Below are 58,189 nucleotides of genomic sequence, written 5' to 3'. Positions count from 1 at the left end.
TGGTCAGCATAAACGTATATTTTACGTCTTCTCAGAACACAACTTGAACATTTTGAAATATTTCTGCATGTTTTAATTTTCCCTCTATCATCTTAGAATTATTCTATTTCTCTGCTTTTGTTAAAATCAACAAGTATCTGAATTTTATTTTCATCTTCTTTGAGCATTTTAGAATTTGCTCTTCTGTGGAGGATAACGCCAATGTTAATTTTCTACAAAATACTTGGAGGATTTTTAATTACTTTATAATAATTCATATACATCTTAATATATGGTATATAATACACATTTGATACACAGTATATTTATCATTTTCACAGCCACATAATATTCCATTGGGTTGAAAATACATAATTTAATGAAAAGTTCCTTTACATTTGGCGTTTATTTTCTGGGTTTTGCTGTTAGGAACACCTTTGTAACATAGCTTGTGTCTCCTTTTTAATTGTTTCTTTGGTCAAAAGACGTGAATATTTTTATAATTTGGGGTAATAATTGCCAATATTTCCTCTAAAGAAAATTCCACTAATAATGTTTGACTGAAGACATGTACTTTTTAAAATAAGTAATTGAGGTTAGTTTTAAAGTATACCATTCTCATCTTGTTAATCAATCCCTAGCATCCATTCCCATATAAATCTTCCATCAGTTTAATGTATTAATGGCCAAATATCATCTTGTATTAATGTAATGCTGTGACAGAGAAGAGCCTGGACACAAAGAAGCTCTCCCATTTACTATAGATGGAAAGTGCTTAACTTTTTGTAAAAAAAAAAAGCATTTTGTAAAATTCTTTGGCTACTACCGAAATAAAAGCCTAACTTGAACATAAGGAACTGCATTTAATTGAATAAACAAACATCACTTCAAAGTCATTTAGTTGTCACCCTAATGTTTGTTATCATTGAATGCATCTTTACTTAAGGATTTCCTTAAAACCACCATATGTGTTTTTGTGTATTTTGTTTCTTGTTTTTAAACCAAGAGATAATTAGAGTAAAAACCCTAGCTCACTGTTATTTTAGAATTAGTGTTTCCCTGATTCTCACAGAACCTTGCTAAGGACAGAGCAGAGTCTCTTTCATTTAACTTGAGAAGAATGTGTTGACAGATTCCATGTCTGCTCCAAAAACGAAGATATTAACAGTGTGTGCATTATATATGCTCTCAGATCATGGGAGAGCCTTCCTGAGAAATAGAGAGTTCACCAAGAGAGTCCCGTTGTCATTTCCTACACATAACAAGGACAAGATATGAAATTTGCCCTCCAGTTCGTTTGGAATCTGAATGCTGCCTTTAGTTTTGTTGTTGGCTTGTTGTTTTTAGCTTTCAAAAATTATATGTCGGTCTTTAAATTTGTATTATGGTGACAAATACACAACACAAAATTTCCCATTTAGCCACTTTCATGTGCACAATTCAGTGGTATTAATTATAGTCACAATGTTGTGCTACCAATACAAACATCAAATACCAAAATGTCTTCATCACCCCAAACAGAAACTCTGTACCCATTAAGCAATAAGTCCCCATTCCCACCAACGCCTGCACCTGGTAACATGTAATCCACTTTCTGTCTCTATGAATTGTCTTTAACTTTTTATTTTGAAATAATTACAGAGTCACAGTGTTCTAGTTTGCTAGCTGCCGGAATGCAACACACCAGAGACGGATTGGCTTTGAATAAAAGAGGATTTATTTTGTTGGTTCTTCAGAGGAAAGGCAGCTAACTTTCCACTGAGGTTCTCTCTTACGTGGAAGGCACAGGATGGTCTCTGCTGGTCTTCTTTCCAAGCCCCTGGGCTCCAACAACTTTTCCCGGGGTGACTTCTTTCTGCATCTCCAAAGGCCTGGGCTGAGCTGCAAGGGCTGAGATGAGGAATGCCGAGCTGCTTAGCTGTGCTACGTTGTGATCTCTCATTTAAGCACCACCCAATTAAGTCAAACGTCACTCATTGCAGCAGACACGCCTCCTAGCCGACTGCAGATGTAATTAGCAACAGATGAGGTTCACGTACCATTGGCTTATGTCCGCAGCAACAAGACTAGGTATGCTCACCTGGCCAAGTTGACAACTGAATCTAACACACACACACAGGAAGTTAGAAAAAAAAGAATGAGGGGAGGTCCTGTGCCTCCTACACCCAGCCTCTCCCTGGTTACAGCATCACAACCAGTCACCATGGCACAATCCAGAGACTTATTAGATGTCACCAGTTTTACAAACACTCATTTGTGTGTGTATGTGAGTTATGCACTGAATTGTGGCTCCAAAACAGACATGTTCAAATCTGTGCTGGTTAGAAACTTATGTACCCCAGAAAAGTCATGTTCTTTTAACCCTAAATCCAATCTTGTGGGGACAGCCATGTTTTTTGAATCTTGATCCAGGATGAGACCTCTTGATTACGTTGTTTCAATGGAGATGTGATCTTTTGATTAGATGGAGATGTGGCTCCACCCATTTAAGGTGGGTCTTGATTAGTTAACTGGAATCCTTAAAAGAGCCGACACAGAGCGCAGATGCAGATGCTTCATGATGCTTGGCTAGTCGACACCAAGACAGGAGAGCTGACACAGACATTTAGAGATCAAGACAGAAAAAGCAGAATGCTAAGCAAGGACTCACAGAAATAGCTGAAACCTGAAGAGAAGAGATCTCCAGGCTCAGGAGATGCTAAACATGAGATGAAACCCAGTGTTTTGCTCCAAGCAGCTAATTGAGGGCCTAGGAGGCTTAGAGAGGAAGCCGCTGGAATCAGGAGTTGGAAGGAACAGAGCCGCAAACAGGGGCCAGCAGATGCCAGCCGCGTGCCTTCCCAGATCAGCCCTCCTTGAACCAAGATATCTTTCTCTGGTTGCCTTAATTCAGACATATTTATGGCCTTAGAACTGGAAATCTGTAACTTAATAAATCCCCTTTATAAAAGTCGGATTTCTGGTATACTGCATTCTGGCAGCTTTAGCAAATTAAAATAAAATCCTAGTCCATAGTCCCAGTCCCAGGAATTTGACTCTATTTGGAAATAGGATCTTTGAAGATGTTATTAGCTCAAATGAGGCCAAACTGGATTAGGGTGAGCCCCAATCCTATATGACTGCTGTCCTTGTGCGAAGAAAACATTTGGAGACAGAGACAGAAAAGGTGGCCATATGTGCTGGTTTGAATCTGTTGTAAACCCCAGAAAAACCATATCCTTTAATCCTCATTCACTATTGTGTGTAGGAGCTTCTTTAAAAATTTTTATTAATAAAGTCAATCAACATACAAAAAGAACATTCTTAATATATGAACATTCCATACTTGGTGTGCAATCAATGGCTCACAATAACATCTTGTAGTTGTATATTAATCATCATGACCATTTCTCAGAACATTTACATCACTCCAGAAAGAGAAATAAAAAGAAAAAAGAACAAATTCATATATACCATACCCCTCACCCCTCCCTCTCATTGACTACTATTATATCCCTGTACCCAATTTATTTTAACATTTGTTCCTCCTGTTACTTATTTATTTATTTTTTTAAACTTTTTTATTAATTAAAAAAATTAACAAACAAAACATTAAGATATCATTCCATTCTACATATACAATCAGTAATTCTTAATATCATCACATAGTTGCATATTCATCATTTCTTAGAACATTTGCATAGATTTAGAAAAAGAAATAAAAAGACAATAGAAAAAGAAATAAAACGATAATAGAGAAAAAAAAAGATTATACATACCATACCCCTTACCCCTCGCTTTCATTTACCACTAGCATTTCAAACTAAATTTAACATTTGTTCCCCCTATTATTTATTTTTATTCCATATGTTCTACTCTTCTGTTGATATAGTAGCTAAAAGGAGCATCAGACACAAGGTTTTCACATTCACAGAGTCTCATTGTGAAAGCTATATCATTGTTCAATCACCATCAAGAAACATGGCTACTGGAACACAGCTCTACATTTTCAGACAGTTCCCTCCAGTCTCTCCACTACATCTTGAACAACAGGGTGATATCTACTTAATGCATAAGAATAACCTCCAGGATAACCTCTCGACTCTGTTTGGAATCTCTCAGCCATTGACACTTAGTCTCATTTCACGCTTCCCCCTTTGGCTGAGAAGTTTCTCTCAATCCCTTGATGCTAATTCTCAGCTCATTCTAGGGTTTTTCTCAGTCCCTAGATGCTGAGTCTCAGCTCATTCCAGGATCTCTGTCCCACGTTGCCAGGAAGGTCCACACCCCTGGGAGTCATGTCCCACACAGAGAGGGGGAGGGTGGTGAGGCTGCTTGTCATGTTGGCTGGAGAGAGAGGCCACATCTGAGCAACAAAAGAGGCTCTCTTGGGGGTGACTCTCAGGCCTAAATTTTAAGTAGACTTGGCCTATCCTTTGTGGGGTTAAGTTTCATATGAACAAACCCCAAGACTGGGGGCTCAGCCTATAGCTTTAGTTGTCCACACTGCTTGTGAGAATATCAAGAATTCAACTTGGGGAAGTTGAATTTCTCCCCGTTCTCACCATTCCCCAAAGGGGGCTTTGCAAATACTTTACCAGTCACTGATCAAATCACTCTGGGATTCTTCAGGGCATCACTCTGGACAAACCAACAAAATCTCATGTCCTACCTGAGATTCCAAGTACTTATGACGTTCAATCAGACTATCTACATGAGTTATATTAGGAAATGCTCTAGTCAAAATATAAATTTTGCAACAAACATTTTTTGCTTTAGTCTCACACATAAGGGGACATTTTAAAGTATTAATTATCATCTATTTTCAGCACCCTGCAATAATGACATTCCTTTGTTCTTCCTCATGCAAAAACATTTTTAAAATTTTTACATTGTACATTTCACTATTATTATACACTCTAGGCATTCCTAGATTATACCATCTCGATCTTTAACATCTATCTTTCTTTCTGATTTCATTTATGTCCCCACCCTCCTCCCTCTATCATTCTCACATGCAGCTTCATTCAGTGTTTTAACATAATCACATTACAGTTAGGTAGTATTGTGCTGTCCATTTCTGAGTTTTTGTATCCAGTCCTGTTGCACAGTCTGTATCCCTTCAGCTCCAATTACCCAGTATCTCACCCTATTTCTATCTCCTGATGGTCTCTGTTACCAACGACATATTCCAAGTTTATTCACTAATGTCAGTTCATATCAGTGAGACCATACAGTATTTACCCTTTAGTTTTTGGCTAGACTCACTCAGCATAATGTTCTCAAGGTCCATCCATGTTGTTACATACTTCATAAGTTTATTCTGTCTTAAAGCTGCATAATATTCCACCGTATGTATATACCACAGTTTGTTTAGCCACTTGTCTGTTGATGGACATTTTGGCTGTTTCCATCTCTTTGCAATTGTAAATAATGCTGCTATAAATATTGGTGTGCAAGTGTCCGTTTGTGTCTTTGCCCTTAAGTCCTCTGAGTAGATACCTAGCAATGGTATTGCTGGGTCATATGGCAATTCTATATTCAGCTTTTGGAGGAACTGCCAAACTGCCACAATGGTTGCATCATTTGACATTCCCACCAACAGTGAATAAGTGTGACTCTTTCTCCACATCCTCTCCAGCACTTGTCATTTTCTGTTTTGTTGATAATGGCCATTCTGGTGGGTGTGAGATGATATCTCATTGTGGTTTTGATTTGCATTTCTCTAATGGCCAGGGACATCGAGCATCTCTTCATGTGCCTTTTGGCCATTTGTATTTCCTCTTCTGAGAGGTGTCTGTTCAAGTCTTTTTCCCATTTTGTAATTGGGTTGGCTGTCTTTTTGTTGTTGAACAACAAAAGAGTTGAACAATCTCTTTATAAATTCTGGATACTAGACCTTTATCTGATATGTCGTTTCCAAATATTGTCTCCCATTGTGTAGGCTGTCTTTTTACTTTCTTGATGAAGTTCTTTGATGCACAAAAGTGTTTAATTTTGAGGAGCTCCCATTTATTTATTTATTTCTTCAGTGCTCTTGCTTTAGGTGTAAGGCCCATAAAACCACCTCCAATTATAAGATTTATAAGATATCTCCCTACATTTTCCTCTAACTGTTTTATGGTCTTAGACCTAATGTTTAGATATTTGATCCATTTTGAGTTAACTTTTGTATAGGGTGTGAGATATGGATCCTCTTTTATTCTTTTGCATATGGATATCCAGTTCTCTAGGCACCATTTATTGAAGAGACTGTTCTGTCCCAGGTGAGTTGGCTTGACTGCCTTATCAAAGATCAAATGTCCATAGATGAGCGAGTCTATATCTGAGCACTCTATTCGATTCCATTGGTCAATATATCTATCTTTATGCCAGTACCATGCTGTTTTGACCACTGCAACTTCATAATATGCCTTAAAGTCAGGCAGCGTGGGACCTCCAGCTTCGTGTTTTTTTCCTCAAGATACTTTTAGCAATTTGGGGCACCCTGCCCTTCCAGATAAATTTGCTTATTGGTTTTTCTATTTCTGAAAAATAAGTTGTTGGGATTTTGATTGGTATTGCGTTGAATCTGTAAATCAATTTAGGTAGGATTGACATCTTAACTATATTTAGTCTTCCAATCCATGAACATGGTATGCCCTTCCATCTATTTAGGTCTTCTGTGATTTCTTTTAACGGTTTTTTGTAGTTTTCTTTGTATAGGTTTTTTGTCTCTTTAGTTAAATTTATTCCTAAGTATTTTATTCTTTAGTTGCAATTGTAAATGGAATTCTTTTCTTGATTTCCCCCTCAGATTGTTCATTACTAGTGTATAGAAATGCTACAGATTTTTGAATGTTGATCTTGTAACCTGCCACTTTGCTGTACTCGTTTATTAGCTCTAGTAGTTTTGCTGTGGATTTTCCAGGGTTTTCGACATATAGTATAATATCATCTGCAAACAGTGATAGTTTTACTTCTTCCTTTCCAATTTTGATGCCTTGTATTTCTTTTTCTTGTCTAATTGCTCTGGCTAGAACTTCCAGCACGATGTTGAATAGCAGTGGTGATAGTGGACATCCTTGTCTTGTTCCTGATCTTAGGGGGACTTATTTATTTTTAATCCATATTTTTTACTCATCTGTCCAAACCGTTGAGAAAAGGAGCATAAGAACAAGGGTTTCACAATCACAGTCACATTGCGAAAGCTGTATCACTGTACATTCATCTTCCAGAAACACGGCTACTGGAACACAGCTCTACAGTTTCAGGCACTTCCCTCCAGCCTCTCTAATACACCTTAAACTAAAAAGGGATTATCTGTATAATGCATAAGAATAACCTCCAGGATAACCTCTCAACTCTATTTGAAATCTCTCAGCCACTGACACTTTATTTTGTCTCATTTCTCTCTTCCCCCTTTCAGTTGAGAAGGTTTTCTCAATCCCTTGATGCTGAGTCCCAGCTCATTCTAGGATTTCTGTCCCTCATTGCCAGGGAGGTTTACACACCTGGGAGTCATGTCCCATGTAGAGAGGGGGAGGGCAGTGAGTTTGCTTGTCATGTTGGCTGAGAGATAGGTCACATCTGAGAAACAAAAGAGGTTCTCTGGGGGTGGTTCTTAGGCCTAACTTTAAGTAGGCTTAGCCTATCCTTTGTGGGAATATGTTTCATATGAAAAAAACCCAAGTTGAGGGTTCAGCCTATTGATTTTGCTGATCTCATTACTTGCGAGATTGTCAGTCCTTCTCCATACGGGGAAGTTGAATTTTCCCTCTTTCTCACCATTCCCCCAGGGGAACTTTAAAAATGCTTTTTATTCACTGTTCAAATCACTCTGCAATTTATCGGGTCATCACTCTGGACAAACCTACAAAATCTCATGCCCTACTCAAGGTTCCATATACATATGGTGTTCAATTAAACTGTCCATATAAATTATATTAGGAGATGCACTAGTCAAAATAAAAATTTTGTACCAAATAAACATTTTTTGCTTTAGTCTCACACATAAATTAAAGTTTTAAAATATGAATTACCATCTATTTTCAACACCCTGCAAATATTGACATTCCTTTGTTCTTCCTCATGCAAAAACATTTTTTTAATTTGTGCATTTAGTCACTATCATTGTATACTCTAGGCATTCCTAGATTATACCATCTCAGTCTTGATTATTGTCTATCTTTCCCTCTGATTTCATTTGTACCCCCAGCCCTCCTCCCTCTATCATTCTCACATTCAGCTTCATTCAGTGTACTAACATTATCGTATTACAGTTAGGTAGTATTGTGCTATTCATTTCTGAATTTTTACAATCAGTCCTATTGCACAATCTGTATCCCTTCAGCTTCAATTACCCAATATCTACCCTATTTCTATCTCCTGTTGGTCTCTGTTCTTAATTGAAATTCTCCAAGTTCATTCATTAATGTTAGTTCATATCAGTGAGACCATACAGTATTTATCCTTTTGTTTCTGGCTAATCTCACTCCATCCATGTTGTTACATACCTTGTAACTTTATTCTGTCTTACAGTTGCATAATATTCATCATATGTATAAACCACAGCATGTTTAGCCACCATCTGTTGATGGACATTTGGGCTGTTTCCATGTTTTGGCAATTGTAAATAATGCTGCTATTAACATTAGTGTGCAAATGGTGGGAGCTTTTTGATTACCCATGGAATGTGACCCACCCAATTGTGGGTGGTAACTTTTGATTAGATGGTTTCCATGGAGATGGGTCTCCACCCATTCAAGGTGGGGTTGTTTATTGGACCCTTTAAGAGGGAACCATTTTGGAAAAAGCTTTAGAGCCACAAGAGCCCATGCAACCAGAGACCTTTGGAGATGAAGAAGGAAAACGCCCCTGGGGAGGTTCATGAAACCAGAAGCCTGGAGAGAAAGCTAGCAGATGTGGCCATGTTCTCCATGTGCCTTCCCACTTGAGAGAGAAACCCTGAGCTACACTGGCTTTTCTTAAGTGAAGGTAACCTCGGTGGATGCCATAATTTGGACATTTTCATAGCCTTGCCTTAATGTGGACATTTTCCACAGCCTTAGAACTGTAAACTTACAACTCATTAAATTCCCCCTTTTAAAAGCCATTCTCTTTCTGGTATATCGCATTCCGGCAGCTTGCAAACTAGAACACCATGCGACAGAAGCAGAGCCTGGGTTATGCCACAAGACAAAAAACGCCTTGATAGCTGGCAAGCCACTGCCAGAAACTCATAGGCCTCCAAGGAGGTGTGGCCCTGCCAACACCTTAATTTCTGACTTCTGGCCTCCAGAACGGTAAGGAAATAAATGTCTATGATCTTAAGCTGCCCTATATTTGTGGCTCTAGGAAACTAAGACTGTGTGTATGTGTGTGTGTGTGTGTGTGTGTGTGTGTGTAGTTCTAGCAATTTCATCACCGTGTGGCTTCATTTAACCACCCACATGTTCAAGATGCAAAGCAGTTCCATCACCCCTGGCCTCTTTCTACCCCTCCACAGCCACATTCACCCTCTCTCCACCTTCCCCCTGAAAAACTTTTACTTTTAAAAACAGAGAAAATATTTCACCGAGGCAAACAGCCATTCCAATTTTTTTTTCTACTGTAACATACTCATCACAGCACTCAAACAATTTAAGTTTATTGTACTGGGGAGAAATCTGATAAGTCAATAAGCACCGACGCACTACTGTGGGCTCATTAGAAGACAGGTCAGGCTGGGTGATATTGGCCAAGGTGGTTCATATTTCTGAGCCTTTACTTCTGTTGGAGCACCACTACCACTAGTACTAACAGGAGGCATGTATTAAATTTGAAAGGCAAGTATGTAAAAATAAAATTGCCTCTTGAGAGTGGAAGCTGCTAATGAAGAGTCATAAGAGGGCGGGCCGCGGTGGCTCAGCGGGCAAAGTGCTTGCCTGCTATGCCGGAGGACCTCGGTTCGATTCCCGGCCCCAGCCCATGTAACGAAAACGGAGAAACAAAATACAATAAAACAAGAAAATGTTTAAAAGATGTTTCCCTTTCTTCCTCTCTTCCTTCCTTCCTTCTCTCTGTCTTTCCTTTAAAAAAAAAAAAAAAAAAAAGAGTCATAAGAAAGAGAGTATGCAGGCAAAGAGAAACAGATGCTCCGTATGGAAGAGCAGATAACTCTTGAAAAAGGCAGAGGATGAACATTTTCCTTCGAGCTCCATTATTACCCAGAGCTCTTTTTATTTTGAGTTAGCTTAAGTTTTTAACCACAGGAGTTAACTAAAAGCAATTGGGAATTACTTTTAAATGTCTTTTCTAGAAACAAGATTGCCAGAGGAAACAAATAAGAGAATTACAGCTTTCTGGATGCCTTTCTAGGATTCCAGAAAGCATTAATGACATCTCAAGTAGAATGCATGATGTTTCAAGTGAAAATAAAGTAAAATATGCTTCTGCTTAAAAAGAACCATGAAGATGAAGTCAGACCTGCCAAACCTGCTTCATTTTAATGCATGTTTTAATGTAAAAACAATTGTGCTTTACTCCCAAAGCAAATTAAATAAGGGACCATTTAAAAATAAATAACAAAATAAACACTTGGCTATTTCAGATTATCTAGCAGATCAATAGTGTGTTATATTCAGATTTTTCAGACAATAGGACCTGTTATTGTTAGAATATAAAAATGTCAAAAGCTTATCTTTTTTTTCTGTGTACTAGGTCTACTCTACATCTAAATGAAAAAGCTTTTTAGCATGATAAGCCACACTCCCCAACCTGATGAATAGGTTTTAGAAGTTTAAATAGAAAGGCCAACATTTTATTAATTGGATTTGTTAAGTGATACCATTATCCCAGCTGAAAATCTTCAATGGTTCCTTTTAAATAAAATTAAGCCAAAGGCACCCAGAGAAGCATGCACATCTTGAAAATGAGCCTCTTCAAACCTGGATCCAAATATGAACCAATTATTTAAAATGTTTATGGAAAGATCCTCTCCATTCCCTTCCCACTAACACCTTTCTTGATGCTTCAGGTGAAAACGAGGGAAATATGGTCTAAGAAACAGAAGATCTCAAAACCCTTCATTTTCAGAGGGCGCACTAGGACCCATAAAGGGGAACCCTAAGACTTCACGTGGCATTCCTCTCTTCTCCCCCAATGGTAGGCATTTGCTTTTGCTTTTTTACCTTCCTCCCCTGCCTGAGACACTACCCTTGTCCAAGTTCCTGCAGATAAAGAAGTCTTCCTGATGACAAGTTGCAACTCTGAATTTGTTTTCCTGTAGAACCTTGGCCACTGGGGTTTCAGATGCTAATGTCTGGGCAGTATTGATCTTCCTGCAGCTGCAGTGGCCAGGTGAGAACCTGCTGCCCCAGAATGAGGTGCTGCTGCCATCGGGAAGGATGGTCTGCATACAAAACAACCAGTTCTCAAGCCAGTTTAGGGAATGCAGCTCTTTCATAATTTGGAAACTATTTGTAACTATTTAGTAACACTTGTAGTTTCTAGTTATATGTACTTCAGGAAAGAAGCTGCCTGTTTTTTGCCTGTGTTTGAGGGCAATGAATTTAATTTTACTGGAACTAAATCTAATTTAATTCCACACACAAAAAATTATTGATGTGAAAACATTAAGTAAACTATAAAGTTCTGCAAACAAAAGTTGCCATTATCTTTATTTGCAAATATTTAAATTTACATAAGAAAAAAAACTTGTGTATAGCAAACATTTGCCATGAAGATAGCACCATCTCCCCCCACCCCCAGATAATTTTTAGCAAAGAAATGAAGATGTTTGTGTCAACGCCACCAAGTATCTTGCTTCTATTTCTACTCACTTCACTACTGAGACAAAACTTAAGCAATTTATCAATCCGTATTTATACAAAAAGTAATCAGCTAGAGGTTCGGGTTAAGAATAGAACCCATTAAACTGCAGGGCTGATGGATCAGTGGAGGTTTCGTTGAATCGGTTGTCTTTAACCCACACATACCCTCACTCTTACCTCATACCATGCTTCCAGAGGGGGAAGGGAAGCACTGCGCCCCAGGGTTGAGCAGGGGGGCCCCTGCCCAAACCCACATGACCTTTCGCTCTTGCAGCAATTCCCCAGAGGTTCACCGACAGCCCTCTACCTCCTGTCCCATTTGTCTTAGCTGAAGGTAGACAGAGTTAAGAAGTAGAGAGTTTAAGCCTCAAACCTCTTCCTCAGCCTCATCCCTGAACTACTGAGGGAAAATATTAGGTTACTCTCCACTTAGGCAGGCCTGGGAGCTTTATCCTTTGCCTGCATGCTCCCTGCCTTCCCTGTGACTTGCTTCACAGGGTCAATTTCTGCTTTAGTCCTCATTCCTCGTTCAGATCCTAATTATAATTTATTCTATAATCTAGTTCTATCTTTCATCTTTTTTTTTCCCTCCTTCCTTTTCTCTCCATCCCTTTCTTTCTTTCCCTTCCTTTCTTTTTCTTTCATAGTGCTTATTATGTACATACAATGAGAGGCATAGGGGACACAAAAGTAAGCAAAAATAAATCTAGTCTCTGATCCACTAACTTAGTGGAAAATATATATAATAATTATATAGTCTCACAAAAAAAAATGTGTAATTACAACTCGATACAGGGTCAGTGAAGGAGAGTTACAACATATAACACGAAGAGAAAAGGACTATTCAGCAGAGAATGAGATCTGAATGGTGAGTGGGAGATAGTTAAGTCAGCAGGATCTAAGAGCATTCCCAGAAAAGGATGGCATGTACAAAGGCCCTGAGGTGGGAGGGGGGTATAACCCACTCGAGATTCTGAAGAACAACATGCCTCGAGTCTACAGGCCAGGAATGTCTGAACCAGGAGAGACAAGAAGAAGTAGAGAATACAAAGCCATGTAGGTAGTATTGTCAGATTTAGCAAATAAATACAGGATTCCCAATTTAATCTGAATTTCATATAAACAATAAATAATTATATGGGTCATACTTATACTTAAAAATTATTCTTTGCTTATCTGAAATTCAAATTTAACAGGGCATCCTGTATTTCATCTGGCAATTCCGTAGGTCAAGGTAAGGATTTGGGCCTTCCTCATCCTTGAGAACAGGGTTTTAAAAGGTTTTAAGTTGGAGAGTGACATAATCTGACTGGAAGAACAGATCTGCTGGTTACAGATTGGAAGGAGATAAGCATAGAAACAGGGAGGCTAGGAAGCAATTACAGGGGTCCAAATAAGAGTAGAGGCTTGGAGCAGAGTAGTGGCAGTGGGAAAGTGTGAGGTGAACAGATTGAGCTACATTTAGGTGATAAAACCTACAATCGGCCTGTAGTCCCAGGGCTTTAAATCCCTTCCCTGTGTTGATGGTGCCCAAATCTACATCTCTGACCTGGGCCTCTGCCAGGACTCTAGCCTCATATGGGCTACTGCTTATTTGGCATCTCACACTCAATACAGTCAAAATAGACCTCTCGGTTTGGTCTCCCCCAACCAGACCCTCCCAATTCCCTCTCCGCTGCCCGGTCTTTCCCACCTCAGTAAAGAGCACTCCAATCCACCTGGTCACTCAAGGTAAACATCCAGAACTTGCTTTGATTCATCTCTGTCTCTCACCACCACATTCATCCCACCTGCCATCCTGTGAGTTCCACCTCCAAACTGGTCTACGCTTTTTCCTCCACTGTGACCACAAGCCACTATCATCTCTCAGCTAGGTGACTGCGCAGCCTTCAAACTGGTCTCTGTTTCTCCTTTTATCCCCTAGAAGCCATTCTCCACTCAGGAGATAGGGACATCTTTTCAAAACAGAAATCAGACCTCAACCTAAAATACCTCAATGAATACTTAGTGCCTTTAGAATGAAATGCCAAAACCTTAGCGTGGCTGACAGAAAGACCTACCAGAATAAGGTACCTGCCTGTCCCAATCTTATGGCCTTCTACCCTCTCCCTCACCTGGCTCCTTTTTGGGGGGTGGGTGGTGGTGGTGGGTAGTATGCATGGGCCAGGAATGGAACGTAAATCTCCCGCTGCATGGCAGGTGAGAATTCTACCACTGAACTACCCATGCACCGCAACTACCTGTGCACACCCTGGCTCTTTCATGTTCTTCCCATCTCAGCTGAAAGGTCCTGTGCTGGTTTGAAAGGAAGTATGCCCCCTAAGAAAAGCCATATTTTAATATAAATCCCATTTCTTAAAGGTAGAATAATCCCTATTCAATACTGTATATTTGAAACTGTAATGAGATCATTTCCCTGGTTGATGTGATTTAGTTAAGAATGGTTGTTAAACTGGATTAGGGGATGACATGTCTCCACCCATTTGGGTGGGTCTTGATTAGTTTCTGAAGTCCTATAAAAGAGGAAACATTTTGGAGAATGAGAGATTCAGAGAGAGCAACACTACAAAACAGAGAGTCCACCAGCCAGCGACCTTTGTTGATGAAGAGGGAAGACACCTCCCGGGGAGCTTCATGAAATAGGAAGCCAGGAGAGAAAGCTAGCAGATGACGCCGTGTTCACCATGTGCCCTTCCAGCTGAGAGAGAAGCCCTGACTGTGTTCGCCATGTGCCGTCTCACTTGAGAGAGAGACCCTGAACTTCATCGGCCTTCTTGGACCAAGATATCTTTCCCTGGATGCCTTTGATTGGACATTTCTATAGACTTGTTTTAATTGGGACATTTTCTCAGCCTTAGATCTGTAAACTAGCAACTCATTAAATCCCCCTTTTTAAAAGCCATTCCATTTCTGGTATATTGCATTCCAGCAGCTAGCAAACTAGAACAGGTCCCATCCTCAGAAAGGCTTTACTTGAGCAACTGCCCACCTCTAGACTGAACAGGAATTTTGTCTCACTCACTGCTGAATTCACAGTTCCAAAGTAGTCATCAATATCTGTGAAAGGAATGCATATGTTGGTACAGTTTGGATCTGGAAGTTGAGGGAGAGAAAGTATCAATGTCTTTGACCAGATCAGAAGTCCTGTCCTGCTATTTTTGCTTTTAGGTAATACTAACAGAACATACAATTAACCATTTTTAAATGTACAGTTCAGTGGTGTTTAGTGTTTTCACAAGATTGTGCAACCACCAGCTCTTCTCTAGTTCCAAAACTTTTTCATCATCACCCCATATAATCATTTCTTACTAAGTAATCACTCCCCATTTCTCCTTAGCCTCAAGCCCTGGTAATCTCTAATCTGCTCTCTCCCTGTACAGAATTTTTTATCCTGGATATATCAGGTAAAAGGACTCATGCAGCATGGGAACTTTTGTATCTGGCTTTGAAAGAGCAGAAAGAAGTACAATGTTTTTGAGGTTTGTCCAAGTTGCAGCACGCATCAGCATTTGCTCCTTTTTGTGGCTGTATAATATTCTATTGTATGTATATACAACAGTTTGTTTATCCATTCATTAATTGATAGGCGTTTGAGTTATTTCCATGTTTTGATTATTATGAATAATGCTGCTATAAACATTGTTGTGCACATTTCTGTATAGACCATACATATTCATTCTCTTGGGAATATACTTAGGAGTAGAATCCTATCCTGCTTTTGCTTCACCCCTGATCCCAGCGCAGTGACTAGAAATTGCTTTCAGAGGCCACACTTCCCTCAGGCAGTTCATTCATTCACCTGATAGCATTCGCTTTTGCAGAGCACTGGTCACTGCTTGGAGCACCTCTTATTTCAGACTAGTGGTAAGTTGCACAAATTGTTCCTGAAGATTGTTAGGTTCTCATGGGTTCTACACTCTGCCCACCCAGCTAAAACTTCTCAGCCATGTCTTTTTTCCCATCTACCTGTCCTGTTACAATTAAATCTTGAAGGATTGCCTGGTCTCAAATTCTAAATATTCCTTGCTTTGGCACCCATAAGGAGGACACTCACTTAAGGTTGGAATGTAAGTGCCAAATTATGGCAAAAGATCTTAGATTATTCCTCTATCTCCAGTTTTCACTGTGGGGAAACCATCTTCAGGGGTATATCTGCATGAATTCTAATAATTTTGTTTGATTCATTGCTATGGTCTGAACATATACCTGAAAGGCATTTTGAGCCTCTAAAACTGGAAAACATACCTCAGAGCATCTGAGATCGTATTTAAGAATTGCTACAATTTCCATATAATTTAGACATTTAGTAGAATATATGTATATCTACAATTTACATTCTTTGCAGAATGGTCATTCTACAAATTTTTGCCTGACCAAGCACTTACTCTATATCCCACTCAGGCCATGTGTCAATCTTCCCTGAAAAATCTATGATGGGTAACACCTTTTGAATATGGCAGGCATCCCTTCAAAATCGTTATATAATTAGACTTGTTCATTGTATATTTATCACGTTTCTATTCTAAGAATTGAATGTGAGAGGCGATATCTTCCCTCCGTCTTCACACTAGACAGCCAAGCAGCATAAACATGACAAATAGTCCAGACAGAACATCCACAGCACACAGTAAAATGTACAGGGCCACAGCTGCCTTTGAAGACTAGCCCTTAAACGTCTCTAAATGGTGATGGAGAGTCAGGCCCTGTTCCTGCTCATTGATGTTGATTGGTGCATCTTGGAAGTGGAACGCTTTGACCCTTCCCTAGTTTAGGCTAGACTGCCCGGAACTCCTAGTTCCCACATTGCAGCTGATGTCCTTTCTGGAAAGGACTGCCACCTCCTTTAATAATTTACCAAACTTTGACTCAAATAGATGATTAGGCAAAAGCAATTCTAGCTTTCTAAACCAGTAATTCTTACTTTAGCCTAATAGATCAAATCCACATCCTGTTTATCACAATGGTTTGCAAAGTAAGTGTGATTTAGTCAATATTCATTAAGCTCCTTTTGTGGATCAGGCACAGCGCTGGTGTTGTGAATACAAAGATATAAAGTCATTCCTTCAATCAAATAGCACACTGTGCTGTCTACTAAGTGCTAGGAAATGGGGATTTGAAGGTGAGCATGACAGTCAGGGGCCCCAGCCTCAGGGAGCTTATGACATAGTAAGAGAGGCAAGGTGTGTGAGCAAACATAAATAAATAAAGCAATTACAAACTATCATTTAGTAACAACAAAAACAGCAGAGAGTTAGAGAATGATGGATGAGACTTGCTTTAGACAAGGTAGATAACGTAGCTCTAATGATGGTGTCTTTGTCATCTTTCACCTGGATAACAACAACTACAATAGTCATCTAATGGGATCTCCTTGCTTCTGCCCCAGGGCATTTGCACTTGCTGTTGAGAATGTTCTTACCCAATGCTTCCTACATGGTTAGCACCCTCTCTGCCTCCAAGTCATTACTCAAAAGATACCCTCTCAACGAAGCCTCCTTTGTCATTCTAAATAAAATTTCACATGTACCCTATCTCCTTCCCTCTTCACACCTCCACTTTGTTTTCCCTTTCTGAGCTTTATTGTTTTCTTATCACTTATCACAGTGCAAGTTATGAAGCATAATGATAAAAACACGTCTTCCCGAACCTATCATACAACCTAGGGAATAGAATATTTTCAATACCTAATCTGTAGATGGCTGCATATTTCATGAAATCCAAAATTATAAAAAATCTAGTTTTTATCATTCAATACTTAAAAAAGAATGAGGGTGGTGCGATGGTGGTTCAGTGGCAGAGTTCTCTCCTGCCATGCCGAAGACCTGGGTTCGATTCCCGGTGCCTGCTCATGTGAGAGAAAAAAAAAAAAAAAGAATGAGAAAGCTATTTACAAGGTGATAGAGAAGAATCTAAAGACATATTTTTTAAGTGGAAAAAAAGGGTAGCACAACAGGTGTTCTATGCCGTTATTTGTGGAAAAAAATATATGTATACACATACAATGTATATGACCTGTTTATGTAGAAAATCTATCTGCAATGTTACACAAGAACCGACAATATTGATTATCTCTGGGAAAGGAAATAAAGTGGCTGGAGATAGGAGAGTTTACATTTGTACCCTTTTTTGATATTTGGAATTTTGTGAATGTGTAACCAACCAAAAAGTAAAAAAGAAAGAAAATTTTAAAGTTTATCTCAAGTTCCATAATTCTTCCTAGGGTGAAAAATAAAGAGTTAGAACTTGTTCCAATTCTTAGCATCTGTAAGAATTTAGCTGCATTCTTATCGTGGCTGTTCTCTTCATTGCTCTAAGGTGTCTTTGGCATCAGGAGGGCAGAGCTCAGCTTTCACTGCTCAGGGAGGGCGCCTTCCTGCTTTTTCTTCTTACTATTGCTCTCTAAAAGGCCTCTATTCACCTGATCCAGACTCCAGGACTAAGCAGAGGTTGTCCCCTCCCTCTTTTCTGGACTATGTAGCTTTGACTCCTCCTTTCCCAGGGAAGTAACCTTGATCCCTATACTTGTCTTCTAGAGCAAGTATAGGAATAGCCATCTCAAAGTGTGGTACAGGAATCCCCAGGAGCCCTGGGATCTTTTCAGAGAGCTCATGAAGACAAAACTATTTTCATAATATTATGAAAATATTATTTGCTTTCTTCAGTGCACCATGGAGATGTCCAGAAGATACCTGACATGTGATACCACAAAAGATGAAATGCAGAAGCAGATGTGGCTGAATTTGACACAGCAGAATTTGGCTGTCTTCTATTAAACCAGACATTAAACAGATTTTCAAAAACCTAAAACAATGCCACTCTTCTCATCAAATTATTAAAAAAAAAAATTTTAGTGTTATTTATGTTAATATGTATTGTTTATTGTTATTTTTAACTGAATTAATACACAGCTATTTTTTAATTTGTTTTTTATTTCCAGGACAGTATCTATAGACATAACCCATATAAACAAAAGCTACTTGGGGTCCTCAATAATTTTTAGGATATAAAGGGGCCCGGAAATCACATTTGAGGACCTCTATAGAATCTTCACGTTGAAGAAGAGGGAAAAGCACAAACTCATATTATGAATAAGCTTTCACCAGAGAATTACAGTGAGATATAGTAATTCATTAGTGCAACAAATGGTTATGGGGTGGATACTATGCCAAGACACAAGTGATAAAACCAGGGTTCCTTCAAAGAAATAACCATATAATGGGGAATATATATAAGTAGGCACCCCAATACAGGATGACACTTATCATAGCAGCACTGGTGCTACGAAGTCAGACACTTACTCAAGTCTTAAAAGAGTTAGGGAAGACTTCCTGAAAGAGGAGAAGTCTAGGCTGAGATCCGAAAAATAGGACGTATGTACTAAACAAGATTCCATAGAGAGGCTGATAGTGCCGGGAGTTTGAAAGGAAGATTTCACAGAGGTGGAGAGGCTAGACTGAAATCCGTACACAGTATTCCTTTTCCAAGTATTCACACATTTCAAAGCCAAATTGGTAGGTCAGGTCGAAAACCGAACAGCATGTTAGCTTTACATATGTGTTTGATTCCTTCAGCACTGCCGCACATTCATTCCTTTCTGCAGGGTTGTAATATCGTGCGCATGGCGAAACCCCCCCCACACACACACAAGGACGCCCGGGGAGATGCTTAAACTAAACAGATTAGGATTCATTCTGTAACACTCAGTACATTTCCTTTAGTAATTGCCTGTTTATACGGTCTCTTCCTAAGAAGAGGTACAAACTAGCTTTTCGATTTTTACTTTTTTACATTTCTGATTGAATCAGTCATGCTAATCTTAAAAGCATAAATCCCTCCCTGAAATAAAGTCTTGCCAAAAATTGCTGGGGAGGACCTTCAACTTCGCCTTCTTCATCATAATTCGCCCAGGCTAGTTTGAAATTTCCTCTAATCTGGGGAGATGAGGAAACCCGGGAGGCCTGCAAGGGCGCAGAGAATAGACATTTGTGATGGGTTCTGAGAAGGTGGGGGATTGGGCATTTCATTTAGGAAGAGCCCGTTAGTGAGGGTTTATCTGGAGAGAGATTTTTCTCTTTGGCACATTGTTGCACGAGGTTATTTTCTCTTTGGCACATTGTTGCACGAGGTTACTGAATTAATACACAGCTATTTTTAAATTTGGAACTTTTAGGAAATTCCTAAAAGTTCACGTAAAGTAAAAAAAAAAAAAAAGTCTAGCTGATTTATATTCGGTCACGTCCCAAGTCCATCCTTCAGTCTCCCGCTTAAGCAGGCACAGGGGTCTCAGCGCTGAGGCCAAAGCTTCCTCCACACTCGCCCCGTCTCAAAAGAAATACATCCGGGACTCGGAGGGAGGCGCGGCCGGAGGAGACCGAGTCTAGGAGCGAACTCCAGGTCAGGTCTCTAGGCCCCACCCTCCGACGACGGCTCGTCACTCCCCGCACCCCTTTCGCCCGCCAGCGGTCACAGGCTCGGCGAGTCTGTTTCTCCTTTTGCGAACGTCCGCTCCATCGGATTCGTTCGTTCTCGCGAGAGTAAGAGCGAGGCCTGCTGGGAAGGATGCAGTGCCTTCCATAGGCTTGCCCAAGATGGCGGCCCTGGAGGAAGAAATCACGTTGTCTGGGGTACCACTGGGTGCTGGGCCTGACGGACTCCTAGGCGTGGAGCCAAGCGAGAGAGCAGACCAGTTTCTGGTGACGGACAGCGGTAGGACTGTCATTCTCTATAAGGTGAGGGGGATACGGTGGGGGCGTCCCTGCTGCGGGTCTCGCGCTTCTCTGGGCTTGGAGCCAGAGATTCGGGTTTCTTACAAACTTCGGAAAGAGATCTTGGAGACGGCTTAGCGAAGAGTAGCTTGGCCTCTCCGGGACTGTGAATGGGATCGAGAATCTGTCTCGGTGGTTTTCTTATAGAGAGTTACGAGTGGCGGAGCAACTAAGTGCATGTGGGCTAGATGCCGAAAGGAAAGGCCAGTGCTTTCGCTTCAGATGTCTCGGAGATGATCTTGTTAAGATTACCTCCTGGGGTCTCTGTCATCCCATCTGCCCACAGAAGAGCCGAACGAAGATTGGTTGGGCGGGAAAGGATGACAATGACAGGATGGAAGCAGTGATTTAAGCATTTTTATACGTTTTTATACGTTTGATGCCCCTCTCCATGAGAAAAAACAATGCCTTTTTTGGCATACATGGTGGCGTGGAGGAAACCTCGGTTCTGAATGACCTGTCTGTTGGCAACTCTGGCTTATGTTGTGAAGCCAAGAATTGAGTCCTGGGTCATCTACACACTCTGAATGACCTGTCTGTTGGCAACTCTGGCTTATGTTGTGAAGCCAAGAATTGAGTCCTGGGTCATCTACACACCCCGCCCCCTTTTTAGGCTAATCGCTGGCTCAGCTCGCCCTCTCATCATCTCATCATCTTTGCATAAGTGATCTCTTAAAAACAATTATTTTTATCTGAGTTGCTGAACTTTTTTTAACATGTGTTTAGGAAGTTAGCTGTTGTCTTTGAAATTTTGGGAACAGGTTGCCAACAGTTCCTTATACTGTTGCTTGTTTCGGCTCCTCTGACTAAGTAGCACCGTTGGTTTTCACCTGGGCTGTAACATGGATTTTTTAAATTTAGAAAATATCTTAAATGCTCTCTTTATTACTAATGAGTTATTTTGTTTTTATTGTAAGTTTACTGCTTTTCATGTCTTAAATTGACTTCCTGAATATTGTGTGTTAATCTTAATTAGGTTTCTGATCAGAAACCCTTGGGCAGCTGGTCAGTGAAACAAGGTCAAATTATAACATGTCCAGCTGTGTGCAACTTTCAAACTGGAGAGTATATTGTTGTCCACGATGATAAGGTGAGTTTAAAACTTTAATGTAATGATATGTATAGTACAAGTCATGTTGGTTTTAGACTATTCATGTTTATTATATGTGCAAAAGGAGAACAATACTTTTTAACTTGTATGTTTTGATTTAAGGTTTTGAGAATATGGAATAATGAAGATGTAAACTTGGATAAAGTATTCAAAGCTACAGTAAGTCTTTGATTTTCCAACATCTTTATTTAGCTTGTTGGGGAAACAGAATCATGTGTAATATAGTATGAATTTATTTTAATGCCTCTGGGAAAGGGTGCGTAAAGATTGTAATCAGTTTTTTTATCGTTTTTTATTTTGTTTTGTTTTTTAGTTTGTTTTCCTTTTGCAATCAGTTTTTTGTTTTGGTTATGTTATGTATACCTTGATAACATATCTCAGTTCATGCGTTAATGTGTTAGAAAATGTAGGCCTTTTTTTCCCATGAGGTTGAAGATTTAAGTAATACATGGATTGTGAATTTAGTTATTTCATTGTGTCTCTTGTGAGAATGAGTGAATTTTCCTATGCCCTTTCCTAAAGACCTTGCAAATTTCACGTATTATGTATTTTAAGAGTGGCACATAATGCAATAAAAAAGCATTGTGACTACCTGTGCCTTTTCTACTTACTAATGACCAAAGATATGTTAATTAAATTTTCTTATCTATAAGATGAGGACCTCAAACTAGGTTAATATGAAAGTTCCTTCAGTTTCTGAAAAGTCTAATTGTGAGTATAATCTGCGCTTTCTAGAAGTAGCTCACAATAGTGCTAACTCAGATACAATGCTGTTGTTGCCACCTGGACCATTTAAACTTAGCCATCTACTCTGCTGTCCTCTGGCTCCAGTCTTTTCATTTGCCTTGTAGTGACATGATCCTGTATTTTATACAGTGGAGTTTTCTGACCTCACATCAATATTAATTTCTTTCCTTGAGTTTTCAGGGTCTAGTTATAATTGTGGCAGCAGTCTTCATCTGACACTAGAACTGCTTATAACTGTACAAGTAGCTTTGTTTGTACTTTTCCCCACCTCCAGTTTTGGGAGACTCAGATTCCAGACTTAGCTCCAGCATTCCTAGTGTATATTGCAAGACCTTTACCACTTTTGGACTTAACTCTCGTGAAATGAGTAGATTAAGTGAGATACTCAGCTGCTATTTATTGAACATCTCTTATGCTTCAGGTACTTTTAAACATCTCATATACATTATTGCTATTCTTCACAGAAACTCTTAAAGTAGGAGTTTCTCTCCTCTCCTGACAGATAAGAAAATTGAGGCTCAGACAGGCTAAATAACTTGGTGACAAAATTTAGTGTAACTTGTAGAGAAGCTGGAGTTATATTTTCAGTCATTTAGTCAATGACTACTGTATGTCAAGCACTCTGGTTGTGTAGTCACTAGTCACTAGTCACTTACTAACCCTAATCTTGCTCAGAATTGTAGATTCTTTGTTTGTTGTTGTGGTGGTGGTGGTGGTTTACTGTTTTCTTTTAGTTGGCTGGTGGTGAACCGGCCGAGTAGTGACTAATGCTTGTAAATTCCGGAAGCAGAATTGTTTCAGGTCTACATCCATGGTTCTGATTCTGTTCACTATTATGAAATCTTACTTTAGGAATCAGGCCTTTTAATGAGAATTTCTGTAAAGTATTTGGGAGTAGTCTTCAGCATATGCTGTTAAGTGAAAAGAAAAAAGATGCAGAAAAGCATATATATATTTTTGATGTTGTAGAGAAGCATATATATATATATATATATATATATATATATATATATATATATTTGAAGCATATGCTGCCTTCACATAGGAACAAACATGTAAATATATGCTTATATTGAAATAAAACACCGTGGAAGAACAAACCAAAAATGCATAAAAATGGCTACTTATGGAGGAGAACAGGAGACAGGGTGGAGGGGATAGAAGCAGTAGACTTTTAAATGTATTTTGATTTTTGATCATATATAGTTATAAAGCAAAGTTAAGTCAAAATAAAAACAAATCAGACCTTGAAAAATAAGCCTGTTATGAATGTCTTTGTTCTATCATATTAAGTGATAATGGTTTTTGAATAAAAATTTAAACCTTTCTACAATCTTGCAGTTGTCAGCCGAGGTGTACAGGATACATTCAATACAAGGGACCGAACCACTAGTGCTGTTCAAGGCAGGTGCAGTCCGTGGTCTAGAGGCCTTGCTTGCAGAGCCCCAGCAGAAAATTGAAACTGTTCTTACTGATGGAGAAGTGATTAAGTAAGTTCCGATGCTTGTCAGTGAAATTTTGCCAACATGAAAAGGCGCTATGTGTCTTTTTTCATAACATTCTATGCCTTGTATTTTATTTTATTTTATTTTTTTATATAGTGGCCATTCTAGTAGGTATAAAATGATATCTCATGGTTTTCATTTGCATTTCCCTAATAGCTAGTGAAGTTGAGCATCTTTTCATGTGCTTTTTAGCCGTTTGTATTTCTTCCTTGGAGAAATGTCTATTCAAGTCTTTTCTCCATTTTTTATTTAGTTTGCTTGTCCTTTTACTTTTGAGTTACAGGATTTCTTTATATATACTGGATATTAAACCCTCATCAGATACGTGGCTTCCAAATATTTTCTCCTGTGATGTAGGAGGTTGCCTTTTCACTTTTTTGACAAAGTACTTTGAAGCACCAAAGTTTTTAATTTTGAAAAGGTTCCATTTATTTATTTTGTCTTCTGTTGCTTGTGCTTTGGTGTAAGGTCAAAGAAAACACTGCCTGTCAAAAGATCTTGAAGATGTTTTCCAACATTTTTTTCTAGGAGTTTTATGGTCCTGGTTCTCATAGTTAGGCCTTTGATCCATTTTGATTTAATTTTCGTATAAATTTTAAGATAGGTCTCCTCTTTCATTCTTTTCCCTATGGTTATCCAGTTCTTCCAGCACTATTTGTTAAATAAACTATTCTTTCCCAGTTGAGTGGACTTTGCAAACTTGCCAAATATCCATATGCTATAGATGTGAGGGTCTATTTCTGAACTCTAAATTTGATTTCTTTGGTCAATATTTCTATCTTTATGCAAGCACTATGCTGGTTTGATGACAGTTGCTTTGTAAAATGCTTTAAAGTCAGGAAGTGTGGGTCCTCCAATTTTGTTCTTCTTTTTCAAGATGTTTTTGGGCTATTTTGGGGCCCCCTGCCCTTCCAAATAAAGTGAATAATAATTTCCCTTTCTGCAAAGAAGGCTGCTTTGAAATTTTTTTTTTTTTTTTTTGAAATTGTGATGCAAGTTTAATTGGTAGATCTTTTTCTAGCCATGTGTAAAATACTGGCATTCTTTTTCTTCAAAAGGCATCCTAGTTTAAATGAAATATAAACAGGTATAAACTGAGACATAATCTTATATTAAACTTTAGTTCACTGTCCTCATAAAATTCATGTATCATTCATTATGTGTTTGCCCTTAACATTGGGTACTGTTTTACTATTAACTTTTACTATATGCAAAGGTATTTATATATTTGTATGCTGTATGGCAGGGTCACATTTCATTATTTTTCCATGTGACTATCCCGTTATTGCAGTACCATTTGCTGAATTTTTGATTGCTTGTTTTTGGTTTTTTTTTTTTTTTTTTTGCTTGTTTATTTTTTGGGGAAGTGCACAGACTGGGAAACAAACCCAGGTCTCTCGCATGGCAGGCGAGAATTCTAATACTGAACTACCCTTGCACCCCTGCAATTATATTTTGAAGATGCAATTTAAGCAAACTACTTCTTAATTCTTTTTTTTATACTATTTTTTTTATTAATTAACAGAAAAAAAGAAATTAACCCAACATTTAGAAATCATACCATTCTACATATGCAATCAGTAATTCTTTTTTTTTTTTTTTTTTGAAAGTTTTTTTTTAAATAGATTCCCCTTTTATTTATTTATTTATTTTACATGGGCAGGCACCGAGAATCGAACCCCGGTCCTCGGGCTTGGCAGGCAAGCATTCTTACCTGCTGAGCCACCGTGGCCTGCCCTGCAATCAGTAATTCTTAACATCATCACATAGATGCATGATCTTCGTTTCTTAGTACATTTGCATCAGTTTAGAAGAACTAGCAACACAACCGAAAAAGATATAGAATGTTAATATAGGGAAAAAAATAAAAGTAATAATAGTAAAAACAAAACAAAACAAAAACCTGTAGCTCGGATGCAGCTTTATTCAGTGTTTTAACATGATTACTTTACAATTAGGTATTATTGTGCTGTCCATTTTTGAGTTTTTGTATCTAGTCCTGTTGCACAGTCTGTATCCCATCAGCTCCAATTACCCATTATCTTACCCTGTTTCTAACTCCTGCTGGACTCTGTTACCAATGACATATTCCAAGTTTATGCCTTGTATTTTGATTTAAATACATGATTTAAAACATGTCAAAAAGTAATAAAACTGAAAATCACGTATAACATCACCAGAAAGCCTCTGTAGTGATAGGTGATTGAAGAAACTGTCAGTCATATCAGTCCTGTTCGAATGACAGGGAACTGGGTAGTCAGAGCTATTGGAAAATGAAGTGGACAATCCTAAAGGACCAAATTATTTCTGTTTCTGTCTGATTGCCCTGACTGTTAATAAAATCATGATATTGTATGAGGTCTGTGCTTTCCCAGATTTTGTGGTAAAATTGGGAAAAATTACTCTTTCATATGATAGAAGGAAATTTTCAGTTCACATCATTTCAGTTATCTGCCTCTGCAGATCCATCTGATGGCAACTACATTTCTACAAGTCAAAGTAAAGACTTGAACTTATTAAATGAACAATGCGGTCAATGACCAGTTATATTGTAAACTGACCTGAGTGCCTCTAGAGTGTAAGCAATTATGTTTGGGGGAAATCTTCAGGTGGGAAAGACACACGTAGAAGATCTGGATTCTGATCTCCACTTTGCCACTGGTTGGCTATGGCAGCTCCCCTAAGGGACCTTTAACCTCCCTGTGCTTCAATTCCCTTGTAGAATGAGATCCTAATGTTTCCCACAGAACAGTAGTTCCAAAAGTGACTGTAAAATAAAAGGTAGTGTCAAATAAGTTTGGGAAATACTGTACACTGTAACCCCCTTTGGGAACTTGACACTTTACATTATTATCTTAACGTCTCTGGGAAGTTCAGCATCCTGCTTTTAAGCCAAAGATGCATCAGCAGAGAAATACCTACTAAATCCCTGTGGAATGTATTTTGAGAACCACTGAATTAGGTGTTCTCTGATGCCTCTCCAGCTCTAAAAAATACGTAGTAAAAGACATCCCCTTAAATCTAGATTGATACTATGTTTCTTTCAACCAGTGATTTTGTATTTTATAATTTTTTTTTAGGTGGACAAAGGTTTTCATGGTCTTTAAGCATCCTGTTTTAATTTTTATTACTGAAAAAGTAAGTGATAGCTTCTGTTCCTGGCCCATTTTGTGAAATTCTGAACTCACCTGTATTATTTTTAAAACTAAAAATAAGTGCTGCAGCATTTCTCTCAGATTATTTTTGAAAATTGTGTTTTTTTCTTTAAAAAAGACTTAAGCATCTATTATTTATAATTTCTATGCCTACATGAAATCATTTTATAATTTTGAATTGGAAAAGAGGTTTTTAAGTACTCACTGAAGTAATTAGAATGAGGCAAAACCTTGTAGTTTTGCTATATTTAAATATAGTTGATTGGAATGGAAATATTTACAAAATCTTTTTTGCAGGATGGAAATTATTTTGCTTACGTACAAACATTTAACTCATGTAACTTAAGTAAATACACACTCTTATCTGGACAAAAAGAAAAATCTGTTATGCAAAGTTTTACTGCCTCTGTGGATCGGAAATTCATCTCTTTGAAATCATTAAGTAAGTTTTTCGTCTTCTTTAAACTTATGGAGATGGTATATAAAGGAATATTATAGAGTAGTGTGTACTTTTGAATTAGCATTTTTGGTTTTTACAGTTTTCTAGTATAGCACGTCCTTTTCTCATGCTTCCTTAAAAGCATTTATCCCTCTTCTTGCTTTTCCATGTTCGGAATGCAGGTAGTACCATATTCTGAGGGGCTGTTGAAATACTTCAAGGGAGCACAGTTTTCAAACACTATTACTATATTTTTTGTAACCTTCAAATAGTCTACTATAAATACTAATAAATACTAGTATTACCAGTATTAGTATAAAATACTAATAAATAATAGTGTTACCAATAAAAAGGAAAAATGCTTTTTTATCTTTATCATGATAAAACCTAGGTTTTATGATAGCTTAATTAGTGGGACGTAAAATGTCTGTGGTTGCCCTTGACTGGCCTCTCTATTCCTCTTTCCCAATCATAAGGCTTTTTTTGAACAGTGATTAAGACAAGTGGGCAAGAGGATTAACACAACAGCCTTGGCCTTTGCCAAATGGCATTTCACATACTTTTTAATGCTTTGCAGTTTACTTTTATGTAATGGCCTAAAGTAAAACAATCTTACGCTTCTTGTGCAAAAACAAAACAAAAAAAACCTTCTTGTGAAAGGGAAACAGGTAACAATATTTAGGAAGCCTTTCCATATTATCACAATTAGAATTCTTTGTCACATTTTAAAATGTGAAATGTTTGCAATGGCTATTTTTAAAAAGACTCCCATCATTTATATCTGGAAGGTCATTGGAATACACTTAGGCCTTCGTTGAAGAGAGACCAGTTTCCTTAAAGTTTAACCAGTAAGACAAATTTATTGTTAGATGAAAGTTTGCTGGTTATGTTTTAGTTTAATGAACATTGAAGTAAGAGAGCCTGGACCAATGGGGCATGTAAATTTTCATGTAACATGGCAGAATGTGAAATTGCCGCAATTCAAGTGACCTACAAAAGCAGCAACTTCGTGTGGTTTTCGGGATGATTGAGTATCAAGAATACCAGAATGCTAATTTCTAATGAGGGGTATATTCTTTAAAGAATTAGATTGTCATTGATGGTATATTTTGGTTGGATTGTATGATATGGGAATGAAATTGCTTTGATTAACAAATAATGATAATAACTAGATTGTCTGTATTCCTGGCAGTCCCTTCTAAGTTAAGTCCCTTTTAAGTTACTGTAGGCATTTACAATTTTTATTTCTTGGGACATTCCTTCCTGAGATTTTTGTTACTAAGACTCCTTCCCCAGTTGCAAATTTATTGAGTATTCTTTAAGGGAAAGGGCCAAGAGATTTTATTGTGAGTGTACTTTTGTTTATTTTTCTGGTTGGATCCTTTATCAGTTTGGTAAAATTTTATAAACAACCGAGTGTATTTAACATATAACTGTCTTTTACCCAATAATGAGCAGAAATGCTTATTTCCAACAGACTCTGATGGAGGTATATATGAAACCCTGATACCAACATATCCCAGTGACCCAGACAGAAATAAGATGGTAGTTAAATCACTGTTGCTCAAGGCTGTTGTTTCTGGTAATGCTAGAAATGGTGTTGCGGTCAGTATCCTGGATCAAAATCACATAGCAGTCCTGGGAACTCCACTACCAGCTTCTAAGGGTAACTGAAGTCCAATTCACTAAGAAGTTTTCTGGATTTTTTCCTTCAAAGCATACCTTTTAGTCTTCCATTTCTTTTTCATTTCCTTATTGCTTCCATAATTTATTCTTTTGATCACCACACTGAATTATTTCCATAGCTTCCTAATTCTTCTTGAGTAGGTCTTTGATTTCAACTTATGTTGATTCATCTTTCTAAAACACGCCCTTATATCACTGTCTTGCTCATGATTTCATGTCATGTAGAAGTAAATACCTGATAGTAACCTGTGCTGGCCCACAGTGATTTTAAATGTTGGTAATGTTGAAATGTTGCAGTAGAAATTGATTTATAACTTGGTGACATTTCACAGCATGATAATACACTGGGTTGAACAGTTTGAGGTACCAGACTATTAGTATGCTTTCTGTCTCTGTGACATCTGTCTCTCCTTTCCTCTCTCCTCTCTCTCTTTTCTCTCACTCTCTCTCTCACACACACACACGTACTTGTAGTCTATTGTAAAGAACACATTCGCTTCTTGTCAGTGCAATGTCAGGAGCTCCCAAGCAAAGCTATGAATCTCAGAATCTACTGTTTAGCATTCAGATTCTCCCACAGTCTGGACCCTGTCCACCTTTTCCAACATCATCTTCTCCCAATTTCTGAGCAGGAACCCTCTGCTTCATTCAGGCCAGGTTCCCTGTTGAATAGATGTGCCACAATATATATAACCACTCTCCTATTGCTGGACATTAATCAATGATTCCTTAAGACCTCCCTCACTCAGAGCTCACCTTCTCTAAAACCTTTCCTACCTACTGCAGCCTGCCATGAACCCTCATTTCTTTGAAATTTTGTAGTAATCACTGTCTTCATTACTCTTTTTTATACTTAATAAAGCTAGACTTTTATGTTTAACTATGACTTCCCCAAAGCATCACATATTTACTTCTGAATTTCTGTGTCTTGTTTTGTAGAATGTCTTTCCATATGGAACATAAGATTTCAAACACTCCAGGCTTCGAAACAGTTACCACAAGGGACCAGTGGTCAGGTAAGTTTTTGCACTTGGGGACTTCTTCAAATTTAGTATTGTTGTGCCTAATAAATATGCTATAAGGGAAGAGACCTTTTAGGGCCTATTTATGGCAGTTACTGATGAAAATAAATTAAGATTTTTTTCTTTTCTTTTACCTGAAAGATTATTGTTTCTCTTTGTTTGCCGCTTCAGAAAACTAAATTGTTGCCAGTTTTAGATCAGGGAAAAATACTTAGCTAGTTAATAGAACAACTTCTTTTTTTTTTTTAATTGAGAAAAATGTTCACACATACTTTTCTATACATGGTGCATAATCATTGGCTCACAGTATCATCACATAGTTGTGTATCCATCACCATGATAATTTTTTAGAACTTTCGCATCATTCCAGAAAAAGAAATAAAAAGGATAAAAGAAAAAACTTGTACCCCTCCCTCTCACTGACCACTGATGTTTCCATCTACCCAATTTATTTTAACCTTTTCCCTGTCTTATTGTTTTTTAATTTATTTTTATCCATACTTTTTACTCATCTGTCCATAGCCTGGATATAAGGACCATCAGACACAAGGTTCTCACAATCACACAGTCACAGTGTAAACGTTGTCTCTTCATACAATTGTCTTCAAAAATCTAGGTTACTGGAACAGAGCTCGACAGTTTCAGGTATTTCCCTCTAGCCACTTCAATACACCATAAACTAAAAGGGATCTCTATATAATGCATAAAAATAACCTTCAGGACAACCTCTTGACTCTGAAATCTCTCAGCCACTGAAACTTTATTTTTTCTCATTTCTCTCTTCCCCCTTTTGGTCAAGAAAGCTTTCCCAATCTCTTGATGCCAAATCCTGGCTTATCCCAGGCATTCTGTCCCATGTTGCCAGGGAGATTTACACCTCTGTGTGTCATGTTCCCCTTAGGAGGAAGGCAGTGAGTTCACATCCTGAGTTGGCTTAGAGAGAGAGGCCACATCTGAGCAACAAAAGAGGTTCTCTGGGGATGACTCACAGGCCTAATTTTTTTTTTTTTCACATGAGCAGGCACTGGAAATCGAACCTGGGTCTCTGGCATGGCAGGCAAGAATTCTGCCACTGAGCCACTGTTGCACTGCCCTCATAGGCCTAAATTTAAGTAGACTTAGCCTATCCTTTGTAGGAATAAGTTTCATAAGGGCTTTTAAAAATCTTTATTTTGTTATGTTGAACTATATGCCATAGCTGTTACTTTACCCCAATAAATTAGTCTTTTAGGTTATATACTTAAACATTTTCATGGGATTACATAAGAAACCTTAAAGAATTAAAATTTTAACCTGACCAGCCTATAAATTTCCTGAAACAAGGATCCTTGTCTCATTCTCCATTGTGTATTCAATGCCTGCAAAGGTGCTCAATTTTTATTGTTTAGTGAATGAACATTCATATAAAAATGAAATATAAATCAAGACAAGAGAAAGCTATTGATAATTTTAATTAGAAAATGAAGAAATCAGGCTTCTCGGTATGTTATTTGATTCTTATTTGTGTCTAAAGAAATAATTTTAATGTAATTTACCACTCACAATTCTCCCGCTCTGACAGACATTTAGATTTCCATGTTCCTCTAAGCCTTTTGTTCATATAACTATTATTTTGAGTCAAAAAAAATTATGTGTCATTCAGATTTGTACAAACATAAGCTGTATTACCCTATCCCAATTACTTATGTTGTGCATATGAGATTCTTGTGGGAAATTGCCTGTTTGCCTTGTTTTGTTATGCTAATATAGCTCACATCAAATAAAGTAAAAGGCTTTGTTGATTCCAATCTTCAAAGACAAAAGAGTTGCTTATATTTTTGTTAACTTTTTTTTGTAGCTCTGGTATTATGCAGAAAATTTGTTTATGCTACATGGAAAATTTCTAACTGTGATTCCGTACAAGTGTGAAGTGTCATCATTAGCGGGTGCTCTTGGAAAACTCAAGCACACTCAAGATCCAGGTGAGAACTTACTTATGTTTGTTTTATTAATACAAACTATTTTATTAGCTCCCAATATTCTATGCACATTCCCACAGCTTTCAATTTACAGAGCCTTTTCTTAACTTTGAAATTTGCCACTCGTCACGGAAACTTTCTTGACCTAGAAAACAGTCCACATTGCAGTACGTACTCAAGGCTGAGCAGCTACACTGTATTTTGAACAGCCATACACTTCTGACTTCAGGTGCAATGGGAAAATCCCCAAGGCAAGATCACTGATAACTCTATCATCCATGGTTACCTACGGCCTTGTCTGTTGGCCTAATATTGCTGAACATATGGCCTTTTACTGTACTCTGATTTGCTTCTCTGGGGTTTTCAGCAGCATGACAAGAATTTTAACATGTCTCTTAAACTGAGTATGAGTGGTTGTTATTTATTGTTCTTTGCTTGATTGTTTGCTTGGCTGGACAAATATGAGTAGACAAAAAAATTAAGAGAAATATTGAATTTTATGTTTTCTTAGGTGCTCACACTGTGCCTCATTTTGTAAACTGGGACACATCTCATGGATGTGGCCTTGGATCACAGAACTCAGAGCAGTCAAGGAGAATTGTAAGTTTAATAGTCAGATAGAAATATTAGTGCAGATGTTGAAAGAATGGAAAAAAGGTGAATTATTTTAATTATTTTGATGAATTATTTTAATCAAAAACTCTTACAGCTTTGATCTTGATGACAGCGGAATTTATGCTTGAACCCAGTAATCACATAGGCCTTATCCAAAATGACATGTGGTCTGCTAATTTTTAATGGATGTTTGTGCGTATGTGTGTATTTGTGTGTGTGTTAAAGTTCAGGTGTGAAAATGTTCTAATTTGCAATTAATAATAATACCTTCCAGAATGTAGAAATTTTTATTTTGTTTTTAAAACAGAAAATCTTTAAAATTTTAAGGTATTTAATTTGAAAGTTGAAATCAACCTGCCTTTTACTCTAACAAAATTTATTCTTAAAAGGTTTGTGAGTGCTTGCTTCAGCAGCACATGTACTAAAATTGGAATGATACAAAGAAGATTGGCATGGATGGCCTCTGCGCAAGTGTGACACACAAATTCGTGAAGTGTTCCATGTTTTTATTTGGTCCTTTAACTGGTCTCCAAAAAGCAGCCAACTCAACTAGCTTTATTTGTGAAACAGGGAAATAAAGGCTTACTTCTCTTTAAAGAGAAAGAAAAGAAAAGATTGTTTGTGATTAAAGCAAAAGTGTGCCTGCCTCCTTGGAGTGTTTCATACTCTTCTAATTGTATATTGGATTTTTGGGATTGTTTTCAAATTGTAATCAATTTACTGAATTGCAGTTACGGACCAGAAAAGTTGAAGTGAGTGTACAGCCAGAGGTTCTAACATCCAAACAACTATTATCAGCCATAAAGGTAAATAAAATATATTAGAAATAGGAAAAATTGGCTTAAGTGATTAAAAGAAATCCCACCTACTTTTCATTATATCCTATTTTAATGATTATAACTATAGCTAACATTTGCGTAGTGTCTTAGAGTTGCCAAAGTTGGTCCAGTACTTTGTTTGACTTCACCACAGTTTTATAGGGTGGTATGGTGATGATAGCCTCATCTGTATCTCAACTGCAAGGAATAATTTAGCCTCTTAAAGATTTTTTTTTAACTTTTTATTTCAAAATACTTTCAAACTTAAAGGATAATTACAAAGATGATAAAAACCCATATATAGAACATCCCTGCCCCTCAGATACTCAGATGATCCACCAGTTTTAACGTTTTGACACATTTGCCATACCATGCTATTCGTTTATCCATCCATCCATCAGTCAATCCATTTTCTGAACGCTTGAGTGTAGATTGTACCCATCATGCTCCTTGGACACTGAATACTGCCATACGCACTTCATAAGAGCAAGGATATTCACTTATGTAACCACCTTAAGTATAGTTACCAAGTTAAGAAGTATGTCATTGATATAAAGCCTACATTCTATATTCTAATTTTTTTTATATCCCAATAATGTCCCTTTGAGCCTTTTCTCTTCCCTTACCTAATCCCATCCAGAATCATGTTTGGTGTTTGTCATTGATTCTTTAGTTGCTTTCTTTTCTTTTTTCTTTTTTTTAAATTATGGAAACATAAATCTTCCCATCCTAACTTCTTAGTATATCATTCAGTGGGATTAATCACATTCTTGATATTTCTGTACCCTCGCCACTTTCCATTACAAAAACTTTCCCACCTTCTCAAACAGAAAACTCGGCACCCATTATACATTAACTCCATGTTGCCTGGCAATCTGTTTTCTAATTTATATCTCTGTGAGCTTGCATATTCTCTGATATTTTGTTCGTGATTACCATGGGGCTTAAATTTAATGTTCCAAGTCTGTAACAATCTTGCTTGCTTTGATATCAACTTCAATAGTTGAATCAAAGTACGTTCCTGCATCCCTCTGCCCCCCCCAGTTTCATGTAGTTCCTGACACAAATTACATGTTTATACATTATGAGTCCAAAACCAGTGAATTACCATTACATTTTTATGCAATCGCCTTTTAGATCCTGTAGGAAGTAAAAAGTGAAATCACAAATAAAAAATACATTAGAACTGATATTTTTATTTACCCATCATTAATGTTACTTGTGATCTGTAATTCTTCATGTGGCTTCAGTCAATTGTCTACCCTTCCATCCATTCAATCTGCAGAACTCTCTTATAGCCTTTCTCAAAGAGCCAGTGTACATCTTTTATTTATCTGGAAATGTCTTACTCTCTCCCTCACTTTGAAAGACAGTTTTGCTGGATACGGAATTATTGATCAGAAGGTTTTTTGCTTTTGGCACTTTAAACGTATCATCCCACTGCCTTTTTGCCTCTAGGGTTTCCCATGAGAAATCTGCACATAATCTTATTGAAGGTCCTATGTACGTGACATATTGCTCCTCTCTTGTGGCTCCCAGAATTCTCTTTCTTGTTGGCATTTGGCAGTGTGATTATAAACTGTAAATAGTTGTGGGTCTGTTTGGTTTTATCCTGCTCAGAGTTTGTTAAACGTCTTTGTTGTGTATGAAAATTTGGGAAATTTTCAGCCATTGTTTCTTTGAAAGTCCTCTCTGCCCCTTTCTCTTTTTCTTCTTCTTCTGAGACTTCCACAGTTATATACTGGTATGCTTGATGGTGTCCTACAGATTCCCTGGGCTCTGTTCACTTTTCTTCATTCTTTCTTTCTGTTCCTCAGACTGGATGATTTCAGTTGTCTTATCTTCAGGTTCTCTTATTCTTCTGCTAGCTCTATTGTGCTGTGAATCCCTGTAGGGAATTTTTATTTCTGTTACTGTGGTCTTCAGCTGTTTCTTTTTCATAATTTTCATTTCTCTATTAATATTCTCTTCGTGTTCATCTGTCATTTCTCTGGTTTCTTTTAGTTCTTTGTCCTTGTTTTCCTTTAGTTCTTTGAGCATATTTGGGACCATTTTTGGGGGGGGGACTTTTTTTTTTTTGGCATGGGCAAGCTCTTACAATCGAACCCAGGTCTCTGGCATGGCAGGTGAGAATTCTGCCACTGAGCCACTGTTGCACTGCCCTTTTTTTCTCTTTTTTTAATTGATAAAACAACATACACATTCTATACATGGTATACAATCATTGGCTCACAGTATCATCACATAGTTGTATATTCATCACCATGATCATTTTTTTGCATCACTCCAGTAAAAGAAATTAAAAAAATAAAAGAAAGAACTCATACATACCATATCCCTCACCCATCCCTCACATTGACCACTAGTATTTCCATCTACCCAATTTATTTTAACCTTTGGTCCTCCTATTATTTGTTTATTTTTTATCCATATTTTTTACTCATTTATCCATACCCTGGATATAAGGAGCATCAGACACAAGGTTCTCACAATCACACGGTCACATTGTAAACATTATATCTTTATACAGTCATCTTCAAAAATCTGGGGTACTGGAACAGAGCTCAACAGTTTCAGGTACTTCCCTCTTGCTACTCCAATACACCATAAACTAAAAAGGGATATCTGTATAATGCATAAAAATAATCTTCAGGGCAACCTCAACTCTGTTTGAAATCTCTCAACCACTGAAACTTTATTTTTTCTTTTCTCTCTTTCCTCTTTTAGTAAAGAAGTCTTTCTCAGTTTCTTGATGCTGGGTCCTGGCTTATCCCAGGCTTTCTGTCCCACGTTGTCATGGAGATTTACACTCCTGGAAATCATGTCCTACATAGGAGGGAAGGCAGTGAGTTCACATGCTGAGTTGACTTAGATAGAGAGGCCACATCTGAGCAACAAAAGAGGTTCTCTGGGGATGACTCATAGGCCTAATTTTAAGTAGGCTTAGCCCATCTTTTGCAGGAATAAGTTTCATAGGGGTGACCCCCAAGATTGAGGGCTCAGCCTATTGATTTGGTTGTCCCCACTGTTTGCTAGAATATCAGAAATTCTCCAAATGGGGAAGTTGAATATTGTCCCCTTTCTCGTCTTTCCCCCAAAGGGACTTTGCAAATACTTCTTTATTCACTGTTGTAATCTCTCTGGGATTTATCGGGGCATCACATTAACCTGGAGAAACCAACAAAATTTCATGCCCTATTCAAGATTCCATACTTAACGGATTAACTAAACTGACCGTACAAGTTAAATTAGGAAATATAGTACCCAAAATATAAATGTCGCGTCAAATAAACATCTCTCCCTTTAGTCTCATACAGAAGTTGAAATTTTAAAACAAGGACGATATCATCCTTTACCCCGTCTTCTGATGTACCTTAGTCCTATCCAGATCAGCTTCATTAACATTAGGACCATTTTTTAAAAGTCTTTGTTATGTCCCAGATCTGTAAAGATTTTTGTTTATAGCTCTTGGAATTGATTTCTTTTTTGCAGTTTGTTTTTTTCAGAGTGACAGTCATTAATGTACCAGACTGAGCTCTTAATTCTGCCCTTACAGAATGATTCAGAAAAACACATTGAAGTAGAACTGCGTAAATTTTTGGCTATTAAACGGACATCTGACTTTCATACTATTATAGAGGACATAGTAACAGGACTGTTGGGAAGATGTAAAATAGAGCCATCATTTTATCCCCGGAACTGTCTGATGCAGGTTATCCAAACGTGTGTGCTTTCCTACAGGTAAATATTTCTGTACATAAAACTTTACACGCATAATTCTTTTACCTGTTTTTTTTTTTTTTTTTTTGCACTTCTAGTTATCATACTCTGAAAAGCCTTATAAAATTTGCATGTGAGACTTTTCTTATTAGGTAAAAGTGATTTGGAATGGGTTATTATTTTTTTTTCCTTAGCTTGTGCCCTGAGTTAGTGGAGGTTGCCTTGGAAAAAGCAGATGTACAGATGTTGCAGCTCTGTCTACAGCAGTTCCCTGACATTCCTGAATCGGTCACTTGTGCTTGCTTAAAAATTTTCTTAAGGTAAGTTGGAAACTGGCAGTCCCTTTTCTTCATTTCGTTTTTAATCTGTTGCATTATTTGCTTAGAAAATGAAGTCTTTTTCCCAAAAAATTCAAGTCATAAGAATCTTTTGCTTTTGATTAACATCATAGCATTGGTGATGACAGTCTTCAAGAAACAGATATCAATACAGAATCAGTTTGTAACTATAGTGATACTGTACAAGATGAAAAAATGGAAGAGCAAATTATTCAAAATGGCTTTAATCCTGAAGAAGATAACTGCAATAACTGTGATAAAGAATTAAATGAAAAGTCTCAGGACACAGCAGAGGAGACCACTTCATGCCCTGTAACACCAAAAAGAGCAGCTCTGCTGTATCCTTTCAAACAGAAGGACTTTCCCTTTTACTGTCTCACCTTCTAGGGATATAATCATCTGCCGAGAAATAACTGAAGTGAATTAGATAATTTAAAGTTTTCTTTTTTTAGTTTTTTTTTTTTCAGTTTCTGCTTGAAACTTTTCAGTGTTGCATTCAAACAACTTACTTAAACCTGTTTTCTTAATTGAGAAGCTATGCTAAGGCAAAACTTTATTAATTCTAAAAATTGATGTTTTGAATAAATACAAATTATTTATAATAGTGATGTATTCCATATCATCTCTAGTGGATAAAGAGAATGTTTTAATGATAGAACTCTTCTATGTAAGTAAAATATTTGTATAAATTTAGAAATATTGGGGAAAGGAATTACTTATAATTTCAGTAGAGTAGCTTTATTTATTGAAAGATTTTCCTTTAGTCCTAAGTAGAAATGCAATTCTTCATTCAGCCTATAGTGAAATATTTCTTCTGCCTCACTTAAAAGACATCCCAGCACAACATCTCATGGTAAGCATCCTTACAAATCCTACAGAACTTTTATTTCTGGTTTAAGCTTTGCTGCTTAACTCTAACCAGCTTTTCAAGCAGTCTTATTTCATGTAAATACAAGGTCACCCAGTTCTCATCATGAGAAATTGTGACTAGGAGACTAGAGTGAATTTTGGGTGGTAGGCCTTGTCTTGTTCCTCATGTCAACATGACATGATCAAGCCACTTATGTTATAAATGAAAAGTCACTAAAAAGCATTGCCAAGGGAAGGATTTTCTCTTCTCTACCTATTTATGAAAAGAATAAGCTCCCCACCCCCATGCCCAACCCAAAGATGACAGGTACCTCATCTTACTCATTTTTATGTCCCCAAATGTCTGGCATGTTTGTTTCATGTATAGTTCATTGGAATAGCCTCTTAAGATTTCTTCCAGTCTCTTTGTTAATTCTGTATTTAGCGAAAATTTAGTGATAAATTGTTCTCCTTTTTCCCAATCAGCTGTTTCTCCAGTATTTGTATTTCCTTTATCTGAAGTGTAGCCAAAATGCTACTATGACTCTTCCTGGAATACATCCTCCAACTCTGAACCAGGTGAGATAATATTTGCTTGGATCTGGTGCTGGAAAAATCTATATAAAAAAATCTATATAAATCTACTGCTTTATTTAAATATGCCTATGGTTAAGCTAACTAAGATATCCATTGTTGGTGGTTCTAAATGTATTGTTTGTTTTCTTAAATAAAAAAATTTTCACAATAACAATAAAAGGGTACTACCAGTATCAAAACTTGTACTTCAGTAATTGCTTTTTTCATGGACTCCTAGTCCACATGAATCTTACTTCGCCAAACACACCAACCCCTGGAATTGTAGGGTTGGAGTGGGAGGGAATCTCAATTTGGTAGATAAATCTTTAGAACTGTAACTCTATACTAGATAACTTAAGTTCATGTTAAATTTCTGACTCTTTATTATGATCCTTTCCAAGCATTTCCTTAGCCCCTTTGGGAGACACAGTGAGTGGATGATAATATATTTATCACTAATTGAATAAGAGATTGAAGATTAATAAAAGAATGTTCCCGAAGAATCTCTTTAAGTATAATATTTGAGAAACAGTTGGAAACATTAAAAAAATAATAATTTATTATAGTTTAGGAATGTGCTATACTGCTTAAGTATTTCAAATGCTTAATCTGGCCATTTTCCATTATAAAAAATTTAAGTTAAAAAATTTTTGAGGTGGCAATTTTTATAGTTGAAAGTTCCAGCAATACCAAAGGATATGAAAAATAGGCAAATGTACCTCCCTGTTGTAGTCCATCTTAGAGATAAACCGATATTAAGACTTTATTTTATATCTAATTTTTTTTTCTATATAGAAACATATTTCTTTCTCTCTTTTTGTCTTTCTGACATATCATATATGATATTCTGCAGCTTGTTTTTTCACTCAGCACTATGTTAGGCATTGTTTTGATTGGTACACATACATCTGCTTCATTCTTTTTAATCACTGAATACTATTTCATTTTTTCAGTTTATATTCATTAATTCACTATTGATAGTCATTTAAGCTGTTGAAAGTTTTTTGCTATTGTAAACACCTTCAGTGAGTGTCTTTATACAGGTGTCCTTGAGAAAAAATGTATGAATTCCCAGAAGTGAAATTATTGGATCAAAGGGTACATGGATTTCTATTTTTTTTAAATGTCAGATTACTTTGCAAAAAGCTTGTGATAGTAGGCATTATCACCACTAAGGTCTGAAGACTTATTTCTTCATATCCTTAGTGCCACCTAATACTGTCAAACTTTTTATTCTTTGACAATCAGATAATAACAAATGGTATATTATTTTCACTAGCATTTCCTTGACAGTGAAAGAGATAAGTCAGCTTTTCTTGGCCATTTATATTTCTTTTTGTCAACTGCCTAGTCAGGTCTTCTCCATGTTTCCATTGTATTTCCTATCTGTTTCTTTAGGGCTTATAAAAATGTCTTGGTATATTAAGGAAATTAACCTTTTTCTATCAAATGATTATAAATGCTTTTGCCTCATCATTGGTCTTTTTATTCTGTTTAGTGTAACTTTCCTGTAAATAACTTTTTTTTTCATAAACAACTTTTTAAGCTTTATGTTATCAAAATTTATTCATAGGCTTCCCTTCTAGAGCTTTTTTATAGCTTCATCATGCTTATGGCCCTCCCCGCTCTAAAATAGTCACCCTGTTTTTTTTTAATACATTCATGGTTTCCTTTTCCAAGTTCAACTCTTTGATACATGTGAATATATTTTGATATAAGGAGTTTCAGAGACATTAGCTTATTTGACTTGATAGTGGTTCACCTGTAACCCACAACAGCCTGTCCTTGGGACATATTGTATCTTTCAAAATAGATGGTAAGGAATATTTTTTTTGGTAACTGCAAATAATTACTGAAAATTTTTTTAAATAAGAAGACAAGTACTCGTTCTCCCTTGGGTTAAATATCACATTGGCTTTTTAATTACTGATTAATCCTATGAAGAACAAGTGTATAACTGTTTGATATACAGTTGTATCAACAACTTTGTAATATTAATTAACCTAAAATTAAATTTAACTTTTTAACTTTCCTTTCCTATTTATCTTCAGATTATGGATTGGATATGCCTACTTCTAGATGCCAATTTTACTGTTGTGGTTATGATACCAGAAGCAAAAAGACTACTAATTAATCTTTATAAGTTTGTGAAATCCCAGGTTTGTAATTATTTGGTATATACTGAGTTCTGTTTGTGTACCCAAGCATCACCTAAATTATAATTCATAGCTAAAATTTGTTCCTGAAATAGTTATTAGTAATCATGGTGGGGTTTTTTATATGTAGACATCATGGTAAAAATTACTCTGAAAATTTTTTCCTTTAGATAAGTGTTTATTCTGAACTGAACAAGATTGAAGTGAGTTTTCGGGAGCTACAGAAACTAAATCAAGAAAAGAATAATAGAGAATTATATTCAATTGAAGTGCTGGAACTCTTCTGATATTATCAGTTCTCCTTCATAGACATATTATGAAGCCCTTTTATGTGAACTTATCCTACACATCCAGACAAGAGAGGTGTTTTGTTTGTGGCCATCTCTCAGTTTCAAGAGAAAAGTCAGCAACTACCTGGGACCATTGCTTACTGATGCTCACTAGGTAGAACTGCAGGTTCCACATGAACCTTTCCTACTTTATGGACATTGGTGTGGAGAGGTTCTGAAACTTTTTAAAAATATGTAACTAAGCTGATTTTAAGCAAACTTATTTGTGTACTGATAAAAGTCTAATTTCTTATCATGGGTTTTGAGTAGTTCTTTTAATAAAAAATCACCAAGATGAAGCGATTCTAGGGAGAATATAATTTTATCAGAGTTCAGCGCTGCACCAGATTATCAGTGCTTCTGGCAAAAGAGGCACAAACAAGGTGGGGAGGAGTCCTCAGAGAAGGAAGTGCTTGTCTTCTGCCACCCTGTCCTTTTCCTGCTTCCACTCACCTTCTTACCTAACCAAGGGCTGGAAAATAGTTCTTTCTATAGTTTATCTCTTAGATTACCTCCATGGTCAATTGGAGAAAATCCATCCTTGGATATAAAACTACATTACCAAATAGTAAAAAAAGCCTTCCTGAAAATAGTTTTATAGGATCATTGACCATAAGCTTTCCAGTTTTGACTATCTAGATTTAAGACAAATGAAAAGTTTTATGTAGAAGAAATTGATCCTTTTGTTTCTGGGAGATAAATTCAGATTATTTTTGTTAAGTATGAAATCACTCTTTCAGGTGATGAATTGTTTCCCCAAAGTACTTGGAAACATTTCTGAGCTATGAATGAAAGTTTCTACTGAGTAAATCATTTTGAAACCCCTGTTTTATTTTGAAGGGTTACAATTTGGTTTTTTTTTTTTTTTTAAGTCATGTAAATTCTATTGCATAAATGTAAGATCAAATGTGATTTTAGAGCCCAGATTTACAGAATCCTGATTGCCTAGTTTAACTTGTGTTAGTGAAAAGCTTCATTTTAGATCAGACACTATATGTAAATTTCAGTCACAATTATGACAGCTAATAAATAGCTTCTCCCCAGTCGTTCAGAATCTCTTTAGAGCTGGAAAAAAGAAATACCAAAAAGAATAGTGTATTTTGGCTGTCGTGCTCACTTTATATAATGGGACCTTTTGCTCAGCCAGTTTTACCGAAAGCAAACTCTCAGCAGAAGGGCTGCTTTTTATACTGGCTACACAGTATAAATCCCTTTTTTATTTTTTTTCTTGGACTGTTTTAAGAATTATTTTCAGACATCCAGCATAATTAAATTAAATTGTGGTTTCCTAGCCTTTTTCATAAGAATTCTGAGCTTCAGGATAAAAGATCCTTTATGACGTAGAGATCCATTTTATAGGGGTGAAGATTATTCAGGATTCTCACACTTTTAGATTCTGAAATATTTATGATTTTCTTAGTATTTTTTATAAGAACCCTTAGTTAAGAGATAAATTTTTGATTGATCTGTGAATTCTTTGAGCCAGAGAAAACAACTCAAATTCAGTGACCATCTGTTGATAAATTGACATTTTGTTCTCTTTGATTCCTGCTTTAACTGTCCTTGAAAGTGGCTTCTGCAGTTAAAAATAACTGGCCCAGTCAGGAAGGAAGAAACACGTTTGAGCAGAGATAGGTAAGAGGAAGATTCCCTGTGGCCCCTCAAACTTTTATCTATTTGAACAGAGCTTCTGTATAGGATCCTTGTAAAATTTAACTTAGGTTGTAAATACAATAGAAGCAATTCTTTAAATGCTTAAAATTTGTACTGTATGTGCAGATACTTAAAATGTGGCTAGCAGAATTGACTCTCATTTTAACTGAGCAGAAAAATTAATCACCATTAATGCTAGTTGCAAATTGTTTCTAGGATGTCTCCATTTAAAAAGTGAAAAGGGATTTTATAAGGACAAACGGAGACTCTTACAACCTGAGTTCTTCCAGGTAGGAAATGTGTCTTATCCTTTCTGCACTCTAAGCACAGGACCACTGGCACAGTAAATGGACGTTCTGTAAATGGTTACTGAATAATAGATCTTATCTGTTCAACTTTGTAGAGGAATACTTCTGAGGATTTGCAAAACTTACTTTTTCTGGAAGTTAAATCATCTGTGTTCACCAAATATAAGCAGTGTAGTCTTCTGCCTAATTTTTTATTTTTTTATAGCCCTAATTACATATCAGATTTATTTCTGATTACATATACTACATCTATATAATAATAAAGGAGTTGTTCTTTTAACTGAAGTTCTCTGTCTAGGAAATGATTTCCTCCTGTGAACTTTACCTATTTTCTAAAGCAAATGTGTACTAATTATCATTACTACTTAAGATCAGGTATTTAATTGCTTTTTGCTTCCTTAGCCTTCTTTAAATGTTTGGTGACTATAACAATAGTGGAGTCCATTCACTTTGTCCCAGCTCTTTATTTTGAAATTTTTAATCCTACAAAAAGTTGTAACAACGACAAAAAATGAACACCCACATACCCCGTACTTAAATTTCCCTATTGATAACATATTACCATGTTTGCTTTATCTCAGTGTATATATATGTATATATTTTTTTTTGCTGAACCATTAAGAGTTATTTGCAGACATTCAGATACGTCACACCTAAGTACTTTAGCTTAATCCCCTATATTATTATATTTAAGAAATTAACATTAATACAGCACTATTACCTAAAATTATTATAGTCCTTATTCAGATTTCTAAAATTGTCCCAATGTCTATTATAGTAGGACCTTTATTTCCCCTAAGAGCCGGCTATTTCGTTCACATTTCTTTAATTTCCCTTTAATCTAGAACAGTTCCCTAGACATTGACGTTTTTGAAGAATCTAGGCCAGTTTTGCAGAACATCACTCAATGTGGAATTGTCTAAAGGTTTCCATGTGATTAGATTCTGATTAAACATTTTTGGCAAGAATGGTACAAGGGGCACCACATCAGGAGGCCTGCGGTATGAGTTGTCCCATCATTTGATGGTTGTTAAGTTAGATCACTTGATTAAAGCAGAGATTGCTCTTCTCTAAAAGTACCTTTTCTCTTTGTATTTCATAAGTAATCTGTGTGTATCCTTGAGACTGCATGAATATCCTACTCTGCAGTATTCTTCCTCCCTAGTAGTGGTTTTAAATTCCTTGGTAGTTTTTGCCTGAATCAGTTACTACTTTGGTGGTTGTGGTTACAAATTAAAGAATTGGAAAGGAGGGGAGTATAAATTTTAAAATGTAATGCCATGTCATATAACCACCATTCTCATCTCTTCAGTCTGCTTTCTGATCTAAAGATGAGGGATTATATACATTTTATAGCTTTGAACAGTTTTAATCACAGTGAGTTATTAAGGTGTGGTCTACATTTTTCACTTGATACTTTCACAAAAGCGTGTTTTTACATAATTAACATGTTTACAGTTTTAAAGTTTTTGAGCAAATTGAAACCCATAGATTTTAAGTGTCTTACCGGTTCCCATAGCCTAAATTATCTCCTGCAAAGCCTTTTCATATCTAAGAAAGCAGTGCACATTGTTAAAGGGGTTTTAAGTAAATGTCTGTTAAGTTTACCCAATTAGTTTTAGGTCCTATATTAAAATTACTCAACAATTCCATGAAGGTAAAATTCTAAAAAGTAGGACTTTGTTGAAATTGAAGCATAAAAATATAAGGTAACCTTGCAAATTTACACAACTAGTAAGTATCAGGATTTGAAACCAGGCAGTATAGCTCAAATAATGCTTTTAACCCCTACACTATGCTGCCACTTAGCCACTGCTAGCTATACTTTTGTTAGATTTTCAGTTATATCTATAATTTGGTGTCCGGGATTAAGAAGATAGTTTATATAGGAAAATACCTGCTTCATAGAGTCCTACATGGGATGCAGTTGAAAGGAGTACCTTGTGTGCTGGTTTGAAAGGATTCATAAACCGTTGAAAAGCAATATTTTAATCCTAGTCAATCTTGTGGGAACAACAGTTTCTTCTAATCCTTATTCAGCACTATAGGTTGGAAGCTTGATTGGGTTATCTCCATGGAGATGTGGCTCAATTGTGGTTATTAAACTTGATTAGATAGAGATGTGCCTCCACTCATTCTACCTGGTTCTTGATTAGTTTACTGGAACCCTTTAAAAGAGGAAGCATTTTGGAGAAAGCTTCAGAAAGACATAGCCGTGAGAAGCAGAGTCTACCAGCCACCAACCTTTGGAGCTAAAGAAGGGAAACGCCACCCAGGGAGTTTCATGAAGCAAGAAGCCTGGAAACTAGCAGATGCTGCCATGTTTGCCATGTGCCCTTCCAGCTGAGAGAGAAATGCAGAATGTCATTGGCCTTCTTGAACCAAGGTATCTTTCCCTGGATGCCTTGGATTGGACATTTCTATAGACTTGTTTTAATATGGACAATTTCACAGCCATAGAACTGTAAACTAGCAACTTATTAAATCGCCCTTTTTTAAAAGCCATTCCATTTCAGGTGTATTGTATTCCAGCAGGTAGCAAACTAGGACACCTTCTATTATTAAATGCCAGCATGGAAGGGATCGAATAATTGACCTCTCTGAATAATCTGCATGAAACAACTTACAGGTGAGAATATATTCAAAGAAGTTGAGAAAACTCTAATTCAGAACAACCTGAAGTAGAATTTGTTAAGATGTGTAACAGTTGATGACGGTGAAAATATGTGTGGTGAAGAGCGGGTCAAGGTGGTGGAAACAGGGAAATGCTGCTCTTTGGCGTAAATTACAGTCAATTATGGATCGTTTCTCAGAATCAAGTTAATAGTGAGATTTCAAATAAGTGAGGCCATTGTTGCTGCTTTGAATACCTCAGAAGGGAGAATGGATTTATAAGGAATAAAAAACAAGAGCTTGCTAAAAGTCAAAGAAAACAATAAAATTTCTAGCTCTAGGGCTATTCTCTTACCAAATGCAAGAACTGCTCTGATGAGAAGTCCAAGGATCACTTCAAAAGGGAGTTGAGTGAGGAGGATCATGACAGGGGTAGATCTCTAAAGAGGTACAGCAGCACTGCCAGTGTTAGCACAGTACCATGTTTTGCACCAGTACAGACTCAAGCAGGTTGAGCTCCTCTGTAGCCTCAAGCCACTTGGGAAGTTCCAGCCATCTTGCAGCTCCAGCTCCAGCTCCAGCAGCTCCTTGGGCTCTCCGAGTCCTTCTCGGTACAAACATGACAATAGGCAGTGTTCCTACTCAAACTACCCAACCAAAAGAGAGGAAAGGAAAAGGTGGGGTCCTTCCCCTAAACCCACCAGAGTGCATTTTGGGAGGCTTACTTGGAATGCGACCTAGGATCACATGGGGATATTTTCTACCTGTGGGAAAATTTAAATGATTGACATGCCTTTGGAAAAGATGCATCCCTATCTATCCACAGACTACAACTATGTTGTCTCTGAGAATGTGGATGAAGCAAGAAGGTGCTGAAACACGTGGATGCAGGACAAATAGATGGACAGGAGATGGCTGCCATAGCTGTGCTGGTCCCCTGGCATTGGCTACCCCCTAGACAGTTCAGCCCTTCAGGAGAATGCTGCCACCACTTCCCAAATAGCTTAAATCACTCTCACGGATGAGAAGATCTCACTCTTCAAGACACTGTGTACCAGCCATCCTGGTCCTCTGGCTGCTACCGCCACAGAAGTGCTGCAGCTCCAACTCCTCATGATGAAGCAGGGCTGCGGAAGCTTCTCACCCCCTATAACTTGCATCTCATCTAATTTTTGACATTTTTCTAGCCAAAAGATGATAGGTAGGAAAAGAAATCTGAACTCAAGGAGTAGGCTTCTAAGGCAGCCATTAGACATTCCATCTGAAGATGGGGTTATGCCTATAAAGATGCTGCGCCAGTTTGAATCTATTATGTACCTCAGAAAAGCCATGTTTTAACCCTGAGCCAATCTTGTGGGAGCAGCCATTTCTTTTAATCTTAATTCAATATTGTAGGGCAGAAACTGATTAAATTATCTCCACAGAGATGAGGTGACCAATTGTGGGTGTTACCTTTTGATTAGATGGAGATACAACTCTGCTCATTCAGGGTGGGTCTTGATTACTTTACTGGAGTCCTTTAAAAGAGGAAATGTTTTGGAGAGAACTTCGGAATGGCAGAATACTCAGCCAACAGAGAGAGGTAGACACTTGCAGAACAGTTGTTTCAGAGAACAGAGGCACAAATATTTGCAGATGCTTGGAGCCCAGCAGACATCACCATGAGATGTTAAGCAAGCCAGAACCTGGCGAATGCCAAGTGAAGCCAAGAGAAGCCAACCCCAGGGAAGCAAAGTTAGGAATCCCCAAAGGGGGCTGAAAGCCACGGAGCCCAGGAGCAAGGGACCAGCAGGTGCCAGCCACGTGACTGCCCACCTGACAGAGGTATTCTAGAGCCATCAGCCTTTCTTGAGTGAAGGTAAGCTCTTGTTGGTGCCTTCATTTGGATACTTTCACTTCCTTAGAACTGTAAACTTGTAACTTATTAAATTCCCCCTTTTAAAAGCTGTTCCAGTTCTGGTATATTGCATTCTAGCAGCTTGCAGACTAATACAGATGCCTTCCAGAGATTCTGGCTAGAAAGCTTGCCAATTCCCAATTTCAGAGAGAGTTAATTCAGAGGCAGAGCCAGCAAGGACAACAGGCAAAGCAGCAGGGTGGCAGTGCTGCCCTGGCCTTGAACCCATTTCTACTTTCCACAAATGACCTGGGACTAGTCTCGTGGCCTGGTCAGGCCCTTCAAGGACACAGGTGAGTGTGCAGCTTCCCTTCCATTGTTCCCATCCAGAGGCCTTCTGCTTCAAGGCCTCTCCCCATTCCTTAGTCAGAGCACCCCGAGAAGAGCCCCTCTTACCCTGTGTTAGTTGTTGTGAATAGTTCTTTAATTTTTATGTGCTCCTATATACAAGCACCCCAATCCTTCCTCCATCTAAAATTGGTGAACAACTTAAAAGCCAGCTCTCTGCAAGGTCACCACAGAGCCACCCACTGCGACTGTCAGCCATGGTGGTCCTACAGGTTCACTTTAGAGTATTCATTGCTCTTTTGGCTCTAATGGTACAGTCAGTTCTATAAATTTTCTGTTTATAACTTTAGGTTATAAACTTGAGGTTTAGTTATAAACTTGAGGTTTATAACTTTAGCACTTTAAAGAACTTCGTGATTGTAGCTTGTTGAGTAGAATGAAAGAACTGTATTGAATAAAACTAGGATAAGAAAGCAAAACAAACAAAAAAGTGAGGACCAGAAAAAGCCTGACTTGGACAAATACACAATTTTTATTATTTTGTAATTACTGTATTGTGTATAATAAAATTATATAATAATTTTTATTACTATGTAAGGTATTTAAAGATTAGAACTATTGTATTATTTGTTAGCAGGTACTTTGCAGAAAATATTTGAATCTATGGTGTGTTATCATTCACTGTTATCATCAGATCCTTGAATTGTCATCAGAAATAGAAGGTAATATCCTGATTTACCCCATAACGCAGCAGCTCAGTGGCTTAGCAATAGTAAAGTTTGATTGAAATTTTTTGAGCTCAAGGCTGAGATTTAAAATTTTCTGAGCAAGAACTACCTTCAACCACAATATTGAATACTGATGGTTTTGGAAATTAGCTTTTGCTGCAGACTTGATAATGTTTCTTAATGCTGTTTCTTAATGCATTCAGCCTAGAAAAACTTACGGCAAAACAGCACTTACACTTTAGTAATTTAATGATAGCTAGTGTTTGTGTTACAAGTAATGTCGTGCTGCTTTATATACTTCCTGTGCTATCAAAAATTAAAACCAGGAAAGGGTAAGGTATATGTTTATGTATGAGTTTTTTCTTTGTATTTATTTTTCTGGAGTGATGCACATGTTCTAAAAAATGACCATGGTGATTAATATGTGATGTAATTGTCAGCCATTGATTGTACACCTTGTATGAAATGTATGTATGTGATGATTTCTCAGTAAAAATATTAAAAAAAAAATTAAAACCAGATGCAAGACCTTTATTCCCGCACAACTTTGTAATAGATATATTTTCAGATAAATTTCAGATAAATTTTCAGATGGTTCCAGCTGTGTTTTTCAGACCTTGATGCTGGTGCAAAAGAAATTTCAGTATTTCAAAATCCATTTAACTGTGCAATTGTGGAACTTCCACCTAATCTTCAATTAGAAGTAATTTAATTATCAATATAATATTAAAAGAAAGATAGCAAGAGATAAATCGAATAGAATTCTATAATGTGATGATAGTATTTGGCAGTACTTATCTGTAAAAAGACATTTTCAGATGAAAGACATAAAATCTCATTATAGGTCAACATTAACAGATGAACATTTAAGTCAATTTTTATGATATAGAATGCTAACTCTGAATCCCAATCAAATGAAATGTTATCCTTCCCTTCATATCTGTATCACAAAAATTGTACTCTATTATTATTATATTTTGAATTTTGTCAATAAAAGTTGGCTTTCTCCCTGGTTATATAAGTAATCTACATACTCAATTTTGAGTCATACCCCAGAAAGCCTAAATACTTAATATCAGGCTCTTTACATTAAAAATTTGCCAACCTTCAATCCAAATGATCCTCAGTATATAAATGTTCATTGTTTTAACTATCACAGAAATGAAAATGTTTTAAGTTTCTCAGAGAACTCATACTGCTTCCCAGGAATGTATCTGTGGAGTCCTTGGTCCCTTTCTGAAAAATTGTCAGACATCATATGACAGTTTGGTGATGGAGAAAGTAACATGAAAGCAGAATGTGAAAATTCTAATGGGGCATTTGTTTACAAGTTTAACTTGGAAGGCAAAGCATTAGGATCACATGAGGGAAGGGCATGAATCCAGAGAAACAAACAGGGGTACAAGATTGAAAGCAGGGCGACTTGATAAGAAAGAAGAGTCAAAATATTTGATTTAGCAAGTTATCCATGACTTGAGAGAATCCAGTCAGTATTGTGAACAGAGCCAGATTGAAAGAGGGTTCACTAATAAGGTACTGCCTACATGTCTGGGAATGTGAAGGACAGACTGTATAAGAGGAAGGATTTCTTGAGGTTGCTGCCCCTCGAATCATCAAGAAGAAATTGAATTTTATTCAGAGCACCCCTTCTTGCTTGGCATTAGACAGCCTTACTTATTTACTCCTGGTTGAAGTGTCTACAAGCTTTGCAGGGAGGCTCTGGCGTGACTGAGTGTGAGGCAGAAGCCATGTGGGTTTGTGATATGTTAGTGTGGTTTGCTCAGCGAGTCATCTTTCAAACGGCAGGTTGATCCAGTTCATATGACAGCAGTATCTTTTGTGGAGGTGGAAATCTTCATGGAAACTCCTCTATCATTTGGCCATCACTCTATGGAGAGGGTGGAGAGGGATGGGTTTCAAGGGTCCTTCTAGACTGGAATGCCTCTCAAATCATGAGGCCAGAGGATCAAAACCAGGAGTTTATGCCCTAGAAATTTAAACCAGGAAAAGAAGCCCATTAAGCTTCAATCAAAAGGACATAGCAGGGAACTGCCTGAAAATGTAGAGCTGTGTTCCAGTAGCCATGTTTCTTGATGATGATTGTGTATAATGATATAGCTTTCACAATGTGACTGTGTGATTGTGAAAACCTTGTGTCTGATGCTCCTTTTATCTACGTTGTCAACAGATGAGTAGAACATATGGAATAAAATTAAATAATAAGGGGAACAAATGTTGATATAAATTTAGTTTGAAATGCCAGTGATCAATGAAAGGGAGGAATAAGGGGTATGGTATGTATAATATTTTTTCTGTTTTCATTTTATTTCTTTTTATGTTATCTTTTATTTCTTTTTCTGAATTGATGCAAATGTTCTAAGAAATGATCATGATGATGAATATGCAACTATGTGATGATATTGTGAATTATTGATTATATATGTAGAACAGAATGATTATATATTAAGAATGTTTGTGTTTCTTTGTTGTCATATTTTTAAAATTTTAAAAAAAGGACATAGCCAACTACAGTTGCAGCGCAGGGAAAAATTCTAGTTTGCTAGCTGCTGGAATGCAGTATACCAGAAACAGAATGGCTTTTAAAAAGGGGGATTTAATTAGTTACTAGTTTACAGTTCTAAGGCCATGAAAATGTCCCAACTAAAGCAGTCTATAAAAATGACCAAATAAAGGCATCAACAAGATGTTACCTTCACTCAAGAAAGGCTGATGAAATTCAGAGTTTCTCCCTCAACTGGAAAGGCACATGGCAAACACTGTGATGTCTGCTAGCTTTCTCTCCAGGCTTCTTGTTTCATGAAGCATCCCCAGGAACGTATTCCTCCTTCACCTCCAAAGTTCTTTGCTGTTGTGGGCTCTCTGTTTTGTGGATCTGTTTTGGCTCTGCTGTCTTGGAATCTCAAGCCTTTTCCTCTTTTAAAGGATTCCAGTAAACTAATCAAGACCCATGTGGAATTGCTGGGGTCACATCTCCCTCTATTCAAAAGCTAATACCAGGTGGGCCACGGTGGCTCAGCAGGCAAGAATGCTCACCTGCCATGCCAGAGGACCCGGGTTTGATTCCCGGTGCCTGCCCATGTAAAAAATAAAATAAAAAAAAAAGCTAATACCCACAATCGGGCAAGTCACGTCTCCATGGAGATAATCTAATCTCAGTCCCAACATGCAGCACTGAATACGGTTTAAGAGAAATGGTTGCTCCCACAAGACTGGATTAGAATTAAACCACTGCTTCCCTAGGGTGGTTTCCTAATCCTTTCAAGCCAGCACAAGGGCAGAAGACTGGATGAAGTCAACCAGTGAAACATCTGGGCCAATTTGGGCCTTTTATGAACAAAGGTGGGGAAGAGTTGGGTGATAGGCATGAATTAAATTTTCTGTGGAAGTATAAATTGGTACAACTTCATTAGAAGGCACTTTGGCAGTATCTATCAAAATTTAAAATTCAGATACCCTTAGGCCCAATAGTTACTAGGAATTTATATCTCAGATATTGGCGTGTGTGTCCACAGAAGTATGTACAAAGATATTAGTTTCTGTACTGTTTGTAATAGGAAACGTTTGGAAATAACGTAAATGTCCAAGTAAATGCTGGCTAAATAAATAAATATGGTACGTTCATGCAGTGGTTTACTATAGTGGTATTAAAAAAAAGAGGCAACGTGGTAGGAGTCCTTCCCAACTTTCTGGGCACATGGCGCCACTCTTCCCACTCTTCCCCCAACCCTCACCCTCAACATTAGCAAGTCCTGTTGACTCTACTTACACTATATTTCAGTTGTGCCCCTACTCTCTATTTTCTCTGCATCCATGTTACTCCAGGATTCCATCATCTCGCCCTCCCGACTGTATCAGCCCCTAACTGATCTGCCCACTTACACTCTTGCTTCTCCCCTCTCTCCATAGCAGTGAAAGTGATTTTAAAATGTAAATCCCATCTTTTCACGCAAAAGCTGTAAAAAGTTTCATTGGGAACCCTGTGGGTCAAGATTGGTGGAGTGAGATGCTTTGGGGCTCCATCCCTCTCAGAAGCTTTGAACAACCAGTAAGAACTGGTAGGAACATCTTTCTAAAAGCTCAGAGAAGAGGTCAAGGATTGCAACAACGGAGCAAGTGCTGGAAAAAGTCCACTTAAAAGTGGTAAGATCTGATGCCCTGGCTGGGCCCTGCCTGCCTGCTGGGGCCCCAGATGTAGATCCCTGGTCTTGGTCCCAGAGGGAGCAGAAGTAGACCCTGTGCACATACTGGGAGCATGTAGGTGTGCCCCAGTCTGTCTGGTGGTGGCCTGAGGGACTCACTGTTCCAGAATGTGTGGTGTGCTGAAGGCAGCTCACTGAACTGTCCTACAGAAAAGCAATGATAGTGAGCAGGCAAGTGGCTGCCTGGGGCTGCCTACTAGCTGTAGGGCATACAGAACCATGCCCAGGACCATGAGGAATCTGTTTCCTAGGGAAGAGGGGACAGTCATATCCAGGTAAATGGAATTTCTAGGGCCACACACTGCTGAGCATGCCCAAGATAAGACGCATGGACAGAAAATCAGGGAGGCCCCTAAGCTTTGGCCTGGAGCTATTCTCTAAACTTATTGTGTGGATAAACCCTGAAGGAGAGCACTCTGCTAGAAAGACTACTGGTTACCAGGGGAGAAGCAGGAGCAATGGAGAGTTAATGTAAAATGAGCGTTGGGTTTCTGTTAGGGTGAAGGAAAGTTGTGGTAAAGGCTGGTGGTGAGGATCCTGCACCGTGAATATGATGAATCCCACTGAACGGTATGCTCGGGAGGGGATGGCAGGGGAAGGCTGATGTTGTACATGTGTTTCCACAACTGAAAAAAAGCAAGGAGAAACTAAAAAGATAATGACAATTAAATGCAGTACATGATCCTGGATGGTATCTACCAACATTAATGAGAAAAAAGAAAAATTATAATATAGACTGCAAGCTTTATATCAATGTTAAATTTCTTGAACTTGTCAACTGTATTTAAGGTGATGGATTAACGTAAGTGAATATCCTCATTCGTAGGAAATGTGCATGGAACTATTATGTGTTCAAGGAATATGATGACGTATGAAACCTGCTTTTAAACATTCAAAAAATAGATTAGAGAGACAGAATAGACAGATTAAAAGGTAGAATGATTTGGCAAAGGTGGCAAACTGTTAAAATTGGTAGACCTGGGTGTTTGGGGTGGGGGTGGGGTATGTTGGAGCTCTTTGTATGGTGTTTGTATTATTTTTGCAACTGTCCTGTAAGTTTGAAATTATTAAAAAAAAAAAAAAGCTTAAATGGCTTCTCACTGCACTCTTAAGTGAGAATCTGAGCTCCTACTTTGGCCTACGAGGCCCTGTATGATTTGGTCCCTGTCTCCCTCTCCCCTGTCTGGTCTGAGCCTTAGCCTTCTGGCCTGGTCCAGGCAAATTTGCTGAGCCAACTTCCCCACTTTGTTCATGCTGGTCTCTCTGCAGAGGGTTCTGTGTAGAGCCCCACCACTTGGTTGGCTCCTTCTTATCCTTTTGGTTTCCACCCTAGAGACACCTCCCCTGACCATCCCATCTCTACATCAGCTCTTTGCTTCCTTCCAGCACTGATCCCTGTGTTATTTACTTCCTTGTTTGCTCAGGTCTTCTGGTGTCCTGGCTAAACTTGGTGAGCTCCATATGGGCAGGACAAAGTCTGTCCTGCATTCCCAGAATCTATACGGTTATCCGATACAGTGGACATGCTCAAAATTTGCAGAATGAATTAAAAGTGCATTTTTGTGTGTGTGGTATGAGTGGATGAAGCTTTACGAGTTAAGAATAAGGATACTTTCTTGGCACTTGTAAGTAGAAAAATGTATGTGCTACCTACGAAAGGTTATCTGAAGTCTGTAAGGCATTTTCTCTATTCAGATGAAATTCGGAGAAAGTATGGGTTTGTCACCCAGGTGTTTGGCAAGAGCCACATTTGTGCTCAGGACTTGGCTAAAAACAGCTGGTGACATAAACCATAAAGCTTGGCCTGCCTCTGAGGGGCATGCAACCTCTTCAGTGGTGAACAGCTCCATTTAGGATGACGGCTAATTCAGGAAAAATACAAATGTTTGCTCACCTTGTTTTCCCCCAGTCACAATGAAATGAGCTTTTATTGTGTTCTGTGAGAGGGATATTCTTACTAGATAACCTAGTCTATGGACAGAAGAATGTCATCAAACAAATTGTTGCTCTTTATTATCAGAAAAATGCCTGAGTCTATTTGAACGCTGGTACCAGGCAAGCAGCTTTTGAACCTTCCTACCCATGTTTGTAGAGTGCTTTAGTTCATCAGGTGACTTCCCATGCATCAGCTCATCATATCTTCTCCAGGGAAGTGTTACTATTATTCCCACTTTGCAGATAGGGAAATTGAGGCTCAGACGGGGAAAATGTCTCACTTGTTTAGAATCACAGAGCAAATTGATTACACCATGAGGGTCCAATGCGTTCTCTGCTCAATTTTTTTTTTTACACTTTTTGAATTGTGAAATATATATGCAAAAAATAATAAATTTCTAGGTATATTTTAACAAGTAGTTGTAGAACAGATTTCAGAATTTGGTATGGGTTACAGTTCCATAATTTAAGACTCTAGAGACGAAAAAGAAATAGCAATATAATGATTCAGTAAGCATCTTCCTTTGTTAAATCCGAACTTCTCCGTTATAACTTCTCTTTCTCCCTTGATCCTTCTCCCAATCTTTGAGGATGTTTGGGCTATGTCCACTCTAACTTTTTCATATTGAAAAAGAGTGTTGATAATATGGGTTAGGGGGATGGAACTGGTTGAGGTTCTTAGAGAGTCTGGCACCTCCGGGCCTAGAAACCATCTGAAGGTTTTAGGCATCTGAAAAGTAAGCTTAGTGCATGCAACTTTTGTAGAATCTCAGAAAGAGCCTGGGTGTACTTTATGGTTAACAAGAATGATGTTGGTTGGGGTTTGGCAAACCATGACAATCAGTCTACATTTGCTATTGTCACTAGTTTTCCATTCGATGTGAAGCTGACACTGCCCTTCAAAGTGCACAAGGGCCCATGATAGTCCGGGAGGGAGCTGAAGGCCAGACGCCAGGACACTGGAGACGCTTCCAGTGTTGGCAGCTCAGGGCCACAACAGTCTGGATCTTTCGCCCCATGTGCTCTTCACATCACACACATCTGCCACGGATGCTCAGCACAGTGGAATTTCCAGCTTGGGCAGGGGGAAGGAATATAGAATGAGGCCACAATAATCATTCTGAGGGCCAGGCGTCCCTGGTGTCTCCCAGCCCAGAGTCCAGTCCTCACCCAGTCACCCTCAGACCGACCGCCCAGCCCAGCTGCTGTCAGTGCTCTCCTCTGCACCTCTTGGGGTAGGGTGGGCACTGTCAGGACTCCAAGGGAAATGAGGGGGCCCTGGCAAAAAGAAAAAAGAAAGGACGTGAAAGCAAGCAAGACAAACACAGCAGGCCCACTCCCTTCACCCTGCAGGCTAATACCTTCAGACCACAGGGCTGCAGCCAAGGCTTTCCCAGAAGCAGAAGCTCTGCACACCACACCCCTGCATTGGAGACTGGGAAGTTCAAGTTAGGTCAAGAGGGCAGCCCCACAAAGCCCATTTGTCACTGAAGGTGGAGGAGGTTTGTCTCAGTTCTCCGCTTGGCCTCTGCAGCCTTGGCAACCAGGTGTCTTTAACCTTTCATATTTCTCGCAGCCTCACACTCCTTAGTGAAGATCAGCTCCTCTCCATGCCTGTGTCCAGCCCTGGGGACTCCCCGGGCAGTGGATAGCTCTGTGTCTGTCTTTTCACATAAAATGAGTCCAATGATTTTATTTTATTTTAGGAACCATCACAAGGAAAAGTAACACTATAGAATTTAGACCATTTGAAAATTGCTTTATACAATTGAAATCCTACCATGAGCAGACCATGACTGTGTGCCTTTAATATTACAATGCAATGCCGCCTTTTCATATATTACTCTCTTGTAAATGGATCAGTGTTTGACGACAAAAGTTGAGGGGCAGCAACCCTGCAAGTGAAACCATTGCCCTCCCCCCTATATGGGACACGACATCCAGGGGTGTACGTCTCCCTGGCAGTGTAGGAGATGACTCTCAGGGATGAATCTGGCCCTGGTACCGTGGGATCAATAATTCCATCCTGATCAAAAGGGGGAAAAGAAGTGTAACTAATAAAGTATCAGTGGCTGAGAGAGTTCCGAGTGGAGAGGCTACTCTGGAGGTCACTCTTATGCAAGCTTCAGTTAAATATTGCTACCAATCATAACTTGTCAAACCCCAATCAAAACCATTCCAGCCAATCCTAAATAACCCCTAGGGCATTATATAAGATTCCACAAATGTTCCATGCACTAGGGTGACTTTCCAGAAACTACAACCTCCAAATGGATCCCTGGACCAGATAAGTCCGGAAACCTAGAGGGCCCAGGATCTCTAGTTCCATCTCCCTATCCCATATTATTGACAGCCCCTTCCAACATGAAATAATTAGAATGGCCATAGTCCACATACCGCTAAAGAGTGGGATAGAAACATCAAAAGTAATGGTGGAGTTATACAAACAAGGTAGTGTTTAACAAATGAGTATGATTGCTGAATCATTAAATTGATATTTCTTTTAGTCTCCAGTATCTTAGAGCAGTTAGAAGTAAAACCTAAAATTGTGGAATTGTAACCCATACCAAACTCTGAAATCTGTTCTACAACTAATTGCTGTGCTGTGCTTTGAAATTTATTGCTTTTTTGTAGCTATGTTATTTTTCACAAAAAAAGTTAAAAAAAACAAAAGTCGATTGTGATGATACAAAAATACTTATTCCTTCCAGGCTCCTATATTCTGGGACAGCTAGAAGGAAAAATCTGAGATGATGGTATGGTAGCCCATGACAAACTCTGGGATTTGTTCTGTAACTACTTGTTGAAGAGTGCTTTGAAAACTTTTGCCTTTTTTCTGTCTTTACTTTGTATATATGTTATATTATACAATTTAAAAAGTTAAAAAAAAAAAGTTGGGGGGCAGGGCAGACAGTATAAATGATAGCTCTTCTCCCAGTAGATAAAACCAACATGTAATCTCAAGATAATTTTAATGTATTTATCTTTAAAATATAATTAAAAATTTC

The 58,189-nt window shown here is 37.8% G+C and overlaps 1 protein-coding gene, 1 non-coding gene and 1 pseudogene across 3 annotated transcripts; all 3 read left to right on the top strand.

Moving 5' to 3' along the window:
• The first annotated feature begins 20,193 nt into the window (after positions 1-20,193).
• On the top strand, positions 20,194-41,792 carry NOL11 (nucleolar protein 11). Of its 2 annotated transcripts, none has more exons than XM_077163618.1 (18): positions 20,194-20,479; positions 21,492-21,605; positions 21,729-21,785; positions 23,715-23,863; positions 26,959-27,016; positions 27,331-27,475; positions 28,950-29,138; positions 30,098-30,174; positions 32,018-32,141; positions 32,650-32,738; positions 33,485-33,559; positions 37,128-37,312; positions 37,486-37,611; positions 37,743-37,967; positions 38,404-38,482; positions 38,965-39,057; positions 41,106-41,213; positions 41,381-41,792. In XM_077163618.1, exons 1-18 carry the CDS (start codon positions 20,339-20,341, stop codon positions 41,495-41,497), a joined length of 2,151 nt encoding a protein of 716 aa, XP_077019733.1. In that variant the 5' UTR covers positions 20,194-20,338; the 3' UTR covers positions 41,498-41,792. The 2 variants fall into 2 exon arrangements, with proteins under 2 accessions (XP_077019733.1, XP_077019734.1); XM_077163619.1 differs by having other exon boundaries at positions 20,453-20,456.
• On the top strand, positions 33,151-33,261 carry LOC143689217 (U6 spliceosomal RNA). The gene has a single exon (XR_013178676.1). It is a non-coding gene; the product is annotated as a U6 spliceosomal RNA (small nuclear RNA).
• A 4,591-nt stretch (positions 41,793-46,383) lies between the features above and the next one.
• On the top strand, positions 46,384-49,559 carry LOC143687033 (uncharacterized; annotated as a pseudogene).
• Positions 49,560-58,189: the final 8,630 nt, after the last annotated feature.

This window comes from Tamandua tetradactyla, chromosome 6, assembly GCF_023851605.1.
Source record: "Tamandua tetradactyla isolate mTamTet1 chromosome 6, mTamTet1.pri, whole genome shotgun sequence".
Classification (NCBI taxonomy): Eukaryota; Metazoa; Chordata; class Mammalia; order Pilosa; family Myrmecophagidae; genus Tamandua; species Tamandua tetradactyla.
Note: the sequence above shows the minus strand (reverse complement) of the source record. Positions and strands in the feature narration are given on the sequence as shown.

Excerpts from the sequence above, each read along its gene's own strand:
- NOL11 (XM_077163618.1), top strand. The coding sequence starts at position 20,339 with ATGGCGGCCCTGGAGGAAGAAATCACGTTGTCTGGGGTACCACTGGGT. Across the intron at positions 32,142-32,649 it reads CAAGCACACTCAAGATCCAG|GTGCTCACACTGTGCCTCAT; the intron begins GTGAGAACTTAC and ends ATGTTTTCTTAG. Across the intron at positions 37,313-37,485 it reads ACGTGTGTGCTTTCCTACAG|CTTGTGCCCTGAGTTAGTGG; the intron begins GTAAATATTTCT and ends TTTTTTCCTTAG.